This window comes from Lotus japonicus, chromosome 1 (assembly GCF_012489685.1).
Source record: "Lotus japonicus ecotype B-129 chromosome 1, LjGifu_v1.2".
NCBI lineage: Eukaryota > Viridiplantae > Streptophyta > Magnoliopsida > Fabales > Fabaceae > Lotus > Lotus japonicus.
Window position 1 is genome coordinate 57,252,257 of NC_080041.1, and position 72,089 is coordinate 57,324,345.

A 72,089-nucleotide genomic window follows, 5' to 3' on the forward strand; every position below is an offset into this window, starting at 1 on the left:
ATCCTCAAGGGAAATTATATAGTGAATGGCCAAAGATGGACCCTTGTGGACTCACATCAACTCTACCCTCAAGTCAACACTTAGAAGATCGAAGTCTCACTCTCTCTTTCCCAAACATACAATCACTCCCCAAAAGAAATCACAAAGTATCCACTTAAAAACATTTTCAAAATCAGCATCATGTGAGTGAGCAAGACTTGGGAACATATCATTTGAGTATAAGAAAGTAATGACCAAGGTTTAAAAGACTCTATATAAAAATGCATGATCAAAAAGATAAAAAAAAATCTATAAAAGAAAAATCATGGTTTTAAAAACCGAACCGGACCGGCCAGTTCGACCGAAAAAACCGGGAACCGGTCAGGTGGACGATCTGAAACATGCCTAAAACCGAGCACCTTAAAAACCGGATGAAAACCACAAAAACCGGTTAAAACCGGCAGAACCGGTGTAAACCGGTGGTAAAACGGTTAGACCGGATTGTTGAGCTGTCATTTAAATTTTCGTTTTCAGTGTTTCAATTTGCAACTCTCCATGCGCAGTTTTTGACTATTAAAGGACCTTAAATATTCTCTACACTCAACGTCAGACTAATCTCAAAATGGGTGAAATATTAATTATTTTGAAACAATCACCAGTTTTAGGTATCTGCTACCAAGAAAAAAAAATGTATACACTACTTTTTTTTCGACATTTGTTTCAGGAATTATGAATGCATCTTAATTTGTTCTTGAACGTGAATTCATCTTAAATTTGGCTCTTCATGTACCATTTCTTTGTTTCGTCATACATTTGTGAATATTGCTAATGTCATCATTCAATAAATTTAGCAAACGTATCCTTGTTGCTTTATTCATTTTTTTAATTTGTTATTTTATGCTTAATATTTAGTTACTACAATATTAACATGTTACTCCCTCCGGTCCTATTTATAAGCAACAAAAAAAAATTCACATAGTTTAAGAAATATAGTAAAACTAGATAAAATGTATTAAATTTGTCTTGAATCAAAATAAACTTCCAAAATTACCCTTTGTTATTCGTGTTGGAAAGTGGGAAAGAGAGAGAATAATTAATGAGACACATTCTACATGTTAGAATTAATAAGGGCATCATTGGAAAAAAATAATTACTATAGCTCAAACTTTCATTTGGTTCTTATAAAAAGGACCAAGATTTTTCTTCTCTTTCATGCTTATAAATAGGACCGGAGAGAGTATTATCAAATCTAAATTTCAGTATAAAAATAAAAGTAGTAACACAAGTATTGGTATTAAATATTTTTAAATGACATTTAATGATCGATTTAGTTTTAAAAATAATATTTTTTAACTCACTACTACCTTATACATTATATATTTATTTAAAAATAATATTATTTAAATTATTGCGGTAAAACCGGTTCGACCTCGGTTCAATTGCAGTTGAACCAATGAACCTTGAACCAGTGCCCTCACCAGTTTGATCACCGGTCCGGTTTTAATAACCTTGAGAAAAATATGCTAAAAATGCATGGACTAAACTCAAAGTAACTCAAAAATAAACTTTACGCGGAAAACAGGTATTTTTTTTTCTTTTTAATTATAGCGATAGAAAAATAAAGACATAACCCAGCAAACTAAACTAACCGATGTACATCAAATATAAACATGCTCAGCCTCAGCTGCACTCCAACGTCACGCGCACTCGCAGTGACTCCAAAGTAGTGTGCCCGTAGGCAAATATGTACAGATCCAGAAGTGTGAGTAAAAAGTCATAAATACAATCCACCAAGAGTAAGTCAGCCTCAAAATGGCCTAAGTAAAGACCCCTATAGTCCGACTGACTCACTGTGATCCCTCAGTAAGACAACCACACAAAAAGCCATGCGTCGGGAACCTACCCTGTCCCAAAAGCAAAACGAATCAGAGCTCTACACAAAATATGACGCCTGCCTAACCTACCCTCCCTGTACCGCTCAAAGCTCCTCCTCCTCCTCCTCGTCGCTCGGCGAGTAGCTGCCAACGTCGGTGTCGGAGTCAGAGTCCACCGTGATCATCTCGTATCCAAGTCCACGACCTCCTTCCTAACTGTCCTGCGAACAACCCTAGTCGAGCCCATCTCAACATCTACATCCTCAGTAAGGACATCCTCCTCCACCACACGAACTAGGGGTTCCACACGGTAGCCGCGTGATGGAGTAAACGGAAAACGGCGAGAGGCAGATGGAACAACAGGCTCCCTCTTCGGCTCCACGAGCCTCGAGGACGACGCAATGTCGGTAAGATCGACAGCACTAGCAGGAAGTGGCGCAACAGGTGCATCAACATCAGCCTCGATCTCGGATGGGTCCTCGTCATCAGATGAAGATGAAGATGGTGCAGGTGGTCCTCGACCAGTACCCGGTCCACAGCGAACTGAAGGCGGCAAGTTGAAGCTCAGCTCCATGCGTCGTAGAACTCCCCTCGTCAGACGTCCACGCTCGTCAGTACGGTCCTCCATGACCCTTCCCCGGTACGTCGCCCGATGATCCACAGGATCGATCACCCAAGCGGTGGGGGCATGTCGGTCAACCAACTCAAACCTGATCCCCCCCCGAGGGAGAGACCATCGAAAACCAGTCCGCCATCGACATCTGGCAGTAGGCCGACCGCCCAAACACAAACATGAAACCAAAGCCAAGGCGCTAGGGTCAACTCACGGAATAAAGTAATTTATACATACAACATGTGATTGGGGTATAGATATATATATGTTTATATATATATATATATATAAATAATCCTAGCATGTTATCGGCTCTAACAATGCTTCGATAATTCAAATAGCATACGATTCCAGTCAGGGTGAATGTATGCGTGAAATGCAATTCAATATGATCCGGATAGTTCAATTGGGATGGGCACCACGAGTCTGCCCGACACAGGCCTAGTGTCGACAACTCTGCTCGGGTGTCGCTTACAAACCCATGCATAGTCAGATCAGTCCCAACCACCCTAGGTCGTACCACTCTGCCCGCTATGCCGAAGATACATCCATGTGTTCTTCGATGAAGGCCGTCCCAACCTTCGTGAAGCCGTCCCAACTTCACCGAGGCCCAATCTTTCGATCTTACAAACCTCGAATGTATGCATGATGCAATATGGTTAGCCAAACATCGAATCGTCCTCACAACGCAAGTGTTTAGCTTAATTCTCAAATTCAAAACTCAAGAGTTTAATGCTGACCCTACGACATAACTCCAACAACAAGAGTACCAGAGTACTCGGTGACTTTCACTCGTCACCGTGGCTCACCCCCGTGATGTCCACCAATTCTCCAGAACCCACGACAAAGTCGACTTTTCCCCGTCTTTCGCAATCATTTTCCCATTTAGATTCCATATGGTTTATTCGTTAATGAAAACGTTTCGAATTGAATTAGTCAAGTTATGAGTTTAATTCTCGAAGTCTAAGTTTCCTAAAGTCTCTAGTTTCCAAAATTCTATTCTTTCTAAGTTTGCCGAAAATCCACCAAACGTAAATCCCGGGGAAAGTCTAAGTATACAAACGAATGGCTAAGTCTCAAACCCCGTGTCTGGACTTGCCTAGGGTTGTTCATTCAACCCGAAAGATCAAAAGGAATCAATTCAGTGATTCTTCGCTCCGAAATCGCGTCAATACGCACAATTTAATACAACATAAATCTCATAAGTTATGAAAGCAACATAACAATAAATCATCATCATAACCAATATCAAAATCATACATAAGTCGAATTTATCGACGCCTATCATGCAATCTTAGCTAATTGGTAAGTTGCCCTAACCTCGAGTTGTTCCAGCCTCGCGGTATAGGTTCTCCTCACAAAGCTGCTACGTAGAACCCAAAGTTCCTTCAACTGAACCTCGGAGAAAACAAAGCAGAAATCCATACAAAATCGATTAGCTCGATCACAACACAACTAATTAACGATAGACAAAGCATTTAAAGCTTCAGAGTACAACAATCGAACACGAGAGGACGAGTTATCGCAAAAACGAAAACCTCCCCCCCCTAAACATGCTCTCAGCCCTAAAGAGAAAAGGGTTCCGGCGCTTTTTCTTCGATCTAAATTAATTCCTAGGTAGTTTTAGGGTAAAACTAGGGTAAAGAAACTGTCGGAAAAATTTTAGAACGACCGGGTCGAAATACGACTAGTTAGGGGCATTTTGGTCCAAAATTAAAGCTAAAAAACTCAAAGTTAAAACTTCGGAAAAAAATTTGATGCGAACGTTCACAACGACATTTGTAGCAACTAATCCTAAAGGCACTAAGTCGGATTGTGACTTTTCGACATTAAAGTTTCAATATGTGCACAAAAGGGTTTTTATACAGTTTTTCAGATCTTTGACAACTCGATCAAAATCGGCGAACAACGGCGAGTGTTCTACGTTGTTGGGCAAGCATAGAAGGTAGTTCAACAGAAAAATCAGGAAAATCGGACATTTTTACGAAAAGCTCGAAACTTTGAGCACAGAAATGGCTAAAGAAACGCGACAAAAAGAATGATCAAAGGTAAGAATCAAGCAAGTTACCTTGATGCCGTGAAATAGAGACAAACTGCTCGAAGATCGGTCGAGAAACGACGAAGTTCTTCCTCCCTCTCCTCTCCTTCAAACCCGCGGCCTCTATGTGGTGAATGGGTAAGATATTTTGATTTTTTTACTATTTATAGGAGAGTGAAATCGCGGGAAAATGAAAACTTCGCGATTCCGATTTTTGCAGCACGTTCATCGGTGAATTCTAAGCGAGATTTTGGCGACAGAATTCCAGAACTCAAAACAGGTTTCATGAATTTGAGAAAAACGATCCAAAAGCGGTGTAAGTTAATTTGCCCCGAAAAACTACTTTTTGCTGTGAAGGTCAGATGACAAAACTTCGTTCTGAAGAAAGATTGGAAACGTCGAAAGAAATCTGGCAACGCGGATGGAAACTTTGTTAAAAGCTCCGAATAGAAAAAGTCTTCATTCAGTGATTGAATTTAGGGTTTTTAAAGCAAAGAAATTAGCGTCGTCGGACTTCCGAGAAGTGAATCCTATCGTGCGTACAGTCCAGGGTTCCGAAATGAAACACTGGTCAAAGGAAAAATAAAGAGAACTTCTTATTTTTCCAAGGATTTGAAATATCGCTTAAACATTGCTTTAAGAGCGGAATTAGCCTATTCTGGACACTCTCGCCATAAGGCGGGTGTGCAGACGACTCGCACTAACTCCTAAAACAACTATGGTACCATCCTCAAGCAATTCCTGAACTTTCTTCTTCATTGAATTTTCCCAAACTGTAAACTCCTGTCACGCTTACACTGATTCTACGCGTGAGTCGGAAATTAAACTTTAAATCCAGTTCTGCAAATCCGGGTCTTACACTTCTGAAGCTTGGATTGTCCAAAGTATCACTATCTTTCAGCTTCAATGACTCAAGACTCCATCGTCTGACCAAAACAACTATGCAAAAGGATTCCATCTCAAGGTGAACTAAGCAAGAGTTTGATGAATCGTCCACTGAAGGAAATGGAACAAAGGACTATACTTGTTCACATGTGACTTGTTGATCCTGACAAGAGTACAATGATCAGAATTAAAAGTACAAAACTGCCATGTCGTTAGAAAGCTATGAAGCATGCCAATATGCCAAAAGGAGAAAAGTATTACCTGACATTCAGTATCAACGATCAAGAAGCTCTCTATGGTCTACACAAGTCTGAACACACTCGGCTGAGAAAAAGTGATAAAAGTACACTCACAACTATCATGGGCGATGAAGACCTGTTTAAAGTCTATCTATGTCTTACTAAAGTCTTCATCCATCTGACACAAATCAGAATGACTTCCATAATAGTACTTGTGGTTAGAACGTCTCTTTTCGACTCTCTAACGTCTACTGCAATCTACTCAGTGAGTCTCATACCTTGCAATAGTCATTTGCTCAAGACTCATTATAAATGGTTTGAGAAGAAGAAAGAGAAAGAGAGAGTGTGATGTGAATGTAAGAGAAGCGAGCGTGAGAGAATAAGTGAAATAGAGTGTGAAAGAAAGAGAAGCATCGAAGAATAGACATATGAGATGGAAAAAGGAAGACATTCAGAAGAAGAATATGCATATGCGAGCTCAAGAGTAAGATCAATTCAAAGTCAGAATGAGGAAGAAAAGACGACAGATTGCACAAGTTGAGGGGCAGCTTACTTGAGTGATCATATAATTGAAGTCCCAAATGATAGATCAAGAGTGAAGAAAAGCAAGGCTAAATTAAAATGGATACTATCATCAATGCCTATATGTTAGAAAAACCAAAAGTGAAAAGAAAAAAGGCTTAAAAAGAAAAGATAGAAGTTCTAAGACTTAGAGAGAAAAGCAGTGAACGGCTATGATCATGAGTTCATAACGTCTACCTTGCCAATTGATTGAGTCATGAGATTGTTCATTAGAAGAAAAGGGCTCGCCCAGTCCACCAACATAGCATCATGAGCTAAATTAGGAACTGGATAGGTCTCGTAATAGAACCTGAAGAGAAAGGTGTAGAAGGGTTCATTATTTGCCTAAGTGATGCAGACCATGGAGTGAAAGTTTATTAGAAGATCCTTTTTATTAATCCAATGATAGACCAAATGGGTAGAAAGATCCCGCCAACTTGTAACAAACTTGGGCGCCAGAGAAAGGAACCACGTATAAGGGTGGCTTTCCTCAATGTTCAAGGAAAAATATGGCACATGATCGCGCAGGGGCTATGAGACAACTCATCTCAATCTTGAATGATAATTCTATTGTAATCTGAGAGAGAGAAAAGAATTTTTTTAAACCAGCAGAGAGTTAAGGAGCGTTGCTTATTTAAGCAATGTTGCTAATTAGCTTTTAGCAACTAGCAACGACAACTCATCAAGCTCCAATGGAACCAAAAAAATAAGCAACATTGCTTATTTTCTCCAACCATGTTAAGCAACCTGCGTTGGAGTTGCTCTTAAAGTGCTCTCTTGGGCCAATTACCCTCCGTGTAGGGCTTAACAGTAGACGCCTTCCAAAATCTCTCTAGAAGTTTTAGGGCTATCGGTGCCGCAAAATAGTGAGTCACGAAAGAGAGAAAATCATCATATCCATCGAGGTGAAGGGTCTCGGGTTCGAATTCGAAAGAGGGATTAATTTACTAACATTTCTAACAACTATATAACATTTTCTTATAAAAAAAAATCATATCCGAGGTGTGGAATATCCATCATCCCCATTTATGGAGCCTGACTTACATTTTTGTAAATGGTGTCTGACTTATTATTATTATTTTTTACCATCTATCGGACCTGAGTAAGCCATCCAGCATCAAAATAATTTTTGTCAGAAATTACTTTTTTTGAAAAACTCCTTCTTTTGTGTGTACATATATCATTACAATAAGCCATCTATCATATAATGGGAATCTATGGGCCCAATAGAAACTACCAAAAGCATAATCACTTGATTTCTACAGACAACCAAATCCGCGTAAGTTAAGAGATGTCATAGCTTTTTCCATCTGTTATTTGCTTTTTGTCACCCAGAAAATACAGCACCGAACTAAATTGGGTAGTACATGTATATATGTGCATATATGTGCTTGTCTAAACCCTGGAGCCGGAAGTGCAAAAAGAAAAAAATAGGAAATTATGAAATGAGCATATATATAGGCAACGTGACCTCATGCATGCGCGAATGTGCACCAAACGGCTGCATTTATGAAATGATGATAGCTAATTTTTTTTTTTAGTGTGAGTCAGGATCCACCAATTTCATGCCAAAGTCAAAATGCACATTAGGCTACAATTAATAAGATAATTATAACTAAGGAAGAACGAATCCTCCCATATATATATATATAGTATATTTTTTTCCTTGTGTCACTCAGTGTTCCCAATCTTGTTCCACTCACTCAGATCTACCATTTGGCTTCCCACTCTAACACTCTTATAGTAAGAACTTAAGAAATCTCCACTTTCCACTGCTTTCGTTTCTTGTTGCTCAGACAAGCTGGCTTTATTCTTTATAATTAAAGAATAAACAAGCCCAAATATGAAAAGGGTAACTCTCCCACACCCTCTTTAATTAACATGGGTCGTGATCCCACCCCATTCAAACCTGCAACATGCGGCGGTAAGAAAAATTCACAAATTATAGGGCCAATGAGTGACTGTTAAAAATGGTGTTTACCAATCATTTTTACTTAAATATAGAGTGTTGTGCACCCTTTTCTTTCTAATAGCAAAAGTACAGATTTTAAAAATTATTAGAGTTTGTTAGATTGTCGTTTTAGTTTTCTGTATTTAAAAACTATTTTTAACCGTCTTTCAACAAAACACTATTTGAATTATATATTTTTCAACATTAAAAAACTGTATTTTCAAACCTAAAAACAGAAAAAGAAAACATATTGTAGATGTTCTGGATTTTAGTTTTTAAAACTGAAAACAAATTGTATGTGTGAAAAACTGTAATCAAACAGGTCCTTAATATGTATTATGACATGACATTTATTACATTAAACGATGATCGAAGGGGTGTATGAAAGTTTCCATAACCAAAGGGTAATGTGAGCATGATGAAACGTGCATGTTTGAAGACATAGTAGAAAATCATAATAAATTTAAAATAACGGTGGACAGAAACAATTTTTTTTAACTTTTGCAACTCTCTCCCATAATTTTGTTTTCATTGTGGTTTTTCACTGTGTATGAATTCGAACACGTACTTAGTGTGTGTTTAATTTTTCTTTAAACCTAACAGATTCACATTCACGTCAGATAATATAATAAAATTTTCTTCCTCGATTATATTTATATTGAACTAACACATGACTAATTTTAACTTCTTCGTGCATGTTTATTTTACCGTTAGAGCTTATGTAAACGCGATGTCATTCATCTCAAACACCAACGAACAAACTCAAATTTGCCGTATTGAATTTAATCTCGATAGATATAGAATTTTGACATGTCAATTTCAACTTACATCAACGTTAAGTTCAATAAAAATTCAAATGCATGCGTTTGCACATCACCAAAACAATAAGTACACTTAATAGTGTTCCATTTTTGCAAGATTTATGTTTGCATCTTTCTTTTTCATAGATATGATTAGCTGAATACTTTTCCTGTGTATGATTATTTAGGGTATCTTTTTAGGTAGCTCCCTTCCTATGTTCGTAAGGCTAAGAGTAGATAAATGGTACCCGTGAATATATATCTTATTCTATTATTTACTGCTTGTCTTAATTACCAGGATTAATAAATAAACACATGAAATGGTTGTAAATTTAATTTAACTCAGCATTATTAAATGGAATTTAATGTGACCTCTTTTTCTTAATTTCTGGAATTTATTATTAATTGGCATGGGAGTGGTGTCATGAATCGCAATCTGGATCAGTACAAAATCTCTGCTTGCTCTCTCATGTTCGTCTTTGTTTCCTAAACATAGTGTTAGCATTCGAATTGAACCAGTGAGTGAGTGAGTGATTCAGAGAAGAAATAACCAAACCAAACCAAATCGAAGGTGAACAAGAAGAAAAACACGCAAAGAGGTAGTGTTGTTCTTCGTGATTCGTTTATGGAATGCACCGAGAAACCAACAAGGTACTTGTTGTCATTGCTTGTTCATAAGCGAGCTCTTCATTTTCACTGTTTTTTGATCTGACATGGTTGTTTTTTTCACTCTTTGTGTTACCTGCTGCATTGATCTAAATGGGGTTTTGTTTTTCCTCTCTGAACTTCCATTGCGATACGTTAAATGTGTTTTGTTTTTACTCGCTTCTGGTTTTCGATGGCGATGGCAAATTTTATTATTTTTGAAAAAAAAAAGAAAATGACTCATGTGTTTCTCTGATTTGCTTCTGGGTTTCGATTTGTAGTTTTGTATGAACAATGAAAGAGTTTTCTTTTCTTTCTTTCTGAAGACTGTGCTTTTTATGAGTGTTTTAGTGAATACTTATGGAACTAACTGCTAGTGATTTGCATAACTTTAACTTAATTTCTTCGAATCTTACAATTTCCACTAGTTGTTTGTTTTTTTTTTTTTTTTAATTCGTACATTTCCATTTCAATGTTGGGTCCGTGATGGATCTGGTGCGGTGAATTAATTAATGTTGTACCCTCTCGTTATTCACATGTTTTTTATTTTTTGAATAGGATGTTTGGTTTGCTTAATTACTGAATTGGTGTTTTTACTAGCTGCCTTGTTCTGTTTGAAATGAACACATCAATCTTGACATGTTATCTGATTTTTATTATTACAGGTTTGTATTTGATTAAGTGGAGGCAGATTTAACCAATGATTTTTACCTCACAAATTCGAATGATGTTGGGATAGCATTCTTTTATTGGTTTCTGGGTGTGTTAATAAGTATTTGCATCAACCATCTTGCTTAGAGAATGAACAGGCCTCTGCAAAGAGGTGTGTCTGGGATACGCGTCCCTGATAGCAGCCAGGACTCCTGGGACTCCCAGTCCAAAGATAAAGCCGAAAAGGAAGGTTTGGACAGAAGACTTAGCCCATTACCTTTGGGGTCTCCCTTTAAGTTGTTTTTTGCAGATAATTCTCATTCTAAATATGGCATTACTGAGAATAGTTTCTCATCTGATCCCTTCATTGTTGGGACTCCTAGAAATCGGCACCAGTTGATACTCTTTATTTTGAAGTTTAGTTTAGTATTTATAGTTATTCTTGCCCTTGCTGGATCTTTTTGGTGGACAATCTCAATTTCAACCACAACAAGAGGTCATATTTTTCATGGCTATAGAAGACTCCAAGAGAAACTTGTATCGGACCTGTTGGATATTGGGGAGATTTCTGATGCTCCCTCAAGGTTGAAGGAGCTTGAATTCTGTTCTCGGGAGTATGAAAACTATGTTCCTTGCTTTAATGTTTCTGACAATCTAGCTCGGGGTTACTCTGATGGCAATGAGTTTGGCCGGCAATGTGCCCATGAGCCCAGGCAAGATTGTTTAGTTCTCTCTCCAACGAATTACAAAATTCCTCTTCGATGGCCTACGGGAAGGGATGTTATCTGGGTTTCTAATGTTAAAATCACTGCACAACAGGTCCTTTCGTCTGGAAGCTTCACCAAGAGGTGAGTGATATACATCTGTCCTACTGGCTTGCATACCCTCAGCAATCGTTTCATCTTAAATTTTTCATGTTTTTTATTTGACTGTAGGATGATGATGCTTGATGAAGAGCAAATTTCCTTTCGCTCTGCCTCTCTTATGTTTGATGGTGTTGAAGACTACTCACACCAAATCGCAGAAATGATTGGACTCAGAAATGAATCTAACTTCATACAAGCAGGGGTAAATGAATATTTGACACTTTATTTTTTGTTGCGGCTCTCATCAATTATATCATATTTCACTACTTTGATACATATCAATTATATAATTGAGCGTACTCCATTTCGTCTACTTGGCCAACTGTGATAAATGACTGGGTATCTTGTATATATTTACCTTGCTCTGCAATGGTACAATAATATGTTTTGAAGTGTCAGAATATTCTGTGGGATTGTTGAATGAGTTTCTGACTTCTTTGGCTGTGCAACATCTGCTCTGCTCATCTACTTACTGATTAACTATGTTAATTATATTAGTAATTCTTTTTGTACCTTTATTTGGTGGGGTTTGTGATAGGTTATGGTGGTAGTCAATTTTAACATGGTTCTTAAAATTTGACTCTGATTCCTTGCCTTAAGTGCTCTTGGATTGAGCATGTTGACATTCTAAAATATACAGGTTAGAACCATACTGGACATCGGTTGTGGATATGGTAGCTTTGGAGCCCACCTCTTTCACAGTCAGCTTTTAACTATGTGCATTGCAAACTATGAGCCTTCAGGCAGTCAAGTTCAACTTACACTTGAGAGGGGTCTTCCTGCTATGGTTGCTTCTTTCACTTCTAAGCAGTTGCCATATCCGTCTCTCTCCTTTGATATGGTGCATTGTGCTAGATGTGGCATTGACTGGGACCAGAAAGGTATGTGTGACAATCAACCACATGCTACTATCTATAAGTTCAATATGGTTCTGATAGTCTGTTTTTCGACATAACCTGATTAAGCCCTTCCAAGCAAGATTTTATGTGATGATTCATGAATGTCATTTGAAGAAGGAATTAAAAATAATAAAATAAGAACGAAAATTTGTTACTATAAATTTATAGTAATTTATTCTGTTTCGAGTTATGCTTCTGTATTTTTTACACATCTCAGGTATTGAACTTGTGGACTGGCTATTTGCTGTGTTGTATTTTTCTCCCGAGTGATCTTAGACCATTAACACTCTTTTGAAAAATATTGACTATTGACGATCCTTCTTTTATCATTTATGGTTCTTCCAGCCATGCTTTGGGACATAGACTCTCATACTTTGATCTCAGCAATATATTTTTCAGTTGCAGTTATTCATTTTAATGGTTTTTAATTTGTATACATTTCATATGTTGAACTGTGAGAGCTACCTATTTCTTGTGGTGTTGTAGTTTTCCCCCATCAACCATAGACCTACCGTATTGTCTTTTGGAAATTGGAACCAAGGAAGAATATTGACAGAGTTCTGGGCTTCTATATTATTTTTGGTTGTTCCAACTAAGCCCAAGATTTGAGCCTTTCCCATTTTGACTGAAAGTATTGTTCTAACAAACCATACATAACATCACTTGCACTAAAAATCTAATCTTCCACATGGGATGCCTACAAGTCTTGCTGTAAATTCCTTATTTCTTTCTGATGTAACTCTACTTTGAAATGCAGAATTCTTAGAAATTATATGCTGTACACTTTGGGGGTGGGGTGGGGGGAATATACTAAAACCATGTTTTTTGTCACTAGGAGTTTTGCACAGTTAAATATATTAATCATTTTTGTCTAAACTCTAAAGCCATCCAACTTAAAGCTGATTATTAATTACCTTGCCAAAGGCAAGCTAAAGATAGTGCTTTTTGTATTCTTTTTTTGTGCCAAGTATTCATTGAGAAAATTGCTCATCATTGTATATCAATAGTGAGTAAAATTCTGAAGAAGCTGTTTTGAAGTTAGTATTAGAGCTCCCGGTATCAGAGAGACTACTTCTGTGTCAAAGCCCTGGCCGGCTTCATTGCAGCATCATCCTCCATTTCCAAACCCTAGTCGCTTTCATTTTGGCCAGTCAAAAGTTTCCTTCATTACTACCATCTCATCTTCTCTGCCTTCATTGCACCTTCGTTTCATAGAACTGCCACTGTAGTTGCCGTCAGCAACCACATTTCTGACCAGAGACTATACCTAGAGGTTCTTCACACTGAGATTGGCCAGAAACCAGTATTTCGAGCCCAACTGCTCATTCACTTGTTCTCTGGCATGTGCAGTCCACGCGACTTCAGATCTCAAATGTCACCTTATGCTCTTGTTTCAGTGGTTGGACCCCTTGTTTGGCTCTTCTTTCTAGGGGTAATACCTGATACCTCCTAATTGGTTTTCAGCACCATTAGTGAATATGTTTGACGAGTTCCTTTCTCTCAGCCTTGTCGCTGATTAGACTGGTATGAACCTTAGTTCTAATCATTCACTATCTCTGGTGCTATCCAAGTGACTCGAGTTATTGACTCTGGTGCTATTGACCTGATGACACTTTGTTCTTCATAAGTTCACGTTTCTTATATTATCAATAGGGACGGAAATAGGTTGGGTTGAGCTGGGTTTCTAAGGTCTAAGTCTGTCATACTTCCCAAACTTATGGCCTCAGCCTTGTTTGTTGGCCTAATGTAGTAGCCTAGTTTTCAAGGACTAGCCTAGCATTCTCTGATGTGTAGTATGGTCTCAAAGTCTATTTTATATTAAGGTATTTAAATAAGTTTAAACTTTATCTCTAAATATGCTTATAGGCTCTCAATGTTTGTATAGCCTAACATGTTTAAATCTTCAAATAAGTCATTAAGTACTTTAAAAAGAAAGTCATTAAGTATATAATTTCAATATATTATAATAAAAACATATTCTAATAATAATAGTAATAATAAAAATACTATTATATATCTTGAATTTTCCTAAATAGGCCAGGTTGTTAAGCCTGTAAAACATTCTCAAGATCATAAGCTCACTATTCCACTAGTGTATATTGATGATATTATTAAAGCAAGCAATGCGGCAGCTGAGAAAAAACAATTGATGGAAAAGTTAGCTTCTGAATTCAAGATGAAAGATCATGGAAAGCCAAAGTACTTTCTTGGAATTGAAATTTCTTATTCCCATCAAGGCATCTTTATTTGCCAAAGAAAACATGTTATTGATCTTCTTAAGGCAACTGGGAAACTGGGCTGCAAGGCTACTAGTATATACTATATACCCATAAACTAGGAATGAAGAAGGAAGGAATTCCTCAAGCTGACAAAGCACAATATCAGAGGTCAGTAGGAAAATTGGTATATCTTTCTCATACAAGACTAGACATGGCATATTTAGTTAGTGCCATCTGCCAATCCATGACCCAAGAGCAAGGAACTTACAAGTAGTTACTTGAGGTTTATAGCTGGTAGAGGATTGTTGTTAAAAAAGATGGAGGTTTATTTGTGGAAGTTTATATCAATGCCGATTATGCAAGATCAATAGCAGATAGGAGATCAACTTGAGGTTACTGTATGTTCTTGGATGGAAACTCAGCTGCTTTGAGTAGCGAGAAACAAAGCGTAGTGTCTCAATCAAGCGCAGAAGCTGAATCAGAATCATCCACTATCATTTATTAGGATTTATGTGCAACAAGAACAACAAAAGTTGCATCCCACTAAGTGAGGTCGGTTATGGGTCACATGACGCTATTGGGCTGGATCAAAAACCAAATTTTGTTGATATTATTAACCATGTGCTCACTTTCAATAAGATCTCCCAACGTCCTTTTTGGCCTCCCTATACCCTTCTTCATAGGACTAAACCATGTTATCAACCCTTCTCACTGGTGTCTCCAAAGGTCTTCTTTGTACGTGTCCGAACAACCTTAGCCGATTGTCCTTGATAGGTATATAAATTTTAAAGCTTGTAATTTGTATATTATCAGCGAATAAAATTCTGATTACTCAGTTTTCAAGTCAAAATGTGCAGATACCTTTTAGGTCTATTTGCCCTCTGTTGTTAAATTATCCAACAAACTGGGTTTAGCTTTTGAAAATCTTCCTCTCATTTATGCGTGAATTCATCCGTTAAGCTGCCTTTACTAAATAATTTTGTTCCCATTTGTAATTCTTGAACTTAAGAATCTGAAAATTTGATTCCGAGCTTTAAAAATATAAATTAAATTTTTCTGTATTTATTAATATTATAGCACCTCGTGGTAACTGAAATGGATCCACGAAATTCTTGGACTCTGACTGATCTTATTAACATTCATATTACATGGTATAGATGGCATTCTCTTGATTGAAGCTGATAGACTTTTAAAACCGGGTGGCTACTTTGTCTGGACGTCACCTCTGACAAATGCTCGTCGTAAAGACAGTCAGAAAAGATGGAAGTCTGTACTTGATTTTACTGAAAACCTTTGCTGGGACATGCTGTCACAGCAAGATGAAACTGTTGTATGGAAGAAAACTAGTAAAAGAAAGTGTTATAATTCAAGGTAACGCTTCTGTGAAATGTATTTATTAAAATTTTCACTTCACACATCCTGGGGAAACAGAGTTTTTAGTAACTAGGATCTCTGTAATATGTATATGCATCTGTTTGCTAAATAAATCTTTACAAGTATCCCTGTTTCTTAGCATTACCTCTATTTGTATTTCCAGAAAGAATGGTTCTCCCATTCCTTTATGTGGTAGAGGCTATGATGTGGAGTCTCCTTATTATCGTGAGCTGCAAAATTGCATAGGAGGAACACATAGCAGCCGTTGGATTTCCATCAATGAGAGGGCTAGGTGGCCTTCCAGGGATCACCTGAATAATGACGAGCTAGCAATATATGGTAATTGTTATATTTTCAACATTTGCTAGTTGATCTCTTAATATAAGGATTGCACTGAACAATACTATTGAATGCGATATCACATTGGTTATCTTAATATGTGTATGTTATTTACTTGTGTTAGGATTGCAATCTGATGAATTTGCTGAAGATTCTGAAAGATGGAGAACAGCAATCCAAAATTACTGGTCTCTTCTATCACCTTTGATATTTTCTGATCATCCAAAGAGGCCTGGTGATGAGGACCCTCCACCACCTTACAATATGCTAAGAAATGTGCTAGACATGAATGCTCGTTTTGGTGGTTTTAATTCTGCATTGTTGCAAGCTGGAAAATCTGTGTGGGTCATGAATGTGGTGCCAATAAGTGGACCCAATCATCTTCCTTTGATCCAGGACCGGGGTTATGTTGGTGTTTTGCATGATTGGTATTTGCACCTCCTTTTTCTTCTTCTTTTAAAATATCATGATTCATCTTTTTGTTTTTGCTTGTTGATGTAAAATCTAAGCATAAATACGTTGATCTAAGTTTGCTTAATTAAGTTCTACTGGAGGATATAACATTGGCGTTAAGGTTTGAATATTCTTATTATGTGTTATTATGACATGAAATAATTAAGATTTCTGTTATTTGTTTTAAAAAATATGGCAATGAAGTAGTATAACTATTAAAGGATGATGGAGTTTGTATTTGTCAAGAACCAGTTCTACCTAACAACTTCAGTTGTTAGGAGAAAGCAGTTGAATGATTTTATGTGTCTAACACACCCTTAATGCAAGAGCTATTTCAGCTTAAGTGTGGACAACACATACAGTGACTTAGTGCTAGAATTTATTTGAATTGTGAGTAGGGGCACCAGAGGTTGAACTCATAATCTCTTAGTCATGGAGGCCATGTCAAGGTTCAACTCATCTTTAAACTTAAGGTATTAACTGGAGGCATAGGAATGGTTTTAAATATCTAACTTTATGACACCCTCAAGTTTAGCAGCTTAAATTAATTAATCCACTTAACTCATTTAGAAAGTGGAGAGGTTACAGTTGTTAATTTATAGGGAGCTTTATAATTATGATTTTGTGAACCATTGCTACTTATAATATGTCTTACACCAATTATAGTTTCTTACAATTATGATCTCTTGTGGCTTCTAGGTGTGAGGCCTTCCCTACGTATCCTAGAACCTATGACCTGGTGCATGCAGCAGGACTTTTATCCTTTGAAACTGATCAGCAGCGTAGATGCAAGATGATTGATATATTCGTTGAAATTGACAGGTTACTCCGACCAGAGGTATGTAATACTATGGGCTTTAGCTCTAGTTTATGGTCCTTTTCCCTTTTCTTTTTCGTGTATTTCCTCTTCACATTGTTTGATGTTCTGAGGAACAAATATATAAAGCTATGAGGAGTGAACTAATTTTTTATTGGCTTAAATAAGTTTTTGGTCCCTAACCTTTACTAAATGCTTGGTTTTCGTCCCTCGTCGGAGCAAAGGTGGGTTTTAGTCCCTAACCTTTGCCACAAGATTTGGTTTTGGTCCCTCCGGAGCTCTGGGTCAACGCCGGAGCTCTGGTGACCCATGTGGCATGGCCACGTCAGCTCAATGAGGTGACGTGGAATTTTTTTCTTTTCATTTAAAATATAAAAAAACTTAATAAAAAAAAAGCATAATCAAATAAAAAACTGTCAACCTCCTCCTCTTCTTCTTCTCCTCCTCACCAATCACACTCAAAATCCCATAGCCAAAAGCTTAAACCCAGAATGCAACCCAACCTCCTTCTTCTTCTTCTTCTCCACCATTTTCTTCTTCTCCTTCCCTCTCACAACTGCAGTAACAACAGAATGCAACCCCACTGCCACACTTCTCATCCAAACCCTGCATTGAAGAGTGAAGACACAGATCTAACCCCAATCCACCAACAACCCTACTTTCCTTTGCGATCTCGTTCTGGAAGAAAGGGGATGGGTCTTCCTCGTCTTCTCTGGAGCCACAAGTTCCAGTGAAGGTTCAGATCTGGGTTGGGGGAGGCGATTGATGGGGGAAATTTGATCCTAGGGTTAATCGGCATGTTGTTGAACGGTTGCTGCAAAAAGAGGGCAAGAAACCATCATGGTGAGGTTGGAGCATGACGTGTTCTTCCAATCTTCCTCTTCAATTTTGTGTTTATAATTATGTTGTTTAGGATTTTGTTACTCTTCTTCTGAATGGTTTTCTAATCCTCTTCTTTGCATTCTTGGATCTTAGAACATGTCTGCGACAGCTTCTTGTTGGACTTGAAGTTACTGTTTCTGAGGAGTTCTTTGTGATGGAATGCTTTGTGTTGGCATGTATATTGTTGGTATTTTTGTGGTCCTGGGTCGTGCTAGCTTTTGCTAAAGTTGGGTGGGATTTTTTCTTGCTGGTTTACTGGGTAATTGTCATTGCACTTGCAGGTCTATGGTTTTTTTGTGTTGGGGTTGGGGAAGTAATTAAATGGGTCTTTTAATTTAGGTGAGGGACTAGTTTAGGTTAATTACTGAGTTAGTGGGTTATTTAATTACTGAGTCAAGGGTTTTTAATTACTGAGTTAATTTTTTTTTAAAAATAAAAATAACATCTGGCCTCATTAATCCCATGTGGCATTGCCACATGGGCCACCGGAGCTCCGGCGTTGACTCAGAGCTCCGGAGGGACCAAAACCAAATCTTGTGACAAAGGTTAGGGACTAAAACCCACCTTTGCTCCGGCGAGGGACGAAAACCAAGCATTTGGTAAAGGTTAGGGACCAAAAACTTATTTAAGCCTTTTTTATTCAACACAGTTGGAGGGAGTAAGGATAGCTTTTTCAAAAACTTGAACTGACTCTTAAGAAGGTGAATTTAGGTTTAAAAATGGGCACTTGGCTCTTGTCCATAAAGAAAGAGGAGTTCACTAGTGTCAAGAACCAATTATCCGAAAAGCTTAAGCTGTTGGGAAAAGACCTCTGAATGATTTTATATCTAACACGCCCCTCACGTAAGAGTCCACTTGAACTTTGAAGCGTGGACAATGCACAGAGTTACCTACCATGTGCTGAAATTCAACTTTGGCTTAATTACACTTTTGGTCATTTAATGAGTGACACATAGGCTAACTCTGTTAGCAATTTAACGGTAAACTGACGGAGGGATCTAATTTTCACAAATTAAAAATGTTGGGATCAAAATCGCTCATTTTAAACATTGGGGAGTTAAATTGCACAATCATGATACATGAGGGACCAAAAGTGCAATTAAGCCTTCAAGTTTTTATTTGAAAATATTGGGGGGGGGAGCAATGATTGAACTCGAGACCACTTAGTCATAGAGGCTCCGATACCATGAAGAAGCAAGTATCCAAAAAGCTTAAACCGTTAGTAAAGGCCTCTGAATGATTTTATATCTGACAACTAGATTTGACTTCCCTTTTAAAAAAAATGAAATCTAGTCACCTTTATTGAACCAAAGCATGATGGCCTGGTTTCAAGCCTTTGATCTAATACTAATAGGATTGTAAAAGCTGCTGGATGATAATATTCAGGAACATTACACACTTTTATGATTTTATCCATGAATTCACCTTAATCTATTATGAGATTGTAATTGTATTAATATATAATCCTGATTGTTGTAGCTTTCAGTTCGTATGCCTTTTCTAAGCCTCATAAAGGTGTCACTTTTATAGAGCAATGGAACTATTTTTTAAAATTTTACTATCAGCTTCAGATTTAACATGTGTAGCTGGGTATGCATCAATTTGTGGATTTTTGTGGCGAGTTCCATGTCCATTTTAGACGTGTTTGACCAGGATCTTGTAACCTTTTTGTTTTGTGCTAGTACATTGAATGCCGTAAATCCCCTTGCCAATAATGTGTAACTACGACATTGCTCATGTGTGCAGGGTTGGCTTATAATTCGCGATACAGTTCCTTTGATAGAATCAGCCAGAGCTCTCACAACCCGGCTAAAGTGGGATGCGCGAGTTGTAGAAATTGAAAGTGACAGCGATCAGAGACTCCTGATCTGCCAGAAGCCTTTCTTTAAAGAGACAAGCAAACCAATTCATTGAGGTCCTGAAGAAATTAGACCATAACTAGTATTCATATATTCATTTTCATAATGTTCATTTATTAAGAAGAACATACCCCGCCATCAAAAGTGGGGACTGAAAATTTTGGACACAAAAAAGCCTTCCGAAGAAAAGCTATAAAGGAAACAATGAATTCAAGTCAGTGATACCACCACAACAACTCCTATGTAGCCGCAAGGTACATAGGGCCATGTAATTACCAAACGAGGAGCAAGAGCAGATGAGGAAGTATACTGGTAGATTTGATTTTTCGTGTGCTGTCTGATTACATACACACACATCATTTAAGATTGGGAAGATGATGATAGAATAATTTATATCTGGTGTATAAAATGCTCAGCTGTTAATTCCCCTTGTTTCTATAGAATCATTTTTCTGCTCATTTTATAGGTTCTTTAGTTTATGCTGTAATGACCCGGCAAAATTATATTGGTGCTTGCTGTGGTACCTTAATTTAAATGAGGGTACGGTACCTTAAATGATGTAAAACATCTTTATCTCCCATTTTTTTTAACTTTTAAAAACCTCTAGCACCATCATTCATGAGCATTTTAGTAGATTATCTCATTATCTTGTCGTTCGCCAAACACCAATTTCCATATCTCACCCTTATTGTGGTCAATAACTCTCTTGTTCTTACATCGCATACATTTCCACTTCCACCACTAGATTCTGATTTAAAAAGAGCTGCAACAACCAGCATGACGTCTAAGATTCCAACAAAACTTAAAAGGTCTAATCTTCTTTTTTTTTTTTATCCTTCAATTTCACAATTTCATCTAGTTAGAGTACAGTACCCAAAAGAATTTCAGGGTACCACAGAATTTGCCAATTATATTTTGGTTATTTTGTCCATGTTCATCTATGTTGTACAGTACCGGGTACGGGTACGGCATTTTTCGAAAAAACAGGGTACGGGTACGCCAGTTATATATATATATATATATAAATAAAATGTTTTCTACCACAATATTATTAATTAAAAATAAAATACTCGTATTTCTTGGTCAATACTCATATCAAATACCAACGTGATGGGAGGAAGAAGAACGTGAGCGGCTCTCTCTTCATTCTTCATAGTCGTCGTATGTTAGAAAGAAGTGAAAGGTAAATTAGGTTTTGGTCTTTTGAATAAATTGAGAATAAATTTTTTAATTTTTAAAATTTAAATAAAAAACTACAAAACGATATAGTTTTGAACATTTTTCTTTTTTATTTTTAAACTTATCCGACGTACCCACGGCGTACCCAAAACATACTCGCGGCGTACCCGTAGCGTACCCAAAACGTACCCAGTTTTTTTTGTTAAGCGATGCATTTGGGTACGTACCCACTGCGTACCCGTACCGGGTACGTACCTGGTACCGGTACTCTGCCAATTTTGGCGTACCCTGGCAACATAGATGTTCATCATGTGAAATCAAAATCACACTCTCCTTCAGTCTAGTGTAAAGTTTACACCATTTCAGGCTGCCTGACAGTCATAAATTGAAATATATAAGAATGCTGCAATAATGTGGGCATTTTGCATAGGTTAATGGTGAGACAAGGAATTAAACACTAAAATGAGACAAAAGATCTTGATCCTAGGTTGTTTAGGTGATGGAAGGCACCATAAAATATGCACCATAAATTTCCATTTTCATCGATTTGATGAAAATGGAAACCGAATCGAAAATGGAAACCGATTTGCAAATTGTATTTCTGGGTGGGGTGGGTTTCTCGGTATCTTCTTAATTTGGGGGTTTGGGTGATGAAGGGTGTTGTCATAAAGATGGAGATTGATGATTTTAGATGATGATGAAGAGTGAAGATGATTTCAATTAATGATGATGAAAAGTGAAGATGATGGTGATGATGTAAAGAGTGAAGATGATGATGTTGATGAAAATTGAAGTCCCGATGATGAAGAGTGAAGATGATGAATTAATGACTTTTTTTAATTAGTATTTCTAATTTAATTTAATTATTAATTTATATATATGTGGAATTAAAATTTAAATCAAAATGACGTGGTTTTATACGCGTCAGCTCTGGCCTGCCACTGGATATTCTCGCCGGAGCTCCGCCCTCCAGCGAGGACTAGAACCAAAATGCTTGCAACTACAGGGAGATATCGGCTAGTTTTTTCCGGAGAGAGACTAAAATCAAAAGTCACTACAAACACAGGGATCAATTTGACCATTAACCCAAAAAAAAAAAATTCCTCTTGGTTTGCTAAATATGTTGAATTTAATCAATTATCTCGGAGTTGATTCAAACTGCTTGGAAGTATCACGTACTTTTCTATATTTTTCCTTGTTCTCAAGATATGTTTTATTAATGAATTGATTTAGCTCTTTCTGGGAAAAAGAGTCTAGTGAATTATAATATTGTTATACCATTAAACTGTGAAAGTTGATAGTATTTTCTCTTTTAAGGATTTTGGTAGATCCAACCACTTGAATTATATATATTTACTAGTACTTTTTACCCGTGCGATGCACGGGGATATTCATTCTTTTCTTTTGTGTGTGTTTTTTATTTATTAAATCTGTCTTTTTTTAAATATATTTTGTTAATTAAAATAAATAAATATATTTTAAACTATGAATTCTTAAATTTTCATGTTTTTTTACAAAATGTTTGTTTTTTTATCTGACTCTCCTGATACCATGGCGACTAATGAGATAGTCAAATGAAGTTCTTGATGAAAATGGGAGTGGTGATAATTGTGAACCACTTGCTATGTCTAAAAGTTCTATCCTTAATGGTATTGTCAGATCACTTAAAAATAGCTTGAAGGTGACAACTCAAATCAAACCAAACATCAAACTGGGATTTTCATTTTAGTTTATCGTGTGAATTTTTTAAAATTATATATTGTTTTTATTATGTTTATTAAAAGATAATTTAATAATTAAAAGAAAAAAAAACTAATTATATGTATGTAAGAAAATAAATTTTTTTTTTTTGTGACGTATGTATTTGTTTATATTTTGTAAAACTGCAATCATTTTATTTATTTGTGGTTTGTACCCCTAACTTTCTAAATGCTACATTATTTAATTTTTATATATATAAAAATTTAATAGTTTTTGAAGTAATTCTAAAATTTCTATAAATTTGTATTACTATTTTTCTAAAATTTCTATAAATTTGTATTATTATTTATTATATAAATTCGCTATGTGTAAACGAAAATTAATAGGAACAAATAATATTTAGTTCAATGGTATATTTTTATTAAATTAATTAATTTTAATTGAAATTGTAATATAGAGGACGAAGTAAAATAAGTATGTTTGATTTGAGTTTTTTTGAAAAATGTGTAGTTTGGATTTGGTACCATGGAAAAAAAAATGCATGTTCATCAATTAAGAGAAGTTCATCATCACTAACAATTTGAGGATTTTTAAAATTCATTGTTTCCCATAAATGAACCACACACAGACTTTAATCTCTCATTTGATTTTTCCAGCAACAATGTCAACATGTAATACCAAAAGATGACTATATAAAGTAGGATAAAATTCAAGGGAAATCATTACCAAACCAAATCAAAGAGCAAGTTATAACACATTTAGACATGCTAAGCTAGTACTCCCTCCGGTCCTATTTATAAGCAACAAAAAAAAATTCACACAGTTTAAGAAATGTAGTTAAATTAGATAAAATGCATTAAATTTGTCTTAAATTAAAATGAACTTCCAAAATTACCCTTTGTTATTAGTGTTGGAAAGTGAAAAAGAGAGAGAATAATTAATGAGACACATTTTACAAGTTAGAATTAATAAGGGTATCATTGGAAAAAATTAATTAATATAGCTCAAACTTTCATTTGGTTCTTATAAAAAGGACCAAGATTTTTCTTCTCTTTCATGCTTATAAATAGGACCGGAGGGAGTACATCATTATCTAATTTATGGGTACATGTACGTACAAAATGATTAAAAGTTTGAGCCTTTGCAAAATCCAATGCAAATACATTTAACACAAATTATGTGAAGTGTACATGAACATTGTTATTAATTTATACTCCACGTGTTAAGGGTCAGTGATATTATTATTTTCTGGATTGTTATCATATTTAATATTATCTTTAAATTTTGTCGATTAATATTAATATTAATTATTAACTAATTAATAATTCTCTACATAAAACTAACTACTCCACGTGTGCTATGGAATTTCCTAACCCATGAACTAAATAGTAATAAACTTAATAATAATAAACCCATCTACAAATTTTTTGAGGTAAATAATAAAAAGTTTAATACAATTAAAAAGCCATGTAATTTAATATTTATATAGTTCAAAGAAAATTGTTAGTGGGAATGTCATTTTTTTTGCATTGATATCATATTTAATATTAAATCCCCAACTTTAACTTTAAAGATTAATATTAATTATTATTTAATTCATCTATCTATCTATACTATATATAAAGAGAGAGTTTGTGCAGTCTGAAGGGTAATTTTGGAATTCAACAATTCAATGCACTGCCATCTAAATTTTAGCATGGACATTTTTGGAAAAAGTACTCATTATTTCCTAAAGAATCAATCACAACCGTACATTCCTCAATCACATTTTCCCTCAGCCCTTCCTCCTCCTTTCTTTCTTACGTTTCTTTTTCTATTTTCCATTCCAGTCTTTTTATTTTCCCTTCGTTTCATTTTCAATTGATCGGTTTCGGCTTCTCAATAGACAAATAGGGGGCCGCGCACACACACCAGACAAAAGGGAAACAAATCGAAGAAGAAAGATGGCAGGAACGGCGGCAAGAGGGAGGCTCGCAGAGTCTGCTCTGGAATTTCAGATTCGAAAACGGGTCTCATGCCAACGTGAGCAGCGACCAAGGCAAACCAGCGACTGCGACGTCCTTATCTGATGAAGCTCTGCGACCACATCAACAAGCTCCGATGTCAACCACTCCCCAGGTACTCATACTCGATGCCTTAACTCAGAATTAGTAAAATCTTGAAAAACAGCCTTCTCCAGAGTTTCTGTTTCAAAAACGGCTATCTGATTAGGGTATTTATGTGTTATATATGATCTTTCCCCATTGTTTCAATGTCTGACTTCGACATTTTGTTCTAATCAAACCGATGATTAATAGAGAACAATGTGGTATATGCAGAGGCAAATGCCAATACTTCCGATGACACAAAACCTTTAGTTTTTACGGAGGATGTTTACGTTTGTTATCCCTTATAGCTTAACATCTTGAGACAGGCTACTGTAAGTTTTAGTTCTTTCTACTTCACCAATCTCTATTATAGATGAAGTAAATTTAGTGTTCATGATATATGATCTACGTTTGTGTTCATATTTGTATTAATAATACACATTTGAGACTTGATATAAAAAAATTCTGGACTGTTACTTTAGTAGAATTTCTGATCTTGCCTTTTCTTACTTTAGCATAATTTCTGGACTGGCAGCCCCCTATTTTGTCTTCTATGATAGAATCAATGAGGTAATTGGTTAAGGCTTATCTTGATTATGCTGCTTTTGTGAATTAATAAAACTTTTATGGATAGTGGGCTACTAAAACTGCTTGCTTACAAAACGAAAGTTGACATTTACTTATAGTAGAATGAATTTGGAAGGCATGAAACACATTTTAGCTTTACATTTGTCCATGTAAGTTGCTGATCACCAAGGAATGAAGATGGTTTCTGCTTCCAAGCCCGAATTTTTTCTGCAACCTTGCGGTAATAATATTTTCTATTTAGTTAGCATTCTCCGTGTAATCCGATTGTATCATTAACCATGTGTGAAGATCATTTTCCTGGGAACAATGATGCAGAAATTAATACAGATTACATATGTTCCAAACATTGTTTTGAGTTGTAACTTTTACTTTTATATAATATTTGAAGTTGTTACTCTAATAAGCTGTCTACATGTGATTGCAGATCTTTTAGAAAGCTATCTCATCTTCAAATGCTTACAATGATCAATTCAGGTACTATCAATATATTTTACTAACACTGAAATTCCTTCTTTTGCAGACTTGAAAAGTTGTATAGTTGACAGTGGACTGAACAGTCAACTCATCCTGACATGACCACGGGTCATGGTTGTCTATCTGTAGTGTGTATTTGTCTTTAAATGAAGTATGTTTATAGCTAAAGACACTTCCTCTCCAGCTTTTGTAGCTAATGACATACTACTTAAGCCACCCTTCCAACATTTACAGCATATCTGAGATGTCTGTACTTTTCTCGCAGGAGCCATTATCAACTCGGATAGGGTTTCTGATAAATTCTAACCACCTGTCTTCAATGTTCAGATGCTTACAAGAAAAACTTCTCTAGGTATGTTGATTTTGTGTTTCATTTCAAGCCTATTATTTTCATCATCTTTGCAATCAAACGAGGAGAAGAAATATGTTTCTTTTCAAATCTTTATCAATTTATCACCATAAATTTCTTAAAATCTTTTGATTAATCTAATTTTTTCTCTTTTCTGAATTTTGTGACATAAATTGGGAGATCTTATGATTTTTGAGATTATTGTGTATTAGTTTAATGATTTTGACATTGACAATATGATCCATGCTAATAGATCTTTGATGCAAAGATTATTGTTTCCATTGGAATGGCATGAATGGCTTCCATGTTCGATCCTCATATTCTTCACTTTCCCTGCGGCTTAAAACTCTGAAAGAAGAATCTTTGCTGCTCTTTTGGCCTAAAACCTCTCCTAGAAGATTTATTACTGCTCTTCTTCCCTGAACCATGATTTTCCCTGCTACTTTTGTTGTGTTGGGAGGCCCTTCCATCCTTAATATGTTGTCTGACCAATTTACTAATACATTGTATTTACTGAAATTTCAACCCATGGCATTATGTGAATTTTATGCACCTCCCTTCAGGTTCAACAAAATAAGAAGTATGTAAGAACATCGTTTGTACATGCTAAGTCAGGAATGAACTCTCTTTTTCAATTAGAAGATATTTTGCTTGATAGGAACCCATTTGTAGATTATTATACCTCAGAATGTGAATGTTTGTATGATTTTGCTTTTTGAGTTTTCTTTTTTGAATGATTCACTTTCTTATAAAGCAATGTGGGGTTTAATGGCAGGTTTTGGCTTTCTTTGTGCAATTTTTATCATGTGGGTATTACAAGTAGAGTATTAGTAAAATACTTCCTTGATCAGGGAATCGCCGGGATTGTACTGCATGTGGGTTTGCATCATGTTTAGAACTGTCTGACGGTTATAGCAACCTTCACCATGCATTCGGATAGAGTTTTTCGGTAAGATATCTATTAACTGCATCTTCACCTTTTCCTTTTAATTTTTTGGATGTGCCATAAGGTTTTTAAGTTGTTCTCACTATTGTGACTGAAAAATACCTAGACGGTGTGTGTATGTGCCGTTTTGTTTTGGTGTTGAAAATATAACTCAAATTTAGTGTACTTGCCAAAATGAATGTATTTTAATAAGATTTCGCTCGGTGAAGCAGTGGTTGCTTCTAATGTGCTGGATAAAGGTTTGGCTTTCGATCCAACCCTCAATAAGATTGCCAGAAATGAGGAGGACCTAGAAATGGAGAATGAAGAACTAGGAATCAAGAAATAAACATCATAGGACCTGTTTATCAAGATGCACCACCCGACCCAGAGAAAACTAGGCTGGAGGAAGCAGTGACACATGCACAAGCTGCTTTCAGAGGTTACTTGGTAGGTGTTTATTCTTTGGAAGGGGGTTTCCTGATTAAACAGTTAATTTTCATGGAGGAACATACATGTTCATGCGAGGAGAAACCAGAATGCTGCTAATTGTAAGAAGGGAATGGTGGTAGGAGGGTCTAACATAATGTTATCGTTGCAGCAAGGTATTGGAGAAAACAAGTGTACTGTACGTAGAGTATCATAACGTAATTCTGGGAGTATATTGGTGGCTTAGATTAGGAGGGCAGTGTGTGTTTCAGCTGTGATTGTTAACTTTTATTTCTGCAATATTTTTAGGCTTAAATACTCTTTTGGTCCTTGAAATTGTAAAGGGAATCAAATCTGATCCCTGTAAAAATTTCACATCAAATTGGGTCCCTAAAATTATTTTTTTAATCTAATTAAGTCTTTTTGCTCAATTTTGACTAGTCAACGTCCAGTGCCAAGCCTAGTCAGCTAAGCATGGCCACATGGACTTTTTTCACATCAATTTTAGTCCCTTGAAAAATATTTTAATCAATTCTAGTCCTTGTTCTTTCACCTTCCTCTTCCACCTTCTTCCTCTTCCTCCATAACTCAAATCCTTAAATCAAGAAATTCAAAACCCTAAAAAAATTATATGTTCATCATATTCACCTTGTTCTTACTTTTGAATTTATGGGATTTGAGTTATGGAGGAAGAGGAAGAAGGTGGAAGAGGAAGAAGATGAAGGTGGAAAAATAAGGACTAAAATTGATTAAAATACTTTTCAAGGGACTAAAACTGATGTGAAAAAGTCCACGTGGTCATCTTTAGCTGACTAGGCTTGCCACTAGGCCGTTGACCGGTCAAAATTGAGCAAAAGGAGTTAATTAGATTAAAAAAACAATTTTAGGGACCCAATTTGATGCGAAAATTTTACAAGTACCAGATTTGATTCCCTTTACGGTTTCAAGGACCAAAAGGTTATTTAAGCCATATTTTTATTTAGTATCTGTGCTTTTGTTTAAGAAGTAGTATTTTTGCCTTCCAAAGGGGACCTCCTTGACTTCTATACTATTTTCAGTAAGTACTACTTACAGTTCCTTTCAGAAGCTTTGGTCGATCTAGAAATCAATAATTTTACAAGATTGCGTATTACTAGAAGTCTAAAACACATTTTGTAGTTGAATGCGGTAGTTGATATCTCCAGACTTCTATAATCCTCCCTCAATTTTTGTTTAGTTTTGTAATTTACAATCTTATTTTATGAAATATTTTCCGTGACACTCAAGTTTGTTTGTCAAAACGATTGGTCAAGTCAATGAGGCGATTGCATGACAAATTAATTAATTAGAACAAATTAATAATGAACATGACATATGATATAAAGAGCCACCAAATCAACCCATGGATGGAGCAAAAAATGTATAAAACCGAAACTTTTTATCATGTCCTATGTAATTTCGCAATTGATATTAACTTCATTATTTTGTGTGTACCTAATATTAACTTAATCTATTTAAAAAAATTAACTTAATCTTAAAAATAAAATTTGGTGAAAGTGAAAGGGTTAGTCTAATATTTATTTTGGGATTCATATTAAATTTAATGTTAAAACTCTTAACTTTAAATGTTAAAGACTACTATTAATATATATATATATATTAAAATATTCCATAAATATAAAATAATTTGCCATGTCCTATGAAATTCTATAACTTATATTAAATTTTTAATTTAGTGTGTGAGTAATATTAAATAAACATGAAATAAAAAAGATTGTTGTAGGTGAAGGGACTATGAATTTCTAAGAACACGCCAAAATTATATCAACATTGTTTTTTAGTATGTTATTTTTGCATTCATATAAAAAAGTTTTAATGTTAAAACATTCATCTTTATTTTTGTAGGTATTTTAATAAATATTATTTATTATATTATATAAATTTAAACTGATTCATCATGTCTTATGGAATTTCATAAACTATTAAATATTAATTATTAAATCCTATAAATCTAAACTAATTGATCATGCCTTATCGAATTTCATATCTTAAAATTTTGTTTTATTTCAAACATGAAAGACAAATAGTTGTAGGACCGGGAAAGTATTTTTTAGCATTGATATTAACATATTCAAAGGGAAGTGCACATATTGAATGAAAATCGTCACTAATTTATATGGTTATAGGAAAAATGGTTAGTAGTAAGATTTTTCTTTTGAGTGATATCATATTTAATATTAAATGCACCATTTTTAACTTTTAGGGACTAATATTAATATTAATTATGATTTAATTAATAATTCAATACATAAAAATAATTATATTTACCATATGAAATTCCATAATTCATATGAAATAATAATAATAGTAAATATTTTTTTTTACAAGAGGAAGATAATCAATTTAAAAAAAATGAAGGTAAATAATAGAAGGACATAACATGGAATTAGTGGGAAGACTGAAAATTGCAAATAGAATTTCAAAGGGGAAAGATAGTGGATAAGGTATTTTTTGCATGATATCAACTTATTATTAAAATCACCATCTTTAAATTTTAAGGATTAACATCAATATTAATTAGTATTTCATTAATAATATCATAAATCTAAACTAATTGTGTGTGTCTTATGGAATTCTCTAACTCATATGAACATTTAAAAGACATGATTATATCAATCGGTAAATCAATGGCCAAGATAAAAACTAACGGCTATATTAATCTCCAATGAATAAATATACACAATTACAAAAAGAACCATGGTAAAAATCACATACATTAGACATGGTTTATTGAATGATTGTAATAAATAATGTTTTATCGGTTTTATTCTCAATGTAATCATTTCAATTGTGGAATAATAAATAATATTTGGCAATCAAATATTTTTTGCAATTAATTATTATCTCATGTATATTATTTCATTTATCTGTAAAACACTATAAAATTGTTATATCAAAAGAATAAATCTAAAGGATCATTTAGATACAAAAGGATAAACAACACAAATAAAAAAAATACACTCATAAAAAAAACCAATGACAAAAAAAAAGAACAAACAAAAACAAAAATTATCACTTCCAAAAAAACCTAATTATCACAAAAAACATTATTTTTTATAATAGGAATAAATAATATAAAAAAAAAAGAATACTCCCGTGCAACGCACGGGTAAATAAAGATAGTGTATTGAATATCATATCAATGTAGGGTAAATAAAGATAGTGTATTTAATATCATATCAATGTAGAAAATAACCTTCCCATTATGCATTTTCCATGAAACTATATAAGTATTAAATTAATGGTTTTTAGTTATATTAAAACATTAATTATTTACCTTGAATTTTTTGTAAATGAGTTTATTATTATTTAGCCCATTACTATTTGGTTCATATAATTTAGGGAATTTCATAGGTCACAATTAATATGTTTTGATCTAGAGAATTATTAAGTAGTTTTTAATTAATATTAATATTAAAATTAGAACATAAAAATTAAAGGTGATAAATTTTTATACGAAATATAATATCACTCCAAAAAAATAAAATTTTCCACTAATCGGTCCTACAACTATATAAATTAACAGCAACACTCATTCAAAATGTGCACTTCATGTAGTCTGCTTTGACGTATTTGCATTGAATTAAGGCTCGAACTTTTAGTCATTTTGCAAGTGCCTATACCAAAGGCTAGATACTGATTTTTTAGCTTAGAATGTCTAAATGTGCTATAACTCGCACTTTGATTTTGTAATGATTTCCTATTGATTTTATCCTACTTAATATTGGACAGTTTTCATGGTTTATAAATAGGTGTTTTCATGGTTTACAAATAGGTTTATTTTCATGTTTTTTTTTTCACGGTAAAACAAAGTTTCCAAATTTATGATTTCTTATATTTGAATTTAATTTAAATCTTTTAATTAATATTTTCTTTTTATAAATGTATCAAAAGTAACACATATTTTTATAGGCTATAAAAAAGTTAATATTACCTAAGGTTATTGCTAAATTTTATAAAGGGGCTCATTAATTTCTAAACATAAGAAAAGTATATAAAGTTACATATGACACATTCAAGGACGTGTGCTATATGATGATAAAGAATACATTGATGAAGTAACAGAAGCCTTGCATTGCAGCACAACAAACAATCTTAGAAGACTTTTTGCTACATTACTATTAACATATCTGCTTTTAAGGGCATAATTTGTTTAGAAAGAATCCTGAAAGTATTTAAGTGATGATATTTTACATATAGACGAAGACTTATTACCCAACATAGTGGTAAATACATATTTAATCAAAGCTCATACAAAAAAAAGTTAGGACAAAAACCACAAAAAATTAAATTTCACCGCTTCTACAAAATAAAAACAAATACATTCATCACTTGAAAAAGTATACAAATTTATATTTACTAATATCTAAAATTAATTTTATTCTTTTAATTCATAATAAATTTTCTATCAATAAACATAAAAAAACACAAATTTAGAAAGAAAAAATATACACGATAAACATAAATGAATAACCCCCGTGCATCGCACGGGTAAAAGTACTAGTAATTCATAAAATAAAAACTAATTATGTATGCCCTATATGGAATTCCCTAACTCACATGAACTAATTAATACTCCCTCCGTTCCTTATTAACTGTCCACTTTGAAGAAATTTTTTTGTTCCTATATATCTGTCCGCTTAGAGTTTCAAGACAGCATTAATTGATATTTTTCCAAGAAATGCCCTTACAAAAACAATAAATGAAGAAAGATAAAATACATTCTAAAGGGTGATATAGGAAAATAAATAATAATTTTATGAAAATCAACACAATTAATTGTTTTCTTTAATTTGTGTGAACCTTCTCTTCCTAGACAGATAAATAGGAACGGAGGGAGTAATAAACTCACTTAAAATAGTTTCGAGGTAAATGAAGAAGGATTTTTTTTTAATAGGCCAATGTTAGTTGTTAATTGTTACTAAATTAGTTCATTCGCAAGGATTCGAACTCTGGCCCTTCACCCTACAAATCTCTTCATTCCCTTAGCTCACCAAATGAAGAAGGATGTAGTATGACATTTATATAAGAAGGCACCAAATCCACCCATGGCCAGCCAGAAACGTATAAAATTAAAATAACTATTATCATGTCCTATGTAATTTCTCAACTGATACTATCATCATTATTTGGTGTCTAACTACTATAAAATATGATCTTAAAGACAAAATTTGGTAAAGGTGAAAGGGTTGGTCCAATATTTATTTCAGCACCATATCAAGTTTTATGTTGAAAATCGTACCTTTAATTTCCAAATATTAATATTTATTAAAATATTATATAATTTAAAAATAATTTAACATGACCTATGGAGTTTTGTAACTAATATTAATGTTACACACAATTTTTTGTAGATAAACGAATTCAATGTTATTTATCATCTATTTCTTCATTAAAAAAAAACGCTGATAATGGATCATAAAAGCATTTGTAGCACCTGTTTCTTCATTTAATCAGATATCAATGCTTAGCATTTGTAACTGATACTCAATGAGTAGTAAAAATGTATTTTTTTTTTTTGAAATTGAGTAGTAAAAAAGTAGAAGATACTCAAATTGGATATTTAAATAGAACATCCAATGCCTTGGAAAACTGGTTCCAAAATCCGTTCAATATGCTAAAATAAATGCAAGGAATTTAATCCATTGGGAGTGATAAAATAACAGTGGTGGGTAAGATCACTTTGCATTTGTGCACTTTGTAATTTGTATGGAATAATGCAGAAGCTTCTTTGATCTTCCACAAAGCAAAACATGGCTGGTTCTCCTCATGTGGATTTGATAGAAAGCTAGAAAATCAAAGTGAGAAAGATAGCTCTCCATTTTGATATTTGTAGATTCTGGTGACCATTTTAGACATATAATGGAACGCGTGAGTAAGAAGAAATAACATATGACAAAAAAATTGGTGTATATAATATGTTCGTTGTCTCTTGAAGCTGTTGAAGAGCCAAAGGATGGCTGAAAACTGTCTTACTAATATCATGCACGATGTATAAAAATATCTCAAAATATGGTTTCTAAGAATTACAAAAATTTCTTTAAGCAAACATACATTCACTTCATACCCCACTTTCAATGCTCCTTCATCTGTGATGCCTCTGTAGGTGGCAACAACTAATAGACCCATCTCATTCTGTAGAGCTCCATTGAGGAAAGAAAAACATTCTATGTCAAGCATGCGAACCTCATCAATGAAAAGGACACTTGGCACCATCTCAGCTTTTCCTTCTTCTCTCTACTCTGCCACTCTGGTGTTTATTTGTTCTCTGACTTCTCCGCAAATTTCACCTGTCTCACCAGTTAAGAGTCAGAAATCCCTGTGTTTGGAAAACATCACTGCGTGTTTTGAAAAAAACAGAATTTGATCATAGGAACTAAGAAGTGACCTTTAGGCAATTTATAAGCCTAGTCATAAAACAAAAGTGAATCTCCTTCATACACAAAGGAGGCAAACAGCTAATTAATCTCTCATAGATGAGTTGGTAAATTTGATAGAAAGCTTCATATCAGTTTACATTGCATCAAAATTTGGGGGGAAAAAGGAACCTTCATCAAATCATTAATTGCAAAGGGCACAAAAGTCTGGTTAATCAAAACATTCACTATAGATTTTGTTATAAACGAATCTCAGAGAATAGTGCACTTCGTTCTCCTATTCTAGACAAAAAGTGATCAGCAATGACCACAATAAGGTAGTTACACAAAAATTGACCGCAATGCTACCCAAGTTTCCCATGGAAAGTCCAAATTCCACTTCCACTATTGAATTGGTAGAGAGGAAAGCTCAGTGTGAGCCAACGTCTAATTAATGAAGAGAAATTAAGCATGATAGCAGGCTTATGGCACTAAAGTCCTTCTTATTAGCTTTTCTTTACATTCACTTTTTGGTAGATCTTAGGTTTCTCATCACTAAGATCCCTTCAAAATCTGTTTTTGGATAAATAAATAAAAATAAGAATTTGATTTAGAAGTTAAAATAAATAACCAAAAGCAGGAAATAAACAACGGTCAAACCATTATTCATGTAAGGTATGATAATTTTGTTATTTCATATCCATAAGTTGAATGTAATCTTAATGGCGCTTTATTTGTTTTCACATCTACAACTAAAGCTAGTTATAAGCATTATGATTACCTGGTTTTGGTCCTTCCAATGCTGCTCCATTATGGCAAATACTCTCTCGTTTCCCAGGCTTACACCAACTGGTGGAACTTGATCTGAACCAAATATCCCTACAGGTTATCATATCTGTCACCACCAACAATTGAACCAACTTGTGTAAAGACCATAAATCCATGCTTTATTGGTATAGATAAAGCATAATTTTGTTATAACCTAAATTTTTAAGAAACTCCCAAGACACATTCAAACACAAAAATGAACAAAAAAGAAAATGAGGAAACAACACCAACACATCTAGTGGGAAATTAGAGATGCCCAATAACAAATTTGACTGAAATACTTCTTTCTTATAAATAATAAATAATAAAGAACCCGTCAAAGTTAGCATATAGACCCCAACCGGACTGTGGATCCAATAGAGATAGTTGATGAGGGTAGAGAGGCATCACTATCAGAGATCTATGAGATGTTCAATGCATGTTATTCTAAAAGCAAAGGCAAAAGGGGTGGCAGGATAATGGTCTCATTGAGAGTCAAGTGGATTGGTGAAGATTTGCAATTGAAGAGAAGCAAAGAGAGGAGTTGAGTGAGTGTCCTCTTTGTCTCTCTCAAAAAAAAAACACACACACACACATACCCCTGCCCTGCATCAAGAACTGAGCCACATGCAAATGCAGCCCCCTATACTCACATTTGTAAATTCAATTCCATCTCCTGATCTTCAGCTTCCGTTATTCAATCATAAGAAAATTGAAACTGCATAATCAAAGCACATAGACCTTAATTGCTACAATTTAGAGAATTCAACAAATGAACAAATTTTAAGTGCATCTGAAGTACCTACCTATTCCTTTTACTCTTTTGGCTTTTGATTAAGCAATTTCCTCTCATTTTCCTCTTGATACAGATCCATTCTTAAAATAGAAATGAAAAGAAATAATCATGCATTATAACTTTAATGGAAGGCTGAAAATGTTACCACACTAAAGAGAAAACAACCTTGCAGGCCAAAACTATAGTTGACTGCGCCCGATCCAACAACAATGAATCAAACCCCCTAATGCTGAGACTTGAGAAATACAGCCAGGTCCCATTTATTAAACATGCAGGTTAGATTGCTGTGATAAAAGCTCCACCCTACGGGAAAAGAGACACGCACCACACAAAATCTTAATTTCAGAAAAAATTATGAAGTTAATTCAGAACAAATTTTTAAAAATTATCAGCCAACAAAATGAAAAAAAAAATGTATCAACAAACTAACACTGGATTATAATGTATTGCATGAATTTAAGAACTGGGAAAATTATCACCTCTAAATCTCAGTATGCGATGTAACCTCCTGAAAATTCAAATACAAAGAAGCACAGATCAATCAATTAAGAATGCTATCCATTATAATAATCCGGACTTACCACGTATTAGAAAAAGAGACTAACCGCACCAAATTTTACTTTCAGACAAATTGATGAGGTTAATTCATAACAAATTTTATAAAAATATCAGCCAAAAAAATGGAAAAGAATCTAAACAATAACTAACACCGAATATATAAAATTTTGGCAGCTTTAAGGTGAGATACCTAAGAATCAACCAATTGGGAGAAATTAAGAGGGTAGAAGACGACAACCTGTGTCGATCACAAACTTAGGTGAGAATCAGAGACCCAATCGAGAGAAAATAATGGGTTCTCACCGATTGGAAAGTGGGGACGGAGAAGATCGTCAGCGACAAAGAAAGGCGATGAAGTAGAAACGGTCGTGATGGAGAACTCAAAAGGCAGAATGTGAAAAGCCAGAGTAAACAGTCATTTTGGTCCTTGATTGTGTTCACTTATGATGAACCAGTCCTCATACTTTGGAAATGGTCTTTTTCGTCCTTGAATTTATCGCCGTCGGTCAAATTAGTCCTTGATTGAGTTTTCCGTTGGTCCCTCGGACGGAAAAGTCCAAATATCACCATTTTTGTCACATTGGCTTGACACATCATCAATGACTCACATGTTATTATGTCAATTTAGTCCCCCAGAAAATAAAAATAAAAAATCTGAATTTATTAATTCAAATTACAAAAAATCACTTAATCATCAATTCATCATCTTCAACCTCATCTTCATCTTCATCCTCAATCTCACCTTATTTTCATCATTTCCAAAAAAAAAAACACAAAAACCCCAAATGTTCATCCTCCATCTTCTTATTCTTCATCTTCTATAATTCTAAATCTTAAAAAACCCAAACCCAGAAATTTAAAAAGCCAAACCCACCCTAACCCAGAAATAAAAAACCCACCCCTAACCTAAATCCCAACTCCATAATACATGACCACCCCCATCCATGGATCCAGTGACGAGAGATTGAGATTGAAATTGAGGAGACGCATAACCACCTTATTTCTTTACATTATAACTTTCTTCACACAAAAAAAGTATGCAATTGTGCATATATGTAGTCATTGTAAGAGAATCTGGGTGTAAATTTTGGATAATTTGAATTCTGGGTCTGGGTAAAGTTTCGATCTTTTGTGATCTAGATGATGTCTTCTGGGACATCTTCGTATTGGTGCTACAGGTACAGTCAGTTTATGAGGGTGTGGAGACAGGACACGGTGGCTTGCCCCGATTGCGACGGTGGGTTCATTGAAGAGGTTGAGCATCCGGCGGCGCGTTCTGCCCTCATAGATTCACATTCTTAGCTTTTAATTTTCATTAAATTTTACGTTGGCACACTGTTCTTCTTCCACTGTGATTGTTAGCTTCTAATTTCATTAATTTCTATCAATGATCTGATTGTTATGCACACTAGCTTTTGCTTGATTTTTCACATTTTTATTGGTTTTCATATTGTTGCACTGTTCTTGGTCATGTGTTCTTGGTTTGTTATTGATTTGTTTAGAATTTCATTACTGAATTGTTATGACTTATGATGAAGATGTTGTGAATGAAGGTGATGAAGATGTTGTAAATTTATTAATACAAATTTCAGAGTTTTTTTTTTATTTTTTAAGGGGACTAAATTGACTAAGCTTACAATCTGAGTCATTGACCACGTGTCAAGCCATGTGGCAAAAATGGTGACATTTGGACTTTTCCCTTTAAGGGAGCAACGGAAAACTCAATCAAGGACTAACTTGACCGACGACGACAAATTCAGGGACGAAAAAAGACCATTTTCAAAGTATGAGGACTAAACCATCATAAGTGAACACAATCAAGGACCAAAATGGTTGTTTACTCGAAAAGCCAGCACAAATGGGTTTTGCAATTGAAATCAACCGTTATGATTAGAATCAATGGCCAAGATTCATTTCACAATTAATTATTCACAAATTTACATATATATCCATGGAAAAATTTTCACACATGTGTATTGATTTGTTGAATGACTGTTTTACCCTCAAAACTTCAAAAACTTCACTTTTATAGATAGATAGATAGATAGATAGATAGAAGATAGATAAATAGAAAGATAGATACTTTTGTCTTTTTTGTGTTTGGGATATCTCCAACATATTAAATAGAGTGAAATACACTCACCCCCCTCAAGATTTGCAAGAATGACACTCTACCCCATTCTTTTTTTAAATCTACACTCCACCCCATTTTTTATAAAGGCAAAATTTAGTGACGAAAACAAATTCGTCACTAATAAAAAATAATTACTAATTAGTTAAAATTTAAATAAGTTTAATGCATATACACTATCATACATTAATTTATGAAAATAATTTTACTGAATTAAATTTAAAAAAACAATCCACTCTGTCTGTTAAGTCCACGTCCCATCTGTCTCCAAATCATATTTCTAACCACAAACGGTCACCACCAAGCCTTTGCTCCCTTTAACACGACGACCACTGTCCCAGAATGTGAAACCCCATGGCACCACCATGCATCAAAGTTTTGTTGCGACCTGAACCACAGAACGTGAATCGCACATTCCCAAAGCTACCTGTTCAACTACTTCTTGTGAACTTCACCCCCTTTAAGTTGCGAGCGAACGCTCTGTTGGTCTAAGATGTCGTTGGATTTTGTTAAAAACGGTGCTCCACCGCATCGTTGGGTTCTAATAACCTCCGATCCACTTCATATTTCTTAATTTTGTTTCTCTATTTTCTTCACCCATTTGTCTTGCTTTTTGGGTCTACAATCTAATTTTCAAAATTTGAGGTATAAAGAGATTATTTTGATTAAAATTGAATTATTACCAAATATGAAAACACAAGCATGTTTCCCTATATTCGAGATATGCTTTGTAAACCGGTCGGGTGTGCTATTGCAGAATTCGCATTGTGAATTTACGGAGGAAGACCGCGATTGAGAGAATGAGGAGGACTGTGATGTTTTCATTTTTAAATTTATTGGATTATATTGAAAATATTTTTTGAAATTATTGATTAACAATTTAAATAATAACTAATTATTAATGAAGAATATTTTTCGTCACTAAATTTGCATCTATATAAAATGGGGTGGGGTGTAGATTTTAGACAAGAATGGGGTGGAGTGTAATTTTAACAAACCTTGAGAGGGGTGAGTGTACTTTACTCTATTAAATAAGACTCAAGTATGAAGAATTAAGAACTGAAAAATTTGAGCAATGTCTTGACGAACTCTAATATTCTGAATGCTTTATCTACTTTCTTACTTTTCCTTCTACCAATGTCCTCCGTCTACCTCTTTTCACCTCAATACTAGTGATATTTACCCGTGCGTTGCACAGTGAAATTTTCTCTTGTGTTTGGGACATGAATTAATAAATAGGTTTATACAAATTTGACATGCTAAAAACTCGATTTTACTGAGATTTTAACTTGATGGAATTAAAATATGACAAATATGAGTATTCAATAAAATCACACCACAACCAACATGGGTTGGCACAACTGTTTTTAGGTTCCGGATTTAGCTCTCACCTCCCAAAGATCGAGGGTTCTAATCCCCCTGGGTCAGTAAAATTCTAGTTGGTAGACAACCCTCCTGGGAGAGATCCCCCGACGCTCCTTCTAGGAGTGGGCCTCTACTGGCCTCTCCAGCAAGTCACTGGCGCCCTGCCCTGTATTTTCTCTCCGTTCTACCATTTTTGTAAAAAAAAATAAAACAACACCACACCACAATATATGAAATACTACCGACACAAAATCTAATTTTTTTTACACATAAATTTACTCCTGAAATTATCAAAATAAGTATGATAAATGTTATTAAATCATATGGAATTTTATTTTCTTATTGAATTTAACATTAAAGCATTTTCGTACTAAAATGTTCTTCCTCATGGGAGTTTTCTGCCTTGTAATTTAAAAAAAAATTAAAATAATAATAGACTTTATTTTTATGCAAAACACTTTTAATATGAAACTACATTGTAAAATAAAGCAATATAATTAAAATTTATTTTCTTGTTAATTTTTACCTGTAAGTATTATCATGTAAAATGTTATTCCCCATTAGAACTTATAACATTGTAATTTACACATAAAAAAATATAATATATATGTATTAACTCTTTAGCCTGCATGGATAATTTTATCTTTTGTTTTAGACATGTATCTATACCTTACTTTAGCAAATTCACTGTCAATCAATTTGGGTCATTTTTACTCGTTCAATGCACATAATTTTTTCATACGATTAGAAAACAATGCACTAAAGAAATTAGAAAATACTTGTATTCACATACACATCTAAAATTAGTAAATAATTATGAAAAATGAGTGAAATTATATTAAAATTATTTATAAATTTGAAAATAATATTGTATAAAGTCTATTCCCGTATGAGTTTTTTACCGTGTAATTTAAACGTAAATAAAAGAAGATTATATAACATATTTCTATTATTAAAATTTCATACTTAAATATATATTTACTCTTAAGATTATTTATAGAATCATGAAAAAAAAACTAAAATTATATTAAAGCTTCTTTTTCTTACACTAATGTATTTTTTATTTAAAATATTCCCCCTATGAGCTTTACACCCTGTAACCTAAACATAAATAAAAATATGTTATATATTAATATTTTTTTAATGCTCTTACGACATTCTGTGATGAGATTAATTTCTATGCACCGACGGTGTAAATAAGTTTTACACCATCATTCAATCACATCCCTCCATTTTGTTAGCTTACAATTAATTTTGAATTTAAGAATATCTAAAAATAGGAAATGGAAGGTTGTGATTGAATGATGGTGTTAAACTTTTTACACCGTCGGTGCATAGAAATTAATCTCTTCTGTGATTGGTATGCGATGCATGGAGAACTTTTCCTTACAATTGAGGAGAAAAAAAAATATTCAAAAGAAAAAATTACTAATAAGATTTTTGAATATGGACACGCTCCTAAAATTTGAAAATACTTATAAAACACTAAAATTATTAAAATATATTTTCAATCAAATGAAAAATAAACTCTCATTTGTTGGGTAAGGGACACTTCAGCCAAATCCTTGTGGAAAATGCACCTGTCCAGTTTATTCTTATAACCTCCTCTCATTTGAATATTTTTATAGATAGATAGATACATATTCAAAAAATTATAACATTAACTTAAATATATTTTTCAATTATTAGTTTATTCAATATTCTATTAACGCACTGTCCAGTTTATTCTTTTAACCTCCTCTCTGTTTATTTTTCTAACTCCCCAAGTAGCACAATTTTCCTTTTCAGCTCCTCAGTTTAGATAGCATCACTAACAGACATGGTAAAAAAAAGGTAGCAGCACAAATATTGTACTCCCTCCGTTCCTTATTATAAGACCATTTTTTAGTGTTTTTCTTGTTCCTAAATATAAGTCTATTTACAATATCAATGGAGCATTAATTATTTTTCCCCAAAACTATCCTCATATTTAATATGAAAGAGACAATGAGATTTTGAAATAATAACTTGGAGAGAGAAATTTATAAGAAATTAAATAAGGGTAATCTAGGAAAGTGAATAAATTCTTTTACAAATTTATTGCTTGTAACTACTTTTCTTAATCTAAGATAATTGGGTAAAATGGACTTATAAATAGGAACGGAGGGAGTAAAAGAGAGATACTACTCCAGTTCATTAATTCATCATTCAACTTTTATCATGTCCCTAACATGGGGGTGAATAATTCATTCACATCTTTTTTATACCTTGAAACCCACAAAAGGAAACAAGTCTCTAACATGGAGGTGAATGCCTTCTGTCAAGGCTCCCACCGTTAAATCTGCATTCAGTGAAAATATATAATGCCAAAATTATTGAAATTTATTGTTTTACACTATTAAATAACTTCATCAATTTTACAAAATCTTCCTTGTAGCTCATTAAACCCCAAAATCTTCTTCTACAATGGTGAGTAATTAAAAAAATGCTATACCTTGTCATTCATAAGAACCATGTCCATCGAAAAGGGAAGTTTTGAACCATATAAGCTCGGACTTAGCCATAAACGATCCACCTTTGCAACAATAGTCAAGTTCTCTTTGGAGGCATCGATTTTGGTAAGATCGTCGATTCTAGCAGCCATCAGAACAAAGGTTAATTTCAAAGATATCAAGTGCTGTAAAATAGATGGAATGATGGAGGAGAGGGGCAGCTTAAGGGAGAATATATAGTTGAGTTGGAATTAGGGTTAACGATGACTAAATGTGAAAATAATATTTCATTGACTTTTCATTTAAAATATTTTTTTATTCCAATGTCTTTATTTGAATATGATGACTAAATTTGAATTTTTTTTTCATTCGAACATGTTCAAATTCGATGGCATTAAATGGAATTAATGCAAATTAAAACAATATTAAAAGAATGTTTTGATTCAAATTTGAACCTGCTAAAAAAATTTTTCATTCAAATTTGAATTTTTATTTTGGAGAATTAAACAGTTTTAATCAAATAAACAAAATCAAATTCTCATAATTAATATCGACATTAAATTTTGTAACATCCGAATATAAAACTTTTCTGAATTTGAATCCGAATGCAATTTCAATGGTTTTTAATTTTAATGAATAAAAAGTCAAGCATTAAATGTAATCAATTATTATTTTTTATTCAAATTTGAATTTTTATTTTGGAGAAGTAAAACAGTTTTAATCAAATAAATAAAATAAAATTCTCATAATTAATTTCGGTATTAAATTTTGTAACCTTAAAAAATAAAACTTCTATGAATTTGAATCTCGAATTCAATTTCACGGTTTTTATTTTTAATAAATAAAAAGTCAAACATTAAATGTAATCAATTCTAATTTATATTTTAAATGAAAAAAAATTAAGCATTAAAAACAAAAAATCAAGCAAAATCAAGGTTGTCAATGATGGACCTCACTACCTAAATAAAAGAAAATGAGCTTGTAATAAATTGCTCAGAATGAAGGAGGGATTGACATTTGTCAAGCAAAGAGGGGGGTTGGGTGAGAGTTATTATTGGAGTGCCAAATCAGCTAAGTGAGGCTCACAACCTTCCTATTTTCTAAAGTATATAGATAAGTTGGGAACAAAACAATATTTAACTAATATAAAAAAAATTTAATTTCTATACTCCGACGGTGTAAAAAGTTTAACACCGTCATTAAATCACAACCTTTCATTTTCTATTTTAGATATTATTAAATTCAAAATTAATTGTGAGCTAACAAAATGGAGGAATGTGATTGAATGATGATGTAAAACTTAGTTACACCGTCGGTGCATAGAAATTAGGTTCTCACTAACATGGAGCCCGATTTTCGGCTCCAATTTTTGAGTCATGTGTTTGACCGGTGATCACCTGTAATTTTAATTTTAATTTCTTTTATCCCAAATTCATTAATTTACATTATAACTTAAATTAATAAACAAATTTCAATTTAATTAGATTAGATTGACCAGTCAAAATTAATCACTCCACGTTAGCGGGACCATATACAAATTAATCTCTAAAAAAATGTTGTTACACAATTTTAACATCACAGCGTGCGTTTAGTTTCAAGTTGTGAGGATGCGCTTTCTCTACAACCCTACCTATAGCCATTGTTAACTGATGATGAGTCATCATTTAGATTGATTCCATGGCTTGGCGCTTCTTCTCCATCTTCAAATCCTCCAAAACCCTATCCCCTAAGAACCCTAATCCCAATTTCTTCACTGCCCCATTTTCCACCTCCTTCTTAGTCACCAAAACCCCAAAAAAGCTCAAGAAAAAACACAAACCCAAACACAGTCCCCGAACCAACCCGGTCCAACCACAACCCAACCGCATCGCCGAACTGGAACGTATCCTCGACCGGGACGCACTCCTCCGGTTCGTCACCAAATCGAAGCAGTTCCTCTCCTCCCAGCCGGAGCATGTCCTCCGCCTCGACGACGCTGGGAAGCTCCACCGCGAGCTCGGCTTCCCTCGCGGCCGCAAGGTCTCCCGCTTCATCCAGGACCACCCGCTCCTCTTCCAGACCTACCGCCACTCCGACGGCAAAATGTGGCTCGGGTTCACCGACCTCATGGAAGATCTCCTCGCCGAGGAGCAATGCATCATGGACTCCATGGAGAAGGATCGCGTTGACAAGGTTCGGAGGTTGCTGATGATGTCTGCGCGTAACCGAATTGCTTTGAGTAAGATTCACCATTGTAGAACCCTTTTTGGAATCCCCCATGATTTTCGCGACCGGGTCGCGAAGTACCCGGGGTTTTTCCGGGTTGTGGTGGAGAGTGATGGGAGGAGGGTGCTTGAGTTGGTTAATTGGGACCCTGTTCTTGCGGTGAGTGCGCTTGAGAGGGAGTTTGTGGTTGATGAGGATGGTGCTAAGAGGAAATTTAGGTTTCCAGTGAAGCATGGGAAGGATTTGGATTTGGAGTTGGATGATGAGAGGAAGCTGAACCTGTTGAACACGCTTCCTTTGGTGTCTCCTTATTCGGATGGGTCGAAATTGGATGTGTGGACCTTGGAAGCGGAGAAGTATAGGGTTGGGGTAGTTCATGAGTTCTTGAATTTGACCTTGGAGAAGAGGGCCTCCATTCATCACCTTGTGGAGTTTAAGGAGGAGTTTAGTTTGACTAAGCATACTTATCACATGCTTCTTAAGCAGCCCCGAGCGTTTTATTTGGCCGGAACCGAGATGAACTGGGCTGTGTTCTTGAAGGATGCTTATGATAAAAATGGTGTTTTGATTGAGAAGGACCCCCAGGTGGTGTTCAATGAGAAGCTTTATAAGTATGCTCTCATGCAGGAGATGGAACCTGGTTCTGATGTTGGGATGGAAAAGCAACATTTAACTTGAGTTCATTGATGGTTTATGTGTCCTTACTGAGTGAGAAACACTTCCAAAGGGATTTTTATATTAAGGAAAAGGAAACTAATGGAGGTCTTCAATTAAAGGTGCTCTGGCCTCTGGAACCGGAATGAAATGGCTGGGATGTAAAAGGTGTAACTTTTTCATATTTTGATTCCAAGAAGAATGAAGAGGTCTGGGAGAAATTTGAGTTTAATGTCGTGTTAGACTGTTAGTGATAGAGCAGCATTCACTCCCAAGAATTGCATAGGTGGCGAGGATTTTAGGTTCGTCAACTTTACCATTTTATCTAGGTATACCAGGTTCCATAGTTTCAACTTTCATCTGCTATGAAATGCTAGGAACCTGTCTTGTTTTCTACTATGTTATGTACATATATTCATGGTTTCAGACCTCTGGTTTTAATGGGACCATGACTTTTATTAGACTGTTATTAAGAGTCATCATCATCCGGGCTTGCTATTTGATTAACTTTCAAAAATCGTTGAATTAGGTGCAACTTTTAAAATTAGATGTCATAAACCGGTCTGTTAAAATAAAGCTTATGGGGTGCTATCTCTTTGTCTTTTGTTGTTCATTTTGTTCCTTGATTGTGTTTGGTTTTGAAACATTTGGCTACTACAGAAGTATTACGTTTATCAGCAATTAAATTCCATTTTCAAGTTTCATTCGTGTATTTGAGAAATGATCAACTTTTTAGAGTAAGAGGTGTGATCGGACTCTCTTTCACTCTTTTTGACACATTCTCGAGTATTACACCAAATTGGGAGTGAGAGAAGTACTGTGAGATCGGCTTTATGGATCACCGGCTGCCAGTGCGCTTAATCAAAAACCTTTTTTTCTGGGATATTATTGACCATGCAGTTACTTTTAATCTAGGTTGTCAATCGCAGCGGTGCTGTCGTGTGAGAACCTTGGCATGAGTCACGGGCATACGCTGGGACAACAAGCCCCATTACATCCCACTTCAGCGCGCGGCTGATTTCGCGAATCTTCGCGTGAGATCGCGCCCCCATTGCTTTGGGTTCACCTGCGAGGTAGAGTCTTGCAAGCAACAGACCAGATTGTTTTTCAGTACTATTTAACCACTTCGGTTCATCCACAATTCATTAATTTTTCATGGCTTGAATTGCTGAGTGCAGTGCTAGGATCTCTGCATCAATTTCACAGAATACGCTTGCCAAGGTATTTCTTGCAACAACAGGAAAGGAAAACGGGCCACTTCATTAGAAGCAAGAAGATTTGTTTAGTAGGATAGATCAGTGGGGCAGCTTGAATAAAATGTTCTTAGCAGTCTTCTTCAGCATCAGGTTTGGTGTGACGTTAATTCAAATAGACGCCACAGGTATTGCTGTTTTCTTGTGGCATGTTTCATTTTAAGTTACAGGCTTACAGCTGAGCTAAACTTGATAGTGCCTCCTTTGAATTCTTAAGTTGTCATAGTATTTGCTATGCACAGGTTTGAGTGATAATGATGGTGAATTGGTGACAACTTCAGCAATTCATACAACCATACTTGAGTACATGATGCGTATAGATTTTGCGAAACCAGATAATGATATCAAGTTTCACAACATTGTAAATAATGAAGATTGCATTACATCAACTCTTAAACCAATAGACTGTTTTCATAGTCTCCTTTGTGGAATATATCAAACGCTCACAATAACGGGTTGAAGGAAACACATGTCGTATTTCAACACCAGCCATGTCCCACTGGGTGGGTGATAGGTTGAAACAAAACAGCAAACCTGGTGCTGGAAAGGCCCTACCATGGCAAGATCTAGGGAAGAGAAACTTATTGTGGGTTTATTGTAAGGTAGATTTACCTTGGATTTACAAGAGGTTGATTACATACCTTGAACATGAGACCTCCTTGGCACAGGACAACAAACCTTATAATTCCAAGTCTCCCCCTTCCAGCAGGTTGGGGCAAAATAGGGTAAAAACATATTCGACGAAATATCAAGTCTGAGAAACATAAATACTCCTTTTACTGACAACTAATGATGTTTAGTTTGGCTCCTTGACCGTTTACTTTTCTGGACACCACTAGCACTGCCTCTATGCACACTGGACGAACTCGGTCCTCCTTGGCTGCCTTTCTTGAGTGCTCTTTTGGAAGAGCCTCGGTTGCTGTTCCCTAGTGCAGCTTTGGCTACACTATCAGTGAGTATTTCACGTGCCCTTTGAGGGTTGATAGATTGCTTGTTCAGGTACACAAGCTTTGGAAGAAGACCGCAAACTGCTTTGCGCAGCTGGTCATCATTGATGTTCCTTTGAATTGCATTTCCAAGCAGATTCAGAGCCTGAAGTGTGTTGTAGTTAGCCACCAGCTGGCCCAATGCCTTTGTTGTTGTGATCTTGTTGAAGCTCAAGTCCAGAACTGTTAGCTTCAGTAACCTGTGCAGCCCCTCAACATCACTTATCTTGTTTCCGGCAAGATATAGCTCCTTGATTTGTGTACAATTTGATAACCCTGATAAAACACGGTGGAAATTTGTATTGTAGTAAATACTTAATGAAAGGTAAGGAATTCAAGAAGTAAACTCATCTATTGAGCTATAGGCAATATATGAACTAACCTTGTCCTATCCTTGAGATACGATTATAACTTAGGTCAAGTACCCGCAACCGGGTTAATTCTTTGAGGCCCTCAACGGTGCTGATTTTGTTTCTTGACAAATTAAGTGTATGAATACCCTTTGGGAGAAATGCAGGTGTGATGTGAACTGCAAATTAATGAACAGAATCAATGAGTTAGATAGTATTATTACTCTTATTTGATGTTATATTAAGGCTTACTTAATTTTCTCAAACAATTTATACCTATGAAATTGCTTGACAAATTGACAGAGCGGAGACTGGAGAAGTGTGAAATAGCAGGGATGGCTTTTATTCCAATGCCTGATATGTGAGCTACAGTTGAGGCTGGATTCAGAGACTGTACCACGCTATTGGCAATCAGAATTTCCTTTGAAAGATTTGCATCTGGATGTCGAACCAACTGAGTTGTGCTTCTTGCCATTGATCTACCAGTTTCAGGTGAAGGTGGGAAGATAGTGCTTCCAATATCGTCATGATCAAAATCCTCCTCCTGAGGTGTCTGCTGGATTTCGAGATTTCTCACCCACTCATCCACTCTGTTAAAGGAGGAGGATTCTGTTGAGAAAGCTACCCATTGGTTTTGTGCCCAAAAACTAGTGCTTTCTTTCTGAAATCTGCTCCACCTTTGGTTGTCGATATTTTTATCATTGAAACTTTTGGCAAAGTACTCCCCAGAAGATGACGCAGGTGAGGGTGACTCCACATGTCTCCATGCCTTACCATGTTTAGGTTCAAGGGTGTCCGAAGAGTACCCGCATTGTCTATTTAAAGCAGCACTTGCAGGATGTGATTGTGGTAATTTGCTTAACTGAGGTCTGTGTATATTTCTGTGGTTCCAGAGGAACAACTTCCACCACAATCTTTTACTTCCAGAAGGGAGAACATGACTTGATGAATGCCGTTTCAACATCACTCTATCAGCACTGCAGCCTGTCATCACAGACCTGGGGCTTTCTAGAACACCCATCTGATTTACTGATAATTCCTGTAAATCCTCAAAAGACTGTGACTTTGGAGATGGAAAGTGATGAGGTGTCTTCCTCAGTACATCCCTTCTTTCCAGGTTAGACCAAGATCGCGTGAGCTTTGGAGAAGCCCAGAAGTCACCCTTGCCAATCCCCGGATCACTGACATGTCCACTTTGGATTAAATCAACACTCTTTTTGCTGTATTTATGGTATTTGTCTTCTAATTGAATGGTGGCTTGGCTTTCATGTAAACTGGGGTATTCTACCTTTTTATCTGCTGGATCGCATCCTTCACTTGCAACAGCTTCATGGGCTTGTAGATCAAAATCAGAAAGCTCCCTCTTGATGGAGGGTGAATCTTCATGCTCATCTTCTCCCTCATAAGCATCCTCTGCTTCAGTCTTCACAGGACTCTCAAGATTCATAATCTTCTCATTGTACTTCGAATTCTTCTGGACACCACAGGAGACTATAACATCAAGGGTGGCTGGCTTCAAATCACGACTCATCCTCGGCTGCTGTTCTTTTACAAGTGGAGCGTGAAGGTCCCCTTTTGAATATCGTTTGCTGCTGCCCTGAAGAAGCAAGCAAAAAAAGACCCAAGCAGGTAAATTATATAGTCCACAGTCACACCAACCAGGCAATAACAATACTAGACACAATATCTGAACATATTTTTACCTTGTTCTTCTCCTTCCATCCAGTCAAAACAGACACACACCTACACATGGCCATGGCAGAAGATAAAGCTTGTTTCCTTTTTATCCAATCTTCTTTGCACTTTCAAACTTAGTACTAGTTGTACAATTTTGTTGTCGCTCACATCTCTACATCTCTACTCTGATAGTTTAGCAAATAACCTAGCGATTGTTTGAGAGAATGGAAAATCACATTGGAGAAGAGTGTATCAGAAGTTAGCCATAATCCGTTGGAAGACGCAGGACAAGTGACAGGCCCCAGTCCAAACAAGACCTGGATCCAGAAAACCAAGGACCAACCCCTGCTACAGTTGGTGTTGAAGGTGTAGAGTTGGCCAGAGTTGTATATGCTGAATTGCTGATGCTGCAGCACTTCAAAGCTCCATGAATATTTGTCAATCGAATCAGACCTACACAATTGAAAGACCAACCAATCATTCAGGTAAACAAATATGCCAACCAAACTTTGATTTGGGAAAATTCCTGAATTCCCATCAAAGAAACTAAAATTGCAGCCCCTGAATAAATTCCTTTGGAAAGTTGTATTTAAATGACATGATATCTAGAGCTTGTGCAACACACAATTGAAAAATTATTTATTGTGTTGAGGGGTAGGCTGGGAATGCAATTCGATCATCTTTCCTGAGGTTTTGAAATTTTTGACAAAAACAGCATAGATTTAAGTCATTATTTCAATGGTAAAAGGAATCAGGAGCTAACCCTGCCAAAATGAGAATGTTCAGTGATTGTAAAGCAGATTTTATACAGATACTGCTTCACGCATAAAGAGAGAACATTTATTGTAAAAAGGCGAACCTTTTGCAGTGGAATTTCGCCAGATTGTCAAACCAGTTAAGGACCTGAGATCTGTTTGTGCTGATAGTTCTTAGAAGAGCATGATTGTGTTCTGTTGTATCAGTGTGGATAAATCAAACAAGTAAAATTGGAGAGGTTGAGGGTGTTGTATTATTTTTGGAAGTGGTGTGTGGGTATTATTAAATGAAGAGTGCGGTTAGAATAGGTTTTGAAAAAACAATGACAAACGCGCAACATACACGGGGTGTTCGGTTATGTGTTGATGTCTGTGAGGTCACTTCTTCACAACCACAACACTACAATATGTTTTTTTTGGGTTGTCAAAATTGTTCTCACAATTCCGATTTGGGTATGTGAAGTCCAAAAGTCTCATAAGAGTGCGACTTTTAGGAATCTAACTCCCAACCTGAGGTTCAAACAATCACTTTTAACAACGGTGACTGACATTGGTTGAGTACACTACAGTATGTTTTTATTTGCTTATTAATTATTTATAAATGAACTCCTGATTTATTTTGGTTGTCAATTGTCAAATATAAAAGTCTTTTTCGTGTAGTACTCATCTCAATTTTGTATTTATTCAGACCTACCTTCCCCACCATTGCTTAACAACCCTCAATTATTTTCTTTTTTTAAAAATTATGTCCTTTCTCATGACATGTTTACGGAACGTTAATTTTATAAACTTTTTTCTTTTAGAAAAATCCTAAAAAAAATTCTCAGAATAAGTAGTTGATACATATATGCCCATTCTCTTCAGCTGTTGAGTAAATAAAAAACACACAACTTTCTTTCGATGAATAAAAAACATACCACTTTCTTTTTTTTTTTATGAATAAAAAACATACCAATTAAGCCTAAACACACGGCGCCAACATACGTTCCTAAAACTTGATCTTATTATGCTAGTCCTAAGCTTTTTTTAATTCATTCAAGATCTTGAAAACCAAATTTAACTGCGTGTTGAAGAGATCTAGAAGGTATGAGCTCTGGTGCCCCTTATTTTTATTTTTATTTTGTTCAACTGAACAAAGTTCATTCATTTTTTTAAGCAAAATTAATTGAATTAAGACACAAGTACTTGAGAAAAAACTCTCTCAATGGAGTATGATGTAGGAAACCCAACCGATAGTAAGCTAAAAAACACCCAACCTCAAAAATTCTACCAAATCAAAAACAACTCATACAGGCATTGTAACTGCATAAATAACCCACCACCGGCTAGAACAAGAGACAGCAAAGACCCCTAACTCAACGCTCCAAGGAAAATAACAAGGATTAAATGCAACCTTCTCCCAAAATTGATCCACCAGGCTATTAATTCCCAAAACACAAAGGTATGAGAATAAGAATGCTCCAAACCAATCAACAAACATCTTCCACCCAACGTTATACAGTGAGAAACAAAACATTACAAAGTTGGGTCCAGTTCAAGCTGAAATCTCACTAGATTCTAATGACGTTAGCTAATCTAAAATGAACATAAGTGGACCACACATGACTCTCACTAGGTGTTTTAAAGTACTACTTCCGGTCATATTTAAGAGTTAAAAAACTACTTCATACAGTATAAAAAAGTTAAAATAGTTAATTGTAATAAATTTATTTTAAAATTAATGTTAAACTTTCAAAAATACCATTGTCATATTATGTGTAAGTGGCATAGGAAAGTGTAATTAGTCGTGTATCTTCTACATCCTTCCAATTTATTTGATGTATCACTTATATGTGTGCAGTATTTGGACATCACGAGCGTATTATAATACAAGCTGGTATTCAAGATGGGTGGTGGCAGTACATCCAAGTTCGTCAGACGTTGGACCTATAGGAGGTGAGGAATTTCATTCCATTGTTTTGTTTATATTAATTAGACCCGATGTAACCAAATATTCCTTTTTTATCCAAGGTTCGTGTGCGGAGGAAATGTAGAACAGAGATCCTGGTGAAGGGGAATAAGAGCCTCACGCAGAGCCACAAAGCTCAATTGGATTCAAGTCCTTTCAAATGGACTCGACACTTTCCTAAAATTTCAGAAGTCTCTAACATACTGTTAGATACTTTGGGGCATAGGTGGGCTCCAGCGAGCGGTGGCCTTAGAGTCTAGTCTAAGGTTGTTCCCTTTAGTCCACTTGACGTATGTTTGGCAACGGGTTTCCCGATAGTGGGTGAAAAAGTATTGCTTGCTAACCAAGTTCAACGTCGAACAAAATCATTGGTCACGGAAAAAGAAATAATCCTTGAAAACATAGAGCAACATCTATTATTTTATCACAATGCGTAGGACGACATGAATTTCATGAGGTTATACCTATATCTTGCTTTTGTGTAATTCTATTTTCCGAACACAAACGAAACTGTGAATGATGGTATTTGGATGACCTAGATACACTGTATAGGTTCAATTGGGGGGTTGCAGTGTATGACTCATTAGTTGGCAGCATTGTTAGAGCAAGTGAGGTGATTAGCTTGCGGAAAAATTCATACCAAAATCATATTACAGGTTGTGCAGCAATTTTGCATGTATAACACTGAACTAGTATCGTTGTTTTGTTTTATGCATTAACATGTGATATATAATGTAGCATGTCACTTTTCATAATTCATAATTTCGTGACAATGTCATAGCTTTGGAGCTTGGAGCACGTTTCCCTTTGGAGCATACACAACCTAACAACAAAATCAGTCCCACGGATTATTAGCAGGGAGAACATTTGATTAACAACCAAAGCTCTTGAAATAACGTTCAAAATATATTTGGCAGTAGTCCAGACATCAATCCTTTTAATCATCCATGTAAAGCTATTTTTCGTTGAATTAAAAATATTTCCTTATTTATGTTGTTAGGTAGTTGTAGAAATTGCTGTCACAGCAGAAGAGATTGAACAACATGACGTCCTTATATAAGCACTTGATGAGGCAGGCGCCGGTTTTCAGCACTGGGCATATGCGGCATGTACCCAACTTGAACATAAACGTTTAGAAGACATGCTTAATGCTTTGTCATATAGGGTTACAGAACTCCAAGTTGGGGCCACAAAAACCAACCACAGAGACCCACCTTGTCCAGCCAAGCTGTAAATGATAGTATAGGAGCTGAAGTAGACATAAATGATGGTGCAAGTGCTGATGAAGGAGACTTAAACGGTAATTCAAGGGTGGATGAAACTGAAATTGATGACTCTGCATGTGCTGAGGAATACTAGGATGCTAGTGCATGTCACAATTAAAATGTTGCAGCACCACCAATACGAGTGTATCCTTAGGTTCCCCCGCCTACATCAAATGTACATCATCTGCACAAACTATACAACGTTGCACAATCGGTCGAATAGCAACTGATTATAAAGACTATGTTTCAGTCCACATCCTTATTTTATCCCCATATAACTACAAGTTCACTCCTGACGATTCTAACATCACCGCTCTTAATGTGTATTGTGCAGTCCGATCATTAAAATGAATTCTTAAATTGTGGAACGGGGTGATCTTCGGTGCACGAGACTGCATGGTTGTGTGAGCAACATGGTTAGAACTAAGATGTTGATATAATCATCAATCAATTTTGTTCATTTTTTCCATACTAAATGTGCATGAAACACATGTTGGGTTTGTTCATTTTACTACGTAATGTCTTAGGTATTCTTAGTAGCAGCTAAGTTCTTCATGTTAGAGGAATAGGGCAGAGTTCAATATGTTAGCCAGTACATGCTTCAAATTTAGTCGTAGTGAGTCTCCCTCATATTAAACATCCCTCCATTTTCTGATAGTATGTTATTATTAGCTTAACATAATTTGGTATGCGGTAGGATAAGACCATATCCGAGTTAGGTGCAAATAACATAAGAAAGCTTCCGGTATGGAACAAGAGAACGATGGAGCATATTACACAAAACCGTAACATATTAAGTGATATGTGTGATTGTAATATGGTCAAGATTAACCTTTCTATTCAAAAAATATTAAATTTAGAATTAATTCGAATACAATGCTATGTTATTGTCATATTTGGCTGATACTGCATGTCGCTATTGGATTTTATTTGATCTCTTAATCATAATTAATTTTTCTCTTCAATCTTCTCTACCTCGTGTATCTTCTTCATCCTTCCAATTTATTTGATGTTTACTTGTATGTGTGCAGTATTTGGAGATCACCAGCGTATTATATTACAAGCTGATATTCAATATGGGTGGTTGCATACACGACCAAGTTCGTCAGACTTTGGGCCGATAAGAGATAAACAATTGCATTGCATTGTTCTGTTTATATTAATTAGACCCAATGTAACCAAATATTCTTTTCTTATCCAAGGTTCGTGTGCGGAGCAAGTGTAGAACAGAGATCCTGGTAAAGGTGAATAAGAGCCTCATGCACAGCCACGAAGCTCGATTGGATTCAAGTCCTTTCAAATGGACTCGACACATTCTTGAAATTTCAGAAGTCTCTAACACACTGTTAGATACTTTGGGTCGTAGGTGGGCTCTTGCAAGCGATGACCTTAGAGTTTGGTCTAAGGTTGTTCCCTTTATTCCACTAGACATATGTTTGGCAATGAGTTTCCTGATAGTGGGTGAAAAAGTATTGCTTGCTAACCATGTTCAAAGTCGAACAAAATCATTGGTCACGGAAAAAAAATAACCCTTGACAACATAGTGCAACATCTATTATTTTATCACAACGCGTAGGACAACGTGAATTTCATGAGGTTATACCTATGTCTTGCTTTAGTAGAATTCTATTTTCCGAACACAAACGAAACTTTGAATGATGGTTTGTTAATATATTTGGATGACCTAGATACACTGTATAGGTTTAACTGGGGGTTGCAGTGTATGACTCAGTAGTTGGCATCATTGTTCGAGCAAGTGAGGTGATTAGCTTTCGGAAAAATTCATACGAAACTCATATTACATGTTGGGCAACAATTTTCCAGGTGCATTGAGGATGAAACTGAAACTGGTGACTCTGCATGTGCTGACGAATACTTGGATGCTAGTGCATGTCACAATTAAAATGTTGCAGCGCCACCAATAAGAGGGTGTCTCTAGGTTCCCCCGCCTACATCAAATGTAAATCATCTGTACAAACTATACAACGTTGCACAATTGGTGGAATAGGAATCGATTATGAAGACAATGTTTCAGTCCACATCCTTATTTTATCCCCATATGACTACAAGTTCACTTCTGATGATTCTAACATCACCGCTCTTAATGTGTATTGTGCAGTCTGATCAATAAAGGGAATTCTCAATTTGTGGAACGGGGGTGATCATCGGTGCACAAGACCGCATGGTTGTGTGAGCAACATGGTTAGTACTAAGATGTTTGTAACACCCCGATTTCGGTGGCGTCACTTTAGTAACCAAAAAGAAACTTAAAGCGGAAAAACGTGAATATTTTTTTTTGATGATAAAATTAAAGACTGAAAGAAATGAAACTCAACAACAAAAGATAGCAGAACTAATATACAATAATATTTACAGCCCCCGCTATAAGAAACAAACCACGTCACGAGTATCCTCAAGTGACGGGAAGTAGTAGAATGTAACGCCCGTAGGCAATATGTACAATCCAAAGGAAAAGTTAAGTGTCCGCAACACCATCCCTAAAAAATGAGAATAAGTTAGCCCAAACGGCCTAAGACAAGACCCCCTAGTCCAACTAACTCTCTGTGATTTCCGTAGAGAAACCACACAAAAAGCTATCGGCAGGAAACTACCCTGTCCCCAACTAGAAACATGACGGTCAGAGCTAAGACTCTACTCCTACACTAATCCTGTCTCGAGGAGCCCACACCAGCACTCAATCCTACATGCCAGCGTGATCATCGTCCGAATCTGAATCCAGAACGACCAAGTCTATGTACACCATCCTACCTCCTCTCGCTACCCCGATGCGCTCCTGTGCTGGCCTCACGGGCTTAGGGCCCGAGCCAAAATCATCGATGACAGCAACAGTGAGTGAGCTGGACTCCGCAGAAGTCCCTCCCACAGGCTCCTCCTCTGAGGGGTCCTCATCATCAGAAGATGACGGTGGTGGTGGTGCTCCTACTCCTGGTCCGCAGTGCACGCCAGGTGGCAAGTTGAAGCTCACAGTGTACCTCCTCAGCACTCCCTCCGTCAGGTGTCCCAGTCGGTCGACGCGGTCCTCCATAATCCTCCCCGAATAAGTCGCACGGTGGCCAGCGGGGTCGACCACCCATGAACCGGGGTCATCCTGGTCCAGCATCTCAAACCGGGTCCCCCCCGAGGGGTGGACCATCATAAACCAGTCCGCCATAGACATCTGACAATGGGCGTAGTCCGCCAAAGCACACACAGAAGATGCGAGGGTCAACTCCAAAGAATTATGTAAATAATAAATCCAACAGGTAAAGATAAGGAGTAGCCACTTAGGCTTATAAGTTAGAGATAGCATCCTAGAGTTGTATATTTCACAATGAATATAAAAGACGATAATAACAATTAGCATGCATCAAATAGGTTTAACAAGTATCAATCACACTCAGCGATTAAGTTAGTATGCATGTTGCGTGAAATGCAATGCTGGTTGACAAGATGCATTCCGAAAGGATGGGCATCAACGAGTCAGCCCTAGCACCAGCCATGGTGGGACCATTTCTGCTCGCGTGTCTCTTATACCACACAAAGTGTAGTCAGATCAGCAGTGAACTCGAAGGTCTGCCATTTCCGTCTGCTACTAAGAATCACCGCAGTGTTCTTATATGGAAATCCGGGTCTTATGACCATTTTGGAATCCACCGAGGTCCGGTATCCCGCCGTGTATTAACCTCACAATGAGTGCATGAATGCAAAGTGATTAGCCAAACAACGTCTCCGACCTCACTCGACACGTCGCCACGTGTTCTAACTAACTTACTGTCTCTATAAGGAATACCCTAAGGTAAATGTCGATTCTGCGACAAAATACAATTAATCATAAAGAGAGTGCAATCACTCACGATAACTCTTCGAGTCATGAATGCTTTCATGAAGTCTCACGCTTCAGTGAAGTCTCACGCTTCAGTGAAGTCTCACGCTTCAGTGAAGTCTTATACAATCACGAAGTCTCACGCTCCAGTGAAGTTTTATGCTTTCACGAGGTCTCACACCTCAGTGAATTTACACACTTGCACGAAGTCTCACGCTTCAGTGAAGTTTCATGCTGTTCACGAGGTCTCACGCCTCAGTGAAGATCCATGCTTTTCACGAGGTCTCACGCCTCAGTGAAGCTTCTCGGCTCATCCCTTGGATGACTAAACAAACTGCTCAAAGAGCGAAGGAGTATCAACATACTCAGAACTTACAATTTTCCCTAAACTTGGATTCGACGAAACTTCTCATTTTCCAAAACTAATATTTCAGTCCTAAGCTTGCATCCGAGATTGTTATCATTATTTAAAGGTTTAGAGGTTGTTTAATATCTTATGAATTTTCCTTGTAAAAAGATAGTTCCCGTTTAGTCTTATCGTATTTCCTATGAGTTTCAAAGATCGCATAATCCCAAGTAATTCCCAGAGAATGTCTCGATCCACTAAAACCATAACAAGGCCCGAACTCCGTTCGTCCCGTCAAACATTCTCAAAATCTCATAAAAATTTGGCATGACTTGCCCGTTATCCTCACTCTCCAGCACCACAGATATATGTGTAATAACATAGTTAAATTAGCACAGTCCAACAATCATGGCTCATATATCAACACATCCTAGATTAACCACGTAGCACTTAGCATATATAGCAGATATCACACATCCTAGATTAACCATTTAGCACATAGCATGTGATTCAAACTCAAAAACAGTCAATAGATGAATAATCATCATTGTCAGCCGAAGCCTCAGAAAACATTTTTCCCAGTCAAACACAAACAAGTGCATAAACAGTAAATCAAGTCGAATGCGTCGACACCTAAAGCATTAGCTAATAGTTCAGTGAGTAGCCCTCACCTGTAGGTCCTCCAGGGTTCTCCTCAAACGCTCCTTCACAATTCACGCCTTGTTCTTGGGGAAATTCCTCAAAAGAACCTTTAGAGCAAAAACCACAGAATTCCATCATAATCAATCAGAAACTCAGAAATCAATACTTACAAAGGTTACACGAAGTAGCATATACTCCGAGGTACAATAATCTAACGCGTTAAGACAAGTTTTCGAAAAACGAAATTTCCCCCCCGGGGACTAATGAGGAGCTCTCGGCCACTTTTCACAAATGGGTGGGCCGATTTTTCTTTGATCAAACTTGGTTCCTAGGTTATCATTAGTCGTAACTAAGGTGAATCTAAACTCGGAAAAATTATCGGATCGAAAACTGTCGCAGGGGTATTTTGGTCAATATTTTTAGCTCAGAATTTCAAAATTGAAATTTCGAAAAACAAATTGGATGGGGACGTCAACAACGACGTTTATGACGACTAATCCTACTAGCACTAAGCTAAGTCGATAGTTTTCAGCTTAAAGGATGAATCTTTGCCTAAAAATGGGTATTTCCTATAGAAATTGATTCCGGCGACATTCGGCAAAATGTAATCCGCTAGAAGTACTCTTGGGCACGTAGGGAAGATGTTTAGACACTAAAATCAAGCTATTTGGACAGTTTTACAAAAAGCTCCAAACTTTGAGCACAGAAAGACATAGAAGAAGACGACAAAATTGACGATCAGAAGTGATGGATAGTATCTATACCTCGTAGTCTTCAAGTAGCAACGAACTGTGAAGCAATCGGGCAAGAAACGGCAAAAATCTTCTTCTCCTCCTCCTCCTATGTTGCTCGCGGGTTTGGGAAAGAAAATGGGTAAGTTTTGTGAAAATTTCTCATTTTCTTGCTATTTATAGGTTTTGGAAAATGCGGAAAAATGAAAATTTCGCGATTCCGATTTTTCCGGCTTCATTCTCCGTGAATTCTAAGATAGGTTTTGGCGACAGAATACCAAAACTCAAAAGAGGTTTCTTGGAATTAAGGTAAACGATTCAAAGTCGGTGTAAATCTATTTTACCCGAAAAACTACTTTTTGCAGTGAATGTCGGAAGAGAAAACTTCCTTCTGAAGAAAGATTGGAAACATCAAGAGAAATGGGTGTATGCATGTGGAATCTTCATTTGAAGCTCCGAATAGAAAAAGTCTTCATCAACCGTTCATTTTAGGTTTCTTGAACTATCAGTGATTCGGTTTCGGCAAACTTTCGAGTATTGGAATTTGACGTTCGTACATTCCAGGGTTTCGTATCGAAATGCTTGTTTATAGACGAATAAGAGAAGTTCTAACATTTCTCTGAAGATTTTTGGAATTAGTTTCCATCGTGTCCTAAAGTGTAAATTAGCTATATACTAGTGCCTTTGCCCTAGGTTTAGGCGAATATTAGTCGTGCTATAACTTTTATCGATTTTGATACAATCCTTAGACTTTTCCTGAACTTTCTCCTTCATAAATTTATTTCATTCAATAAACTCTTGTTCAGGTTTCCCTTCACGATACATCAAACCTAATCGTGAATAGGAATTTTATTCACTTATCCTAAACTTAAAAACTTGGGTCTTACAATGTTGATATAATCATCAATCAATTTTGTTCATTTTTTCCATACTAAATGTGCATGATACACATGTTGGTTTTGTTCATTTTACTACGTAATGTCTTAGGTATTCTTGGTAGTTGCTCAGTTCTTTATGTTAGAGGAAGAGAGCAGAGTTGGATATGTTAGTCATTACATGCTTCAAATTTAGTTGTAGTGAGTCTCCCTCATATTAAACATCCCTGCATTTTCTGACAGTATGTTATTTACTAGCTTAACATAATTTGGTATCATGTAGGATAAGACCAAATCCGAGTTAGGTGCAAGTAACATAAGAAGGCCTCTGGTATGGAAGAAGAGAATGATGAAGCATATTACACAAAACCGTAACATATTAAGTGATATTTTTTATTGTAATATGGTCAAGATTAAGCTTTCTATTCAAAAAATATTTAATTTAGAATTAATTCAAATACAATGCTATGTTATTATCATATTTGGCTGATACTGCTTGTCGCTATTGGATTTTATTTAATCTCTTAATCAAATCAATTTTTCTCTTCAATCTTCTCTACTATCTTATGCATCCTTCCAATTTATTTGATGTATTACTAGTATGTGTGTAGTATTTGAAGATCACCAGCGTATTATAATACAAGCTGGTATTCAAGATGGGTGGTGTGGACACGGCCAAGTTCGTCAGACGTTGGACCCATAGGAGGAAAGGAATTGCATTGCATTGTTTTGTTTACGTTAATCAGACTCGATGTAACCAAATATTCTTTTTTTTCCTAAGTTCATGTGCGGGGCAAGTGTAGATCAGAGATCCTAGTGAAGGGGAATAAGAGTCTAACGTAGAGCCATAAAGCTTGATTGGATTCAAGTCCTTTCAAATGGACTCGACGCTTTCCTGAAATTTCAGAAGTGTGTAACATATTGTTAGATACTTTGGGGCGTAGGTGGGCTCCAGCGAGCGGTTGCCTTAGAGTCTGTTCTAAGGTTGTTCACTTTAGTCGACTAGACGTATGTTTTGCAACAGGTTTGCCGATAGTGGGTGAAAAAGAATTGCTTGCTAACCAAGTTGAAAGTCGAACAAAATCATTGGTCACAGAAAGAGAGATAACCCTTGACAACATAGAACAACATCTACTATTATATCACAACGCGTAGGACGACGCGAATTTCCTCAGGCTATACCTATATCTTACTTTTGTGGAATTTTATTTTCCGAACACAAACGAAATTGTGAATGATGGTTTATTATTATATTTGGATGACCTAGATACACTATATAGCTTCAATTTGGGGGTTGCAGTGTATGACACATTAGCCGGCAGCATGGTTTGAGCAAGTGAGATGATTAGCTAGCGGAAAATTCATACCGAACTCGTATTACAGGTTGTGAAACAATTTTGCAGGTATAACACTGAACTAGTATCGTTGTCTTGTTTTATGCATTATCGTTGATATATAATGTATTATGTAACTTTTCATAATTCATAATTTCGTGACAATGTTGTAGCTTTGAAAATTCGAGCATGTTTCCCTTTGGAGCATCCACGACCTAACAACACAGTATGATCAGTGCACGAGACCGCATGATTGTGTGAGCAACATGGTTAGTACTAAGATGTTGATATAATTATCAATCAATTTTGTTCATTTTTTCCATAATAAAAGTGCATGAAACACATGTTCGGTTTGTTGTTCATTTTACTACGTAATATCTAAGGTGTTCTTAGTAGCAGCTAAGTTCTTCATGTTAGAGGAAAAGGGCAGAGTTGGATATGTTAGCCGCTATATTTTCCAATTTTAGTCGTACTCAGTCTCCCTCATATTAAACATCCCTCCATTTTTCTGATAGTATGTTATTTAGATGCTTAACATAATTTAGTATGCGATAGGATAAGGTCATATCCGCGTTACGTGCAAGTAAAATAAAAAAGCTTCTGGTATGGAACAAGATAACGATGGTGCAGATTCCACAAAACCGTAACATGTTGAGTGATATGCCAGATTGTAATATGGTCAAGATTAACCATTGTTTTGTTTATATTAATTAGACCCGATGTAATCAAATATTCTTTTTTATCTGAAGTTCGTAGGCGTAGCAAGTTTAGAACAGAGATCCTCGTGAAGGGGAATAAGAGCCTCATGTAGAGTCGCAAAGCTCGATTGGATTCAAGTCCTTTCGAATGGACTCGACACTTTCCTGAAGATTCAGAAGTCTCTAACAAACAGTTAGATACTCTGGGACGTAGGTGGGCCCCAGCGAGCGGTAACCTCAGAGTCTGGTCTAAGGTTTTTCAATTTAGTCCACCAAACGTATGTTTTGCAATGGGTTTCCTGATCGTGGGTGAAAACATATTGCTTGCTAACCAAGTTCAAAGCCGAACAAAATCATTGGTCAATAAAAGAGAAATAACCCTTGACAACATAGAGCAACATCTATTATTTTAGCACAACGCGTAGGATGACGTGAATTTCATGAGGTTATACCTATATGTTGCTTTAGTGGAATTCTATTTTCCGAACACAAACGAAACTGTGAATGATGGTTTGTTAATATATTTGGATGACCTAGATACACTGTATAGGTTCAATTGGGGGGTTGCAGTGTATGACTCATTAGTCGGCAACATTGTTCGAGTAAATGATGTGATTAGCTAGCGGAAAAATTCATTCCAAACTCATATTACAGGTGGTGCAACAATTTTGTAGGTATAACACTGAACTAGTATCGTTGTCTTATTTTATGCATTAGCGGGTGATATATAACGTATCATATCACTTTTCATAATTCATAATTTCGTGACAATATCGTAGCTTTGGGCGTTGGAGCACATTTCCCATTGGAGCATACATATCTTAACAACAAAATCATTCCCACAGGTTATTAACTGGGAGAACATTGGATTAAGAACCAAAGCTCTTGAAAAAGCGTTCAGAAAAAATTCAGTATGAGTCTAGACATGAATCCATTTAATCATCATCAGTGTAAAGCTATTTTTCATTGAATTAAAAATATTTCATTGTTTATGTTGTTAGGTAGTTGATAAAATTGCTGTCACAGCAGAAGAGATTGAACAACATAACGTCCTTACAGAAGCACTTGATGAAGCAGGCGCGGATTTTCAGCACTGCTCAAATGTGGCATGTACCCAACTTGAACATAAACGTTTAGAAGACATGCTTAATATTTGTCATATAGGGTTGCGCTACTCCAAGTTAGGGCCCCAAAAAACCAACCACAGAGCTCCACATTGTCCAGCCAAGCTGTAAATGATAGTGCAAGTGCTGAAGTAGACATAAATGATGGTGCAAGTGCTGATGACAGAGACTTAAATGGTAATTCAAGTGTGGATGAAATGGAAATTGATGAATCTGCATGTGCTGATGAAGGAGGCTTTAATGGTCAGTCAAGGGTTGATGAAATTGAAATTGATGACTCTACATGTGTTGAGGAATGCATGGATGCTGGTGCATGTCACAATTAAAACGTTGAAGCGTCACCACTACCAGTTTGTCCCCAGGATCCCCCTTCTACATCAAATGTACATCATCTGCACAAACTGTACAACTTATGCACAATTGGTGGAATAGGAACCGATGACAAAGAGTATGTTTCAGTCCACATCCTTGTTTTATCCCTTTATGACTACAAGTTCACTCCTAATGTTTCTAACCTCACCACTCTCGATGTGTATTGTGCAGTCTGATCATCAAAATGAATTCTCAAATTGTGGAACGGGATGATCTTCGGTGCATGTGACCGCATGGTTGGGGGAGCAACATGATTAGTACTAAGATGCTGATATAATTATCAATCAATTTTGTTCATTTTGTCTATACTAAAAGTGCATGATATACATTTTGATACACATTTTGGTTTGTTGTTCATTTTAGGTATTCTTGGTAGCAGCTAAGTTCTTCATGTTAGAGGAAAATGGCAGAGTTTGATATGTTAGCCGCTACATGCTTCGAATTTTAGTTGTGGTGAGTCTCCCTCATATTAAACATACCTCCATTATTCTGATAATGTATTATTTACTAGCCTAACATAATTTGGTATGCGGCAGGATAAGGCCATATCCAAGTTACGTGCAAGTAACATAAGAAAGCATCCGGTATGGAACAAGAGAACGATGGAAAAGATTACACAAAACAGTAACATATTGAGTGATATGCACGATTGTAATATGGTGAAGCTAAGTACAATTTTTCTTATCTGCATAAAATATATTTTGTTGTGAACATATCATGCTAATGTCCTAACTCGCTGCAGATTTACGCATCTACCATTTACATCAAGCATTGGTTCTTCTTTGTAATTGATTTACATCAAAATATTTTTCATGTGTTAGACTCACTCTGAAGTTCTAGACACAAAGTAGGTTCTCAAGAGTGGCTTGACGACATAATGGTATGTTAGCTAGTAAATCTCAACTGGGTAGCGTTATCTGCTATGTTTAATTGGTTCCCACTTGCAATAATTCATGTCATAATGTGTAGTATGTTCATGCCAATGAGATAGTCCTCCTTTTGGACACAAACAATCCAAGGAGCCACAAATGGGTCTATGACATGAATTTGCATGATCTTCTTCTTTAGTGCAATCTGTGAGTGTTCTTGGGTGGTGGTATCAATGCAGTACTTATGTTACTTTTCTGTTCATTGACAAGTATCATTATCATATATATATACAATTAATCACTCACATGTTTCTGATCTAATAGAGATGATTGTGGAGCTCTTGTGTTAAAGTACATGGATATATGGGATCGTGTCCAACTGTGGGGTATGCAGACAATGTCGGATTACACTAAGGTATTGATTTTTACTTGTAATTTCTACTTAGAAAGATGATGCGGTTTAATGTGTAGGAAGAGGTAGATAATATATGTAAAAAGATGTATAGAGTATTAACTAAATATTATTAAAAGAATACTTGAAAAAATCTAAAGATTGTCACACAATATTCTGAAAAATTTAAAATATTAGGCTTAATTCCACTTTTGGTTCCTGAAGTAACACGATTGTGCGAAACTCATCCCCTTTGTTTAAAAGGAGCGGTTATCGTCCCAAACGTTTACGCCGTGAGCGGTTTTAGTCCCTCCGTCCATTTTCCGTCAATTTACTAACGGAAGAAGCTGACATGGCTTCACTTAATGACGTGGATGGCCACTGGTTATTGCCACGTGTATAATTAAAAAAAAAAAACTAACCCATTTCAAATGATCTCCAATACAATAGTTAACATGATCTAGAATCCCCATCTTAATTCTAACCCAGTTACATTACTAGCATGTGCCAAACTTCTATTTCTACTTTATCATCTTCATGACAACAACAAATAGCAATAGTAGGAATAATGTCCATCCAATAAGACAGCAAGCAGTCACAAACTTCATTTTCTTCTTCGTCCCTTCAATTCTACGAAGAAGACTTGAAATAACCTTCTTCTCATGTGGGTTTCCTTCCTCATCATACCACACAAAGTAATTGCATTCCCTCCTCCCTATTTCCTGAAAAAAACGACATTGCATACTTCACACACTCATGCCAACAAATTCCCATAAACATTAAAGAGGATGAAAGACAAGAAAATTTACCTACTGTACATGGAACTCCCAGAAAAGATTTGGCTTTCTCCTTCCATCGAATCTCAATAACCTTCGAGCTCAATAACACTGGGCAATTTGAACCCATCAATAAGATTTGGCTTTCTTGCTTCTCTCTTCGATCTTTCCAGGAGACCTGCGTATATTGGTACACAGACACTAGGGTTCATCAGATTTGGGGATTTATCCCTAATCTGATCGTGAATTTGGGGGGGGGGGAGGGGAGAATTAACCCCTATGTGCCTTGCACGTGCTTAATTAATTAGTTTTGATTTTTTTTAATTATACACGTGGCAATAACCAGTGGCCATCCACATCATTAAGTGAAGCCATGTCAACTTCTTCCGTTAGCAAATTGACGGAAAATGGACGGAGGGACTAAAATCGCTCACGGCGTAAACGTTTGGGACGATAACCGCTCGTTTTAAACAAAGGGGATGAGTTTTGCACAATCGTGTTACTTCAGGGACCAAAAGTGAAATTAAGCCAAAATATTATTCCCCCAAATTTGTTTTGAGTGGTAAAAATGATTCCCGCCAATCCTTCACAGTGAATTATCTTCTTCATTGAACCCTAACTTTTGTTTTCCCCTAAATCTGAAAATGAGATTTTTTGGAACCTCACCACAGTTGTTTTGTTTTCCCATTTCCCGTCATTCTCCAATTTTGCTTTCTCTCCCCTTATAATCAGAATCGGTTGTTCTCTTAGATCTTCCCTTCCTCATGTATCGTCGTCGTCGTCACTCCCTTGTTAAGGTCAAACACCTTCATCGTTTATCCTGTTTTGAATGATAACAATTTTCTAGGATCTTTCAATAAACTAATGAATCCTTGTTGTTTATTTTTCAGGAGAAAATCAAAGTGACTCTCTTATTATGTGTTGGAATCTCATATGAATTGAGTTTCAGGACGAATAAGCATAGCCAAAGACTAAGAACTTATGATCTACTAGTTCGTCTTAAATTTCATATGAACATTGGAACTTAGGATAAATAAGGACAGTCTAAGTAATTAGTCTTTCTCTTAGACGATACCCTTAATGAGATAGACATATCCACAAGGATCGTCCACGCAAGGAAACAACAAAGCTCTAGAAGGGATATCATCGTATGACTCTGCGATGGTAAAAGAGCTTAGAGAGAAAGTTGAAGATCGTCTAGCGGGAATAGCGCCAAAATCCGAAAGTACGATTCTTCAACGGGAAGATTCTGATCGAAGCTAAAACGAAGATAAGATAACACACACTTCAGACAGAAGAGCTGTCAACAAAAGATTAGAACACCCTCTAGCAGAAGAGCAAGATCATCTAATGAAGAAGAAGCGATCGTATGCTAAAGGGAAAAAAGAGAGCTTGCAGAGGAGGATCATTGTCCGACTCAAGCCAGCCAATCAGAAGAAATTGTGTTCTGAGGAAGCAAACATCTTTTCAATTAGAAAAGATCTCTGACAACATAGTAGAGAAAGAGAGAGGTCTAAGTGCATTGCTTAACGCAACCATCAAATATTCACAGTGACCAAGGGAAATCATTACATCTTTCAAATTCAAAGATTTCCCCCTTCTCTCTCACCTTGGAAATAGGATGAAGTCCCTCGTATACTGACACATCTCCAGCCCTTCCATTTTCCAAGGAAGAAGTCTCAAGTCACTTTTGCCTACAACCATCATCTAACCAAAAAGGCAAAAGAAGGATATTCGTTGAAGATGAAGAGGCGACGCTGCTCACTGCCAAGCTACTTCTTCAAGTGGAATGCACCTCATCGTTTGATCGAAAAAGCTCCACAAGGAAGCCAGTCAAAGAAGTCTCGATATCTGCAGCTACATGTGACTGCATAGTGACCAAGGCTAAAGGCACAACGCTCCATCTATTAATGAGTTGTTTGGTCACATCAACGGGTAATAGCTCTGACCCGCTTAAGCTTATTTCCCATTCCAAAGCAATAGGTATGCATTGATCTGCACCCTTCATCACCGTTCAACGCAATGGTCATAATTCTGTGAAGATCATACAACAACTATATCTCTACTCACATAAGACATGAAACTATAAATACCAAGACTTGAAGACCTCACAAGGCGGCTTTTGCAAGTCCAAACACAAGTCTTTTTAGAATTGAATTGGGATTCAATCAGAAGATTATAACCCAGTTCAGCTCGCCCAGATGGTCTCTGAAGATCACATCTTTAACGTCTGGAGAAAAGTCTAGATGCTAAAGCCCAAAGAAGACATCTTCATCAGCCTCTGCAGCAAGGAGAAACACACTCATAAGACAAATCCTTTTCTTTTCTTCTTGTTGTAAAATAACATAAAGTAATTCTATAATACTTTATTTTTCTTCGCACTCAATAGTACTACTATCAGAAGAAGTGGTCTTGAGAAAGATCACTTAGAAGAAGTCCTTATAATACTAAATGTCTGGAGAGGGAGTAAAGAATACTCAACAGCCTGGAGAGGCTGGAGCAAAAAATACTTGCAACTTCCTGGAGAGGCAGAAACAAAGAATACTTGTTCTGCCTGGAGATGCCTGGAGAGACAGGGACAAAGAATACTCGTGCTGCCTAGAGAGGCAGAGACAAAATTAAACTAAATGCTTGGAGAAGCAGTTCTGAAATAATACTCATCTTTCTGGAGAGGCAGGGACAAAATTAAACTCAATGCTTGGAGAGGCAGGTAAAAAAATTAATACTTGGCCTGGAGAGCCCTTTAATTAAACTCAACAGCCTAGAGAAGCTGGAGAAAATAATACAAGGCCTGAAGAGGCGATAATACTCAATGTATGGATAGGCAGTTTCTAAACAACACTCTTGCCTGAGGAGGCAAACTGAAGAATACGTGTAAGGAGGAGTCCTTGGAACTCAACCTTAGTGAAATCCTGGCTCTAACGGGGACTTGACGTAACCCTATCGTTTTGTGGGTGAACCAAGATAAAAGTTTGTGTGTGATTGTCTCTTTCATTTACTTATGCTTATCCGCTGCGCCAAACGAAGTTGATCTAGTCTAATCATCATCCGTCGTTTGGATCTGAAAGTTTTTTAAAGGCACAATTCAAACCCCCCTTTCTTGCGCCTATTTTGGATCATCATCCCTTCGTGCTTGCCGACCCGCGCTTGCGCTTGCGCTTGCAAGGGAAACAAGGAGTTCGTCCGTCGCTCGGACCTGTCGCACATCACCACCGTCAATCCTCTCGATGGGTGAGTTTCTCTGCAAACAAGGTTTTCGTTCTCCTACCACTTTCCGTACAATCTATTAACTGTTTGAAAATTTGTCAGTTGTGACTGTCATGCGGTTTAATGTCTTAGGTATTCTTGGTAGCAGCTAAGTTCTTCATGTTAGAGGAAAAGGGCATAGCTGGATATGTTAGCCGCTACATGCTTCCAATTTTAGTTGTAGTGAGTCTTCCTCATATTAAACATCCCTCCATTATTCTGATAGTATTTACTAGCTTAACATAATTTGGTATGCGGTAGGATAAGGTTCTCTGCAAACAAGAACCTAGAAGCCTCGTCGACATACAAGGGACCTAATAACGGGCCAACTAAAGATCAACGCTAACAATTGGGAAAAATTCATCAAATTACTACAATTTCAGATAAAAACTATAAGGAAAAATCTACATCAGCCATTGATCATATTTATTGGATGTATGCTGCTTTTTCATTTTCATTTTCTTTTTGAAAATAAATACATTATTTGTGATTCAAAACTTCTGATCAACTGAATAGCGTGGAGAATGAGAAATTATTTTTTCTTCAATTGACTTATATCTCTTTTTAGTTATTTTTTTAACTTTCTTGTTTTAAAAACAATATTTAAGTGTCTAATAATATTTTTGAAAAAAATGCTTTTAGGTAATTTTAATAAATTTCGAAATATTCAATAATAAATGCTTTGAAAAAAATTTAGTTATAAATAAATGAAATTATTTTACTTTATATGTACATTTTACAAAAATAAATTATTTTTGTACTATACTTAAAAATATTTATTAAAGTTAAATAATGGACAAATAACAACTCTTGTTAAGAAACTTAATTCTCAATAAATTTATTTATTGTTATGACTATAGAAACTTAACAATATCCTTATTCTAGAATAGTCTTATTCTTCATTTTTCATAATTTAATATTTTTCTATAAATTTAAAATTTGTAATACCTTTATGAGTGAATGTAGGTTTTATTTTTATCAATATCAATATTAATTTAATTCTAAAGTTTAGCTAGACATCTTTGGTTATGCAACACAACTCACCATACTCTTTAAAAATAAAATTGGACAGGTTATATCAACCGACCAAACTCATAATCAATCATATGTTGAATAATTTTAGAACTGATGGTAATCAGTAAAGAACATATCAAATCAAGAAAATTGATTTGAACTAATAAGTTTTTCTCATTTTTCCTAAATATTTAAATTTTAATTTAAAAAATTTCCAATAAAATAATATTCAATGATAAATAATAATGACCTAAGTTAAATTTTATTATTTTATTAATTTGGAATCCCTGACCGGTGCTTAAAAAGCTTTTCTTAAAAAACTAACTCTAGTATTAAAATTAATCTCGGGTATTTACTCTTTATCTTATAAATTTGATGAAATACTCAAATTTCATGCTCTGACCCACATCTTACCAATTCATAATTAGATTTTTTAAATATTAATTTTCTCTCCGTTTTTTAAAACATTATGCCTCAATATTGTAATATTATTTTAATACTTTTATTAAAAAAATTACATTTGATTTTTTTCTATATTTATATTCATAGATAAATAAATAATAACTAACTTTGTTATATATAGTGTTTATGTTAACATTAATCATGTGTATTGTTGTGCTTTAAAACAATACGTTTAATTATTTTTCTCTCCATTTGCAATCAAGTATTATGAATGTCTAAATATTAAATATTCTTATGTTTTTAACTTTGTTTAACCTTAGGAGATTCACGTATCGTTATGTTTCTAATTTTGCTTATTTGCAAGAAATATAAATAATACTTCAATACAGATGTAATTTGAGATTATGTTGCATGTATACTTTGAAAGCTTATATAAATGGTAAATGGTTAGACATGTTTCCGTTTTTCGATTTTAGTTGAGATCTATCAAAAAAGGATTAGTCTTTCGAGGTTTGGCTAGGTATTGTAGCACACTTTTGTGCATGTGGGGATTTTAGAGGTTCTGTAAGCAGTTTTTCTGCTATAGTGGCTGGGTTTTATCGAAATTTATGCTAGCTAGGTATCGTACCCATGTTGAGAGGGGTTGTTTCTCAACATTTCTTATATATTTTATAATATTTTTCTTTCAAAAAAAAAATATAAATGGTGCACTTTTATGTAACATGCCTTAAAGGTAAATATAGATTCTTTGGTTGGTCTTGTGTGAGAAAAGTATTCTAAAATCTAGTATTATTAATTATTTATTAGATTTTTTGGTCTAAGCAAAAGTATATTTCAAGGAACGAGATCATGTTCGACCTGTTATATCCACATCCTTGTGAGGCTAACTCTCATAGTGAGATTTTTTCTAAGTAAAAAACTTGAACCTATAACCTTGTTTAAAGGGAATAAAACACGTATCACTTAAACCAGTCATCCATTAATAATACTTTTACTCTGTTGGGAGTTGGATAAGTACTCTAGGGTGACAAAAAAAGCAATTATTAGACATTTTATTCGTGAGATGTTTAATTTTTATTTTTTAATTAATTGTGACCTTCGATTCAGTGTTGCATAATATATTACCGAATTCAGAATGGATAAATGATGTATGTTTGTCGGTCTTTTCCCCATGTATTCATCGGCTAGGTATTAGAGGAATCTTTTTTAACGATAACTCTCTCGGTGCTATTTTGGTATCCCTTTTGCGTAGCCTCATCTTTAGAGAAGGGAAGATTGTTATGACTTTGTCTGTTGACAGCAGGATCCCTTTGTCTTTTCTGAGATCTTCCCCCTGATGTCTTCTTGATGGATGCCTTTCTTGGTCGTTCCCTCTTTGCTTTGCTTCATCTCTGTTCTCTTCTACCTCCAGTGGTTGATGGGGGAGCCTTTGAGACAGACTCGTTTCCTCCTAGTGTGACTGATGATGTGCTTGCATTATTCCCCTCTGGGCCCGAGTGTCTGACCCGGATTGAAGATGGTGAGGTCCTTCAACATCATCTCTTTGATGTGTCAGTTGGTTTGGTCGCACCGTCTTTGGTACCTTTGGCTTCTCTTCCTCGTAGGAGAGGACGTCCAAAAAAGGTCAAGAGAGGGCGCAAACCCCGCCAAATGCCTCCGAAGAGTTGTGTGGGTTTGGTTGCGGTTGATGGTGGAGGTCCTTCCTCGAGTGCAATCTTGCCCTCTGTTTGTCCTACTCAGCTGGATTCAGGGAGCACTCCTCGTGGTCGTTATTGGACGCGGGCCACAAAGGCGTGAATGCTTGGTAAGCTTGTAGGTTGTACGTTTGACGGTGGGGACGAGGCAGCTATCCGCGGTCTGGCTGAAGAAATGGAGGAGTGGTGGCCGCCTTGAGCGATGATATGCTCCTTGATATTGGCTTTTGGATCTGGTTTAGGTCTTCGCTTTTGCGTCCGTTGGTTTTTTTTCTTCTTTTTGTTCAGGGAGGTTCTTGTTGTTTATATCCTTCAAGAACTTGTGGATGATTGAGAACTTTTGTTTTTGTATTCCTCTTTGTCCTATTCTCAAGCTTAGCCTCCCACTTCTCTATTATAATCAATATATTAATATATTTGGATGTCAAAAAATAATACTATATTTGATTTAACATGTTAA

General features: G+C 35.8%; 3 protein-coding genes, 2 long non-coding RNA genes and 1 pseudogene across 22 annotated transcripts; 4 read left to right on the plus strand and 2 right to left on the minus strand.

Moving 5' to 3' along the window:
* The first annotated feature begins 9,334 nt into the window (after window positions 1-9,334).
* On the plus strand, window positions 9,335-20,402 carry LOC130731489 (probable pectin methyltransferase QUA2). The gene is made up of 9 exons (XM_057583805.1): window positions 9,335-9,591; window positions 10,251-11,084; window positions 11,172-11,304; window positions 11,743-11,983; window positions 15,378-15,591; window positions 15,758-15,933; window positions 16,058-16,361; window positions 17,086-17,224; window positions 19,832-20,402. Exons 2-9 carry the CDS (start codon window positions 10,387-10,389, stop codon window positions 19,997-19,999), a joined length of 2,073 nt encoding a protein of 690 aa, XP_057439788.1. The 5' UTR covers window positions 9,335-9,591; window positions 10,251-10,386; the 3' UTR covers window positions 20,000-20,402.
* Window positions 20,403-24,625: 4,223 nt separating this feature from the next.
* On the plus strand, window positions 24,626-28,762 carry LOC130731500 (uncharacterized). Of its 9 annotated transcripts, XR_009016714.1 has the most exons (8): window positions 24,633-24,942; window positions 25,143-25,243; window positions 25,427-25,481; window positions 25,654-25,719; window positions 25,924-26,124; window positions 26,239-26,325; window positions 27,098-27,271; window positions 27,481-28,762. It is a non-coding gene; the product is annotated as an uncharacterized LOC130731500 (long non-coding RNA). The 9 variants fall into 9 exon arrangements; XR_009016710.1 differs by having other exon boundaries at window positions 24,629-24,942; window positions 25,598-26,124; XR_009016712.1 differs by having other exon boundaries at window positions 24,629-24,942; window positions 25,654-26,124.
* A 4,846-nt stretch (window positions 28,763-33,608) lies between these two features.
* LOC130731543 (uncharacterized) lies at window positions 33,609-36,656 on the minus strand. Of its 10 annotated transcripts, none has more exons than XR_009016743.1 (6): window positions 36,536-36,656; window positions 36,154-36,182; window positions 35,685-35,977; window positions 35,532-35,596; window positions 34,853-34,966; window positions 33,609-34,005 (listed from the first exon to the last, which is right to left on the minus strand). It is a non-coding gene; the product is annotated as an uncharacterized LOC130731543 (long non-coding RNA). The 10 variants fall into 10 exon arrangements; XR_009016736.1 differs by having other exon boundaries at window positions 36,423-36,631; XR_009016728.1 differs by having other exon boundaries at window positions 36,471-36,630.
* LOC130731532 (uncharacterized) lies at window positions 33,885-34,991 on the plus strand (annotated as a pseudogene).
* A 7,091-nt stretch (window positions 36,657-43,747) lies between the features above and the next one.
* On the plus strand, window positions 43,748-45,540 carry LOC130731601 (protein WHAT'S THIS FACTOR 1 homolog, chloroplastic). Its single transcript, XM_057583884.1, has one exon. The coding sequence runs from the start codon at window positions 43,877-43,879 to the stop codon at window positions 45,080-45,082; it is 1,206 nt and encodes a 401-aa protein (XP_057439867.1). The 5' UTR covers window positions 43,748-43,876; the 3' UTR covers window positions 45,083-45,540.
* A 1,020-nt stretch (window positions 45,541-46,560) lies between these two features.
* On the minus strand, window positions 46,561-50,373 carry LOC130731593 (uncharacterized). Its single transcript, XM_057583875.1, has 5 exons — window positions 50,184-50,373; window positions 49,351-49,777; window positions 47,924-49,244; window positions 47,680-47,826; window positions 46,561-47,573 (listed from the first exon to the last, which is right to left on the minus strand). Exons 2-5 carry the CDS (start codon window positions 49,402-49,404, stop codon window positions 47,098-47,100), a joined length of 1,998 nt encoding a protein of 665 aa, XP_057439858.1. The 5' UTR covers window positions 49,405-49,777; window positions 50,184-50,373; the 3' UTR covers window positions 46,561-47,097.
* Between the last annotated feature and the right edge of the window lie 21,716 nt (window positions 50,374-72,089).

Excerpts from the sequence above, each read along its gene's own strand:
- LOC130731489 (XM_057583805.1), top strand. The coding sequence starts at position 10,387 with ATGAACAGGCCTCTGCAAAGAGGTGTGTCTGGGATACGCGTCCCTGAT. Across the intron at positions 15,934-16,057 it reads TGACGAGCTAGCAATATATG|GATTGCAATCTGATGAATTT; the intron begins GTAATTGTTATA and ends TACTTGTGTTAG. Across the intron at positions 17,225-19,831 it reads ACAGGTTACTCCGACCAGAG|GGTTGGCTTATAATTCGCGA; the intron begins GTATGTAATACT and ends TCATGTGTGCAG.
- LOC130731601 (XM_057583884.1), top strand. The coding sequence starts at position 43,877 with ATGGCTTGGCGCTTCTTCTCCATCTTCAAATCCTCCAAAACCCTATCC.
- LOC130731593 (XM_057583875.1), bottom strand. The coding sequence starts at position 49,404 with ATGGCCATGTGTAGGTGTGTGTCTGTTTTGACTGGATGGAAGGAGAAG. Across the intron at positions 47,827-47,923 it reads TTTGTCAAGCAATTTCATAG|TTCACATCACACCTGCATTT; the intron begins GTATAAATTGTT and ends ATTAATTTGCAG. Across the intron at positions 47,574-47,679 it reads TATCTCAAGGATAGGACAAG|GGTTATCAAATTGTACACAA; the intron begins GTTAGTTCATAT and ends GTGTTTTATCAG.